Source organism: Cygnus atratus, chromosome 25, assembly GCF_013377495.2.
Source record: "Cygnus atratus isolate AKBS03 ecotype Queensland, Australia chromosome 25, CAtr_DNAZoo_HiC_assembly, whole genome shotgun sequence".
Classification (NCBI taxonomy): Eukaryota; Metazoa; Chordata; class Aves; order Anseriformes; family Anatidae; genus Cygnus; species Cygnus atratus.
This window is the reverse complement of record NC_066386.1, coordinates 1358272-1416183: the sequence shown is the minus strand read 5'-3', so window position 1 is coordinate 1416183 and position 57912 is coordinate 1358272. Positions and strand designations below refer to the sequence as shown.

General features: G+C 49.9%; 5 protein-coding genes across 5 annotated transcripts in view; 3 read left to right on the top strand and 2 right to left on the bottom strand.

The window, feature by feature from the left end:
- The window catches only part of LOC118261306 (retinoic acid receptor alpha), a 3478-nt gene extending 1804 nt beyond the window's left edge, over positions 1–1674 (bottom strand). Inside the window, 4 exon segments of the mRNA XM_050715426.1 lie at positions 565–662; positions 963–1114; positions 1116–1161; positions 1652–1674. Coding sequence (XP_050571383.1) covers positions 565–662; positions 963–1114; positions 1116–1161; positions 1652–1674 — 319 coding nt within the window.
- Positions 1675–2346: 672 nt separating this feature from the next.
- On the top strand, positions 2347–8041 carry GRB7 (growth factor receptor bound protein 7). Its single transcript, XM_035572074.1, has 15 exons — positions 2347–2392; positions 4644–4788; positions 4873–5017; positions 5113–5269; positions 5365–5486; positions 5621–5698; positions 5967–6104; positions 6181–6291; positions 6406–6504; positions 6825–6905; positions 7002–7118; positions 7205–7265; positions 7380–7467; positions 7715–7808; positions 7895–8041. Exons 1-15 carry the CDS (start codon positions 2347–2349, stop codon positions 8039–8041), a joined length of 1629 nt encoding a protein of 542 aa, XP_035427967.1.
- An 836-nt stretch (positions 8042–8877) lies between these two features.
- On the top strand, positions 8878–10878 carry LOC118261303 (retinol dehydrogenase 8-like). The gene is made up of 6 exons (XM_035572127.1): positions 8878–8974; positions 9046–9207; positions 9627–9806; positions 9878–9971; positions 10048–10231; positions 10639–10878. Exons 1-6 carry the CDS (start codon positions 8878–8880, stop codon positions 10876–10878), a joined length of 957 nt encoding a protein of 318 aa, XP_035428020.1.
- A 6980-nt stretch (positions 10879–17858) lies between these two features.
- IKZF3 (IKAROS family zinc finger 3) lies at positions 17859–46218 on the bottom strand. Its single transcript, XM_035572100.2, has 7 exons — positions 46179–46218; positions 44904–45014; positions 32433–32690; positions 31581–31748; positions 29863–29979; positions 23508–23624; positions 17859–18559 (listed from the first exon to the last, which is right to left on the bottom strand). The coding sequence occupies exons 1-7, from the start codon at positions 46216–46218 to the stop codon at positions 17859–17861; spliced, it is 1512 nt and encodes a 503-aa protein (XP_035427993.1).
- A 9686-nt stretch (positions 46219–55904) lies between these two features.
- The window catches only part of ZPBP2 (zona pellucida binding protein 2), a 6014-nt gene continuing 4006 nt past the window's right edge, over positions 55905–57912 (top strand). The window contains exons 1-3 of the mRNA XM_035572130.1: positions 55905–56004; positions 56742–56822; positions 57319–57444. Coding sequence (XP_035428023.1) covers positions 55905–56004; positions 56742–56822; positions 57319–57444 — 307 coding nt within the window. The remainder of the gene's footprint in view (positions 56005–56741; positions 56823–57318; positions 57445–57912) is intronic.

The following is a 57912-nucleotide window of genomic DNA, read 5'->3' as shown; positions in this document are numbered from 1 at the left end:
GGGCAGGGGGGGTGCCGCAGCTCCCATCCCATCCCTGCCCCACCGGGCTGAACCCCCCAGAGCAGCACGGGGCTGCTGGGGGGGGGGCTCCAGGTGCACCCCCGGGGGGGGGTGGGGAGGGGGAGCTGGGGGTCTCTGCGCCCCCAGGGACCCGGTGAGGGGCCGGGGCAGCCCCTGCCACCCGCAGCGCTTGGGGGAATTCAGCACAACTCCCCCCCCCCCCCCCCCCCCCCCCCCCCCCCCCGCCCCCCCCCCCCCCACAACGTTTTTAAGTGGTTTTAAGTCGTTTTTAAACCCTGGCGCCCCCCCCCCCCACCCCACCGCAAACGGGGCTGCGAGCCACGGTGCCCCCCTCCCGCCCCCTGGGGGTCGCCCAGCCCCCACACGACCACCACCAAACCCCCAGGGACCCCCCGACCCCGTGGGATGCGCTGACACCGCTCCCCACGGGGACCCCAAGACCTGGGGGGGTGGGGGGGGGGGGGGGCAGGTGTGAGATGGCGGCCCCCCCCCGGGACCCCCCCTCCCCCCCAGCCCCCCGGGGGGGCCCCTCGCGGCACTCACCGGTGCCCCCCAGGCGGGACTCGATCTCGATGTCGGGGTACTCCTCCTTCACGGCGCTCGCCAGCTCCTGGTACGTGGGCTCGAAGCCGCAGGGCTCGCTGGGGGCGGGGGGGGCAGGCCCCGGGATGGCGGCGGCGGCGGGGGGGGGGGTCCAAACGCCTCCCTCCCCCCCCCCCCCCCCCCCAAAACCCCCCCCCCCGAACCGGCCCCGTGCCCCCCCCACCCCCCCCATTCCTCCTCCCGCCCCCTCCCCCCGCTCCTTCGCCCCCTCCCAGCCCCCTCCCGGTTCCGCCGCCCCCCCCCCCCCCGAGCCCTCCGGTAACCCCCCGGTACCCCCCCGGTGCCCCCAATCCCCCCCCCCCAGCTCCCGTTACCCCCCCCCCGGGGGCGGCGCTCACCAGTACTCCACCACGATGCGGACCCGCCGCTCGGAACCGGAACCGGAACCGGAACCGGAGCTGGCCCCGGCCCCGTCCCCGGCCGCCGCCGCCGCCCCTGCCCCGCCGCTCATCGCCGCCCGCCCGCTGCCGCTTCCGGGTGCGGCCACGTGACGCCGGCACTTCCGGCCGCTCTGCGCCGCCCTCTCGTCTGCTCCCCCTGGTGGCCGGAGGACCGCGGGTGCCGCCACCCCCGCGGGGGCTCCGGGGGGGGTCCCCACGGGGCGTCCACGCGGGGCTCCCCCACGGTCCCCACGCCCCGTGGGAGCCCCGTGGGAGCCCCGTGGGAGCCCTGCGGTCCCACGGCGGTCCGCACGGACCCTCAGAGCCCCCGCTGTCCCCCGTGGGACCCCCACGGACCCCTCCACGCGACCCCCCACGCAGCCCACGGGACCCCCCCCGGAGCCACGGCAGCCCCACGGAGCCCAAGCAGCTCGCGGAACCCCCCCCCGAGAACCCCCCGCATCCCCCTCTGGGGACCCCTATGGAGCCTCCGTGACCTCAGGGGACCCCGAGCACCCCACGGGGACCCCCGAGCCCCCTGTGGGGACAGAGCCACGGACCCCACGGGGACCCCACGGGGACACGCACAGACCCCACGGGGACACCTCCACCCCACAGGGACTCCCACAGGATGTGGGGGGACCCACCTTTCCCCATGGGGACCCCCCATATGGGGACCCCCGCAGCCCTATGGGGGCCCACAGACCCCACACGACACGCACAGACCCCACGGGGGGGGCACACGAACCCCACAGGGACACAGCCACCCCACAGGGCCTCCCACAGCACGTGGGGCGACCCCCCCTTTCCCCATGGGGACCCCCCCTTTCCCCATGGGGGCCACCTTTCCCCACGGAGACCCCCCACACGAGGACCCCCACAGCTCCACGGGTGCCCACGGAACCCCCGGGGACACCCACCGCCCCCCCCCCTCCGAGACCCCACCGGCACCCACGGGGATGCTCAGCACCCCTCTCCCCCCGAATCCCCCAGGAGACCCCCAGGCATCTCACTGGGGACCCCCTACCCACGCTCCAGCCCCGCAGATGGGGGTCCCACGGGGGTTGGGGACCCCCCACCCACCCACCCACAGGCCGGTGCCCACCCCAGTGCCGTGGGGCAGAGCCAGCACCCTGCGGGACGTGGAACACCCGGACCCCACGGCGACACCGGTATTGGGGTCGCCCCGGTGCATTGTAGGAAACTCCCCATCCCCGGTGGGACCGAGGGGTGCCCCCCGAGCCGGGTGGGGGCCGTGGGGCCGCGGCCGCCCCGGTGCCGTGATGTCAGGCGGGGGCGGGCGCTGGCGCAGGTAGATAAAGCCGGGGGAAAAAAAACAGGAATGCCCGGTCCGGCGGGAGGGTGGCGGGACGCGGCGGGCGCTGCAGGTAGGAGCGGGCTGAGGGTGGGGGTCCCTGTGCCCTGGGACCACCGGTTACCGGTCGTGGTCCCCCCCGGTTTCTCCGTCCCTTCCTTCCTGTCTTCCTCCCAGCTCCTCTTCTTCCTCCTCTGCCGCCGACGCCTCGTAGCCCCGGGGATCCCGGTTCCACGGCACCGGCAGCTGCCGGGGCCTCCACCCGCATCTCGGGGGCTCCGGGACCCCGTCCCTATAGCCTTGGTGGTCCTCAGACCCCGTCCCCTATCCCTGGTGGCTCTAGGATCCCGTCCCTTAAACCTGGCGGCCCTGGGACCCCCATCCCCTAACCCTGGTGGCCCTCAGACCCCGTCCCCAAACCCTGGTGGCCCCGGAAATCCTGTCCTATGGTGCCGGTGGCCCCAGGACCCAGTCCTATAACCCTGATGGTCCCAGTCCCACCTACCCACAGCCCTGGTGGCTCTGGGACCCCCTCCCTTCCATCCTGGTGGCCCTGGGATCCCATCCCTTTAAGCCTGGTGGCCCTGGCAACCTGTCCCTTAACGGTGGTGACGTTGGGAACATTTCCCTATAGCCTTGGTGGCCCTCAGACCCTGTCCCTTAGCCCTGGTGGCCCTGGGAACCCTGCCCCATAGCCCCAAGGCCTTGGTCCCCCCGTTTGTCCCAGACCCCCGGGGACACCTCGCATCCCCCCACTGCTGTCACCGCACCGTCGTGGCCGCGGGGGCCAGGCCACCGGGCAGGGCTGGCATCGAGGTGACCCGAGGCCACGGTGAGGGGCCGGTGGCAGCGTGGTGCTGCAGGGCCCTGTGGGGTCCCCAGCCATCCCATTATCCCCCAGCCCGGCCCTCACACCTGGTGCATGGCCTGGGGTGGCCGGGACCCCCTCGAGCGCCCTCGCTGTGTCCCCACGTCCCCACCACGGGGAGCAGGCAGGGGCCTGGCCTGGCTGCGTTTTGGGGAGAGGGGACGCAGCGGAGGGTCCCCAGCCAGCGGGGTGGCGACGGCGATGGGGACAGGGATGGGGACGGGGATGGGGACGGGGATGGGGACAGCGGTGGCCCCGTACACCTCAGCACCTCGGTGCGTTGGCACCACGCGGGCAGGGGCCCGGTGCCCGCCTGGCCGTGGACTTGGACCCCGCGCCGCCGGGAGGCGTGGACGGAGCCGGGTGAATGATTAACCCGGCCCCGCGTGGCGCGGCGAGAGCATGGCCCCGGCCCCCCGGTGCCACCGGTGCGGCCGCGGGCACCGCGCGTGCGTTACGTGTGCCGCGTGCGCGTCCGGCACGGCCTGGGATGAGCTTGCCCCTGCCTGTCCCGGGCAGCGCGTGCCCGGCCGTGCCGAGCTGTGCCGGGCCATGCCAGGCCATACCAGGCCGTGCCAAGCCAAGCCATGCCAAGCCAAGCCGTGCCGTGCCGTGCCGTGCCGTGCCCGGCCCTCCGGAGCACTGGCCATGTCCCCGCGTCCCCCGAGCGGAGCACCCAGGGCGCGTGGGTGCCAGCACCGGGCACGAGGCCGGGGGCGAGGGCGGCGCAACGCGGCGGGGGGGCCGTGCGGCGGGGAGGGGGGAGCCGGGGGCCGTTCCCACGGCGGGCGCCGGCTCCTCGCCCCCGGCCCCGGCGCGGCCGCCCCGGCGCGGATGCCAGCGCGGTGAGGTGGAGCTGGGAGCGGCCGCCTGAACTGGTTTGGCCGGACCCGAGGAGGTGGCGGGGCTGGGCCGAGCTGGCGGCTCCACCGGCACGGCACGGCACCGCACGGCACGGTTCGGCACGGCGTGGCACGGCGCGGCTTGGCACCTCTCGCCGTGGCCCAGTTCAGCCCAGGCCAATTCATCCGGCTTGGCCGGTCTCGCCCAGCCCAGCCCAGTTCAGCCCAATTTAGCCCAGTTGAGCCCGGCCCAGCCCAGCTCATCCACCGCCAGGCTCCCACTGGTGACACCGGAGCGGTTCCTGCGTGGGATGAGATGCTGGGGGATTCTCGGGTGTCTCGTATGGGGCTGTGCTCCCCACAGGGCTGCGTCCCCTGCTTGCGGTGCCAACGCCATCAGGATGCGGACGGAGGCACCGGGGACTCACAGACCCCCTGGGGCGGGCAGGGGCTAGGGGTGCCGGGGGTGGGGGGGGGCAGGCGGGGCAGCGCCACGTCACCCCCACGCTGACTCACGCCGCTCATCTGGGCGCTGGCGAAACCCAGCGGGGGCAGGTGCCAGGGTGGGCAGCCCCCGGCGGCACCGGCTGCAGGCCCCGCTCTCTGCTCCCCAGATGATGCCATGGACGGGGGGGCCCAGCAGAGCGGCCTCCGGGAGCCCCCCGGGGCGGGCGGCACGGAGCAGGAGGGGGACGCGGGCGAGGGGCCGCCCGCCGCCGACCTCAGGCGCTCGCAGCCCCTCTTCATCCACGGCAGCAGGTGGGTGCGGGGGGGCTCAGCCCCCCCATGGTGTGGGGTGGGCAGAGGCGTGGGCGAGGGGCTCAGCCCGTCTCTGCCCCACAGCCGGCCACCGGCGGAGGAGGAGCCGCGCGCCTCGTCGCTGCCCTGCATCCCCAACCCCTTCCCCGAGCTCTGCAGCCCCTCCAACTCGCCCATCCTCAGCAGCCTCCCCGGCGGGCAGGGGCCCCCCCGCGAAGGCACCTGCCACGTGAGTGCCGGGGCAGTGGGGTGGGGGGCTCGGCCGTGGGGTGGGGGGGTTCCCGGCGGGGTAACGGGGCCCTGACGGCCGCCGTGCCCCCGCAGCTGGTGAAGGTGTTCAGCGAGGACGGATCCTGCCGCTCGCTGGAGGTGTCGGCGGGCACCACGGCGCGGCAGCTCTGCGAGATGCTGGTGCAGAGGACGCACGCGCTGCACGACCACAGCTGGGCCCTGGTGGAGCTGCACCAGCACCTGGCCCTGGGTGAGTCCGTGGCACGGCTCGGCACGGCACGGCACGGTGCTGGCCCCCGCCGCCCGCTGAGCCCCCCCCCCCCCCCCCCCGCCCCGTCCCCCCAGAGCGCTGCCTGGAGGACCACGAGTCGGTGGTGGAGGTGCAGAGCGCGTGGCCCCTCGGCGCCGACAGCCGCTTCGTCTTCCGCAAGAACTTCGCCAAGTACGAGCTCTTCAAGAGCAACGCGGTACGTGGTGGGCGGGGGGGGGGGCCGGGCGTCCCACGGGGACCTGGATGCCCTGTGTGGGGCCCCCCCCCACACCCCGTGGGGAGCCGCAGTGCCCCGTGCCTGTCCCCTGACCCCCCGCCCGTCCTCCCCAGCAGTCGCTCTTCCCCGAGGTGATGGTGTCCAGCTGCCTGGAGGCGAACAAGAGCATGGCGCACTCGGAGCTCATCCAGGTATGGGGACACCGTGCCCGGATGCGTTGTGGGGACCCAGCCGTGCTGTGGGGACCCAACCGTGCCATGGGGACACGACCGTGCCATGGGGACACGACCGTGCCATGGGGACCCAACTGTGCCGTGGGGATGCAAGCATGCCATGGGGACACAACCGTGTCGTGGGGACCCGACCGTGCCATGCGGAACCAACCATGCTGTGGGGACCCAACCGTGCCACGGGTCCCCCACCGTGCCCGGCCACCCCTCAGCCCTGGCCTCCCCCCAGAACTTCCTGAACTCCGGGAGCTGCCCCGAGGTCCAGGGCTTCCTGCAGCTGCGTGAGGCCGGCCGCAAGGTCTGGAAGCGGTTCTACTTCTCCCTGCGCCGCTCGGGGCTCTACTACTCCACCAAGGGCACGTCCAAGGTGAGGGGTGGGTCAGGGTGCCCCGACCCTGGTGGCAGCGGGGGGCCGGCTTCTGACGCCCCCTCCCTGGCCCCAGGACCCCCGGCACCTGCAGTACTTCGCCGACCTCACCGAGTCCAACATCTACTACGTGACGCAGGGCAAGAAGCACTACGGGACGCCCACCGAGTTCGGCTTCTGCATCAAGGTGCGGCCCTTCTGGGCATCCCAGACAGCTCTGACAAAGGGTCTCTGGCCCCCAAGGGGTAACAGGAACACGGGGGGGGGGCTGCCCTGTGATGGCTCCATCCCCTCCCCGCAGCCCTACAAGGTGCGCAGCGGCACGAAGGGCCTGAAGCTGCTCTGCAGCGAGGACGAGCAGAGCCGGACCTGCTGGATGGCGGCTTTCCGCCTCTTCAAGGTGAGCCATGGCCCCCATGGGAGGGTGCGTGGGGTCCTTGTAGTGGGGGGGGGGTGGAGTGTAATGGGGTGCTGGGGGTGTTGGGGGGTGCTGGGGGGTGCTGGGGGATGCAGTGGGGTGCTGAGGGATGCTGGAGAGTACTGGAGAGTACTGGGGGATGCTGGAGGATGCTCATACCCCCATGATGAGGGGCTGCCAGTGGGATGCCCCCACTCTGAGCCAGCACAGACACAGGGTGGGTGCCCCCATTCCTAACTTTGGGGGGGGGGTCGCTCTCCCCTCGTCCCACGGGACACCCCACTCACGGCGCCGCCCCCCAGTACGGCATGCAGCTCTACCGTAACTACCAGCAAGCGCAGGCCCGGCTGAGCCAGCCCCCCTGGATTGGCCCCACGGCCCTGGTGAGTGCCCCCCCGGCCCCCAGCACAGCCCCTGTGCCATGGGGGGCTGCCCCCGGCCCCCCCGCTGCCACCAGCCCGCTCTCGCCGTCCCCGCAGCGGAGCGTGTCGGACAACGCGCTGGTGGCCATGGACTTCTCGGGGTGCACGGGGCGGGTGATCGAGAACCCCAGCGAGGTGCTGACGGCGGCGCTGGAGGAGGCACAGGCCTGGAGGGTGAGTGGGGGTGCGGGGGGAGCGGGGACCCCCCCCCCCCCCGCCTCACCGTGTGCTCATACCCACTCTTTGCTTTGCACGGCCAGAAGAAGACGACGCACCGGTACAGCCTGCCGGCTGCCTGCCAGACCTCCCCGCTCAGTGCTGGTGAGCAGCTCCCGCCACGGGCCTCAGAATGGGTGGGGGCACGGAGCCCCCCCCCGCCGGGGGTCCCTGCCTTACAGGGGGGTTCCTCCTGACACCCCTCTCCCGTCCCCGCAGCCATCCACCGCACCCAGCCCTGGTTCCACGGGCGCATCTCGCGGGAGGACACCCAGCAGCTCATCGGCCGCCAGGGGCTGGTGGACGGGTACGGACTGGGGGGGCCCTGGGGGGGTCGCAGTGGGGTACGGGACCCCTGGGGCACACGCAGCCCCCGAGGGTTATAGGGTCCCACAGCTCATATAGGGCTTGTGAGGGACTTAGGGGGGGTCAGGCAGCCTGGGGGTTTTGGGTGGGGGGACAGAACCCCAGAGGGCATCTGGGGGGAATGGGGACCCTGGGGGTGTCACAGGGAGCCCCAGGGCCGTGGGGTGACACCGCTCCGGGGCTCGCAGCGTGTTCCTGGTGCGGGAGAGCCAGCGCAACCCCAAGGGCTTCGTCCTGTCCCTGTGCCACCTGCAGAAAGTCAAGCACTATCTCATCCTGCCGGTGAGTGCCACGGCTGGGGGTGGGGGGGAAGTTTGGGAGGGTTTGTGGGGGGGACCGACCAGGCCTGAGCTGCGCCTGCCCGGCAGAGCGAGGAGGAGGGACGGCTCTACTTCACCATGGACGACGGGCAGACCCGCTTCGCCGACCTCATCCAGCTCGTGGAGTTTCACCAGATCAACCGCGGCATCCTGCCCTGCAAGCTGCGGCACTACTGCACCTGCGTGGCGCTCTGAGCCCGGCACCGCCGGCACGCCTCGGCTCGGCTCGGCACGGCACGGCACGGCTCAGCACGGTGCTGCTGGCACGGCGTGGCTCAGCACCCCATGGCACTGCCGGCACGGCTCAGCACGGCTGGGCGCTGCTGGTGGTTCGGCGTAGCCGGCACGGCACGGCCGGCACACGAGGGCACAGCTCGGAGCAGTGAGCGCGGGGGTGAGGGGGCTCCTCCAGCACCCCCTGCACCCCGGTGCCCCCACACTCATGCACTTTCTCCCCCCTCCCGGTGCTGGGCCCCTCCGTCCCCACAGGACCCCTGGCTGCAGACCCCTCACCCCGAGGCTCAGTGGGCTCAGGGGTCTGCAGCCCCCCCCCCCCCAACTCAGGAGCAGGGTTTGGGGGTGGAAGGGGGGGTCCCCGCCATGTCCCCCACATCCCCACAAGGCCAGTTGAACTGTGATGTGTTTTATACAAGTGAGAATAAAGGTTATTTTTTCAGAGCTCCCGCTTCTCCCTCTCCAAAGTCAAAAAAAATCGGAAGCCGTGCACATCCGGCGGGTGTTTTTTTGGGGGGGGGTCTGTCCCTGCCACCCCCTCCGTGGCCAGGCGCGTGGCTGGCAGCGTCCCCGCACCCGCTGTGCCCCCGCAGTGCCCCACGTCCCCGCACAAAGACCCCTCTGTGCGCCCCGGGCACCACGTGCGGCTCAGCCACGCGGCCCCAGCAAATCCCCGGGCTGGGGGGGGGGATTAATAGCGGACAGTGGGGGATTAAAGGCCAGGATTTGGGGAGGGCTGGGGCCAGGCCAGCTGCTATTAAAGCCCCGGGGCTGGGGAGTGAGGCCAGGGCCCCGCCATGGCTCCCAGGACGGTGCTGATCACCGGCTGCTCCTCCGGCATCGGGCTGGCGCTGGCCGTGCGGCTGGCGCGGGACAAGCAGCGCCGCTTCCGAGGTGAGCAGGGGGGGCGTCCCTGCACCGGGGTAGGGGGTCCCGTGCTGGGGCTGAGCCCCCTGTGCCCCCAGTCATCGCCACGGTGAGAAACGTGTCTCGGAGCGGGGCTCTGGTGGCGGCGGCGGGGCCGGCGCTGGGCCGGACGCTGGAGATCAAGCAGCTGGACGTGTGCGACGAGGGCTCCATCCGTGCCTGCCTCGACAGCATCCCCGGGCGCCACGTCGATGTCCTGGGTGAGCCCCGGGCTCCTGGCCCTGCGTGTCCCACCGGCACCCTGCGGCAGGGACCCTGGTCCTGGGGACGTGCCATGCACCAGGGACCCTCGGTGCTCGGGCCACCCCATGCACCAGGAGCACCCCACGTGGTGGTTACCCTATGCGTTGGGGACCCTCCATGCTCCAGGGACCTTCCATGCTCCTGGTGCTGGGGACCCTCTGTGCCAGGGACACAGCACACAGCAGGGACCTCTGGGCCAGGGGTACCCCATGCGCTGGGGACCCTCCACGCTAGGGACACCCCGCACCAGGGTCCCTTTGTGCCAAGGGGACACCCTGTGCCATGGGGACACCCTGTGCCATGGGGACACCATGCTGGACACCCCCCCCGGGCACTGGGGACCCCTGCCCGGTCCTGATGCCCCTGCTGCCCGCAGTCAGCAACGCCGGCGTGGGGATGATCGGGCCCCTGGAGTGCCAGAGCCTGGCCGCCATGCAGGGCCTCATGGACACCAACTTCTTCGGCCTCGTCCGCCTGGTGAAGGAGGTGCTGCCCGACATGAAGCGGCGCCGCAGCGGCCACATCGTGGTCATCAGCAGCATCATGGGCCTGCAGGGTACGGGGGGACGGGGCGCCCGGTGGGTCCTGCCCCCCCAGCACAGCCCCACCGGCCCCCTCCTCACCCAGGCATCGTCTTCAATGACGTCTACGCAGCCTCCAAGTTCGCCGTGGAGGGCTTCTGCGAGAGCCTGGTGGTGCAGGCGCTGCGCTTCAATGTGGCGTGAGTGCCTGGGGTGGGTGGTGGGGCCAGGGGGGGGCTCAGCCACCAGCGTCCCCAGCACCCCCTCCCCTGGCAGCATCAGCCTGGTGGAGCCGGGGCCGGTGACGACGGAGTTCGAGGCCAAGGTGTACGAGGAGGCCGAGCGCGCAGACTACTCGCAGACTGACCCCGAGACCGCCGAGATCTTCACCAACCTCTACCTGAGGAACTCCAAGGATGTCTTCGCCAGCCTGGGGCAGAGCCCCGAGGACATTGCGGAGGTGATGGGTGCACCTGCCTGGGTGGGCTGGGCTGGCCATGAGAGCTCAATTAGTGCTAACGAGGAGCAGCGATCACAGCTGGACCGCCCGGGCTGGCTCCTTCCTGACCCTGAGGTCCCCAAGCTCTGACCTGCTGGGGCTGAGCCCTGCTGGGGATGGAGATGGGGACGGGATGGGGATGGGGATAGGATGGGGATGGAGATGGTGGGGATGGGGATGGAGATGGGGATGGGGATGAGGGTGGGGATGGGGATGGAGATGATGGGGATGGGAATGGGATGGGAGTGGGGATGAGGATGGAGATGATGGCCTGGGGCTGAGGAGGGGCTGGGACTGGGGACGGAAACAAGCATGGGGACAAGGAGGTGACGGGGTCAGGCAGGGGACAGTAACGTCCCCGTGTGCAGCACACGCTGCGGGTGATCAAGGCGGCCTGGCCGCCCTTCCGGCACCAGACCAACGCGGCGTACACGCCAATGGCTGCGCTGAAGCACGCCGACCCCAGCGGTGCCCTGATGACCGACGCCTTCTACAAGCTGGTCTTCAAGTACGACGCGATGCTGCGGCTCGGCCTCCGCGCCATCCGCCTGCTGCGCTGGAAGGCCCAGAAGGTGCAGGCGGGCGCCCGGCTGCTGGGCTTCAAGTAGCGCCCGCGGCCCCCGAAGGGTGGTCCGGGAGGTGTGTGTGTGGGGGCTGCTCGGTGGCGAGGGGCAAGCGGGGCCAGGACCTGCACGGTTTCACTTCCTGCTCCCGGCCCGAAATAGCACCCACGGCGGCCGTATTAAAATCGGGAGTGGTATTTTTAACCAGCGCCGGGTGAAAAAGCGCAGCGGCTTCCTCCGAGAGTGCAGCGGCCGTGACGGGGCTGGGAAGGGCTGGCAGCTGGCCCCCCCGCTCCTCACCTCGCCACCCCCCTCCCCGGGGGCACCTGCCCCCCCCCCCCCCCCCCCCAGCCCCTACACCCCTGGGCACGCAATGCCACGACCCCCCCACTCCCACCAGCCTCCTTCAGCCATCAGTGAAGGCTGTGGCTTCCCCCCCCCCAGCCTCTGTTGCAGGGTTGGCATTGCACCACGGTGGGGTGGGGGGGTCCCACACGATGGGGGAGCTTCCCCCTCCCCTCCCCCAGGTGCCATCCTGTGCCAAGCCCCACAGCACTGGGATATGGGGGGGGGGGTTGCAGGGCACCTCGCTGCTGGGTCGGCTGCTGGGTGCAGAGGGTGCAGGAGCTGCTGCAGGGACGGGAGCTGGGTGCACGGGGTGCACGGGGTGCACGGTGCGTCCGCAGGGTGCAGGGTGGGTGCACGGCGCAGGGGCTGGTGCAGAGCTGCTGCGGGTGCAGGGTGGGTGCAGCGTGCACGGCGGGGTGGGTGCTGGGACAGTGGGGAAGCGGGGGGGGGGATGTAGCCGGGGGGGGGGGGGGGGGAGAAGCAACCGGTGCCGCCCCCCCCCCCCGGCTGGGCGCGGGGCGCTGGCGTGTGGGCGCCTGGCGTGACTGCGCCCGGGAGGTGAGCGCAGGGGGAAACCGCAGGGAGGCCCCGGCATGGTTCAGCGCCGCGCGCTTCTCAGAAGCCTTCCTGGCTCCCGCCGCGCTTCCCGGCGGGTGCAGGATGGTGCAGGGATGCACGCGGGGTGCAGGCGGGGGGGGCACGCGGGGCAGCCCCCTCCCCAAAGCCCCCAACCACCACCAGCCCCGTGGGGCCAGCGGCAGCCTCAGCACCAGGCACCGGGCACCGGGCACCGGGTCCTGGCCCGTGCCGTGCACGTGGCCCCCCCCCCGAGTCCAGATGGTTCCGGGCATTCTGGGGACAGGATGGAGGGGAAAATGTGTGTTTTTTTTTTCATGATTACCCCCCCCCCCCCCATCTTGCACAAGTTAATGACAAAGCGGCCGTGGGGACAACGGCCCCCCCGTGGTTATGGCAACGGCGCAGCACCTGCGGGACGTGCAGGGGTGACATCAAAGCCGGCGACGGAGACGCAGCCTCCCCCTGCTGCGGTTTCTGCAGATTTGACTAACTTTCTCCGCTCCGGGGGGCAGGGACGGGGGGGGCTGCACTTGGCCCCAGGGAGCAGCGAGGGGGGGGGCCCCCAGCTGCAGCTCAGCAGCACAGAGCCACGGGGAATGGGGCAGAGGGAGGCCAGGCCCCATGGGATGCCCCGAGCCCCAAGGAAGCAGCAATGGGGCAGCTCCCAAGGATGGGGGTGCAGGATCAGCCCCAACGCTCCTCGCAGCAGAGCCAGGGGGTGTCCACAGGCCTTGCCCCCCTTCCCCCCAGTTCATACCCAGTCTCATTTCCAGCTGCTGTGGGAAGGGGCAGCAGAGCAGCAGGAGGCCAAATCTGGAGCTGGTGTTGGCTGGCTGGGGGCACCAACAGTGGCCAAGGAGCCATGGCCCGGCCGTGGAGCACCGTCCCCATCCCACCCCAGCCACCACAGGCGCAGGGTGGGGGCTCTGCCCCGGAGAGGGAAGCAGGCTCTGCTATAAACAATCGTCTGCCGGGACTTTCCTTTCCCCGCGTGTGACGACTGCCAGCTGCCCCCCGCACTCTCGCTCCCCCGAGGATTTCGCTGGCCGCCCAGGTGCGCCGGCTTGCTGCGATGCAAATGCAGCGCCAGATATAACCCCGCCGAGGGGACGGCGCGGCGGCGCGGCACGCGGCTCCCGGGGGGCACCGCTTCCCTCCCAGGGTGGCGAGGGGGGGGGCATCAGGCGTGACGTGAACCCGCTGCCCCCGCCGCACTGGTTGCAGCCACTGCCCCAGGCCCCTCGGTGGTGCCGGTGCCGGGCACGTGGCTGGGTGCAGGGAGCACCCAGAGGTGCCCCCTCCCCGTCCGCCCCAGGGGGAGGCGGAGAGGTGGCCCCCCTCTGCACCCCGCAGCTTTTGGGGGACACCTCGAACCCTGAGGAGGTGCCGGACGGGACTGTGTGGAGCAGCTTGACCCAGAATTGGGACAAAAAGGAGGTGGTGGTGGCTGTGGCGCCACTCTCCTTTGCCTCCTGGAGTCCCCCCGGGGGAGCCGGAGCGCGGCCGGGATGCTCGGGATGCAGCTCAGCGCCGGGCAGGGTTTGACGGGATTTTTCATGGGTTATGCAGCGTGTTTCGACACGATGGGGCAAACAAGTTCCTCTCTGCCCTATCATAATTACAGCGTATCAGACGATAAGGATCTCTCTGTCATAACACCAACTGAACTCTTGTATAAGACTGGTGCTTTAGAGGGGGGTTTGGGTCTGGGCACTGAGTTTTTTTTAGTGTCAAAACAGCCCGTATTCAGGGAGAAGCCAGGCCAGGGATGCACCAGGCTGTGGGATTCAAGGCCACAGGTCCCTGCTTCTGAGCCCCTTGGCTGGCACGGGGCTGTCGGTGCTGGAAAGGTTTCACCCCATCCTTCAGCGAGCAGCCTGCCTGCGCAACAGCGAGGGGCAAACACCTCCAGCTGCTTGCGTCTCACGGAGGCTAGGGAGGAAGTGAAGGTTGAAGAAAGGCAGGATGGATACTCCGACTGCCTTTTTTTCCTTTCCCTTTGTTGCAAGTGTGCCCAGCTTGTGGTAGGTGTCAGGAGAGCACAAGTTAAGTGCGAACACCAGGGCAGGGGCTAAGGAAGGGCTGCAGGAGGCTGGCGGGAGCCCCCGGTGTGTTTCTGTCTGTCTGGTGCCCCCCAGAAAGCCCGAGCCCACCGGCAGCTGGAGCAGCCGCACGTCCCAGGGCAGGTCCAGCCGCCCCGGGCCTGAGCACTGCCTTCCCTCCATGCTTTGTGGGGGCATCCCCCTGCGTTTTACAGGGTAAATCAATTTCCAGAGGAAGCAGCCAGGCAGGATGGACCCGAGGGGCACGTGCCCCTTCCCCACGCCACCGGGAGGAGACCTGTGTGCCTGCAGCACCCTTGGGCACGCCGGGCATCACCTGCAGAGTCTCGGGATCCCAGGCACAAACCCAGCCCCGAGTATTTTCCACGGCTGCAGCTCAGCCCCCAGCCCTGATGCGAGCTGCAGTGCTCCTTGCACTGCTGCCGAAGCCCAGTTTCGCTATTGCTGTGCTCAGCAGCGGCAGGGCGAGGAGGGCGCAGTTTCCTCCACGCGGCGAGGAGTGAGTCCCGAGGTCTGATCCTGCTGCCCACAGGCACACTCACGCAGCTCCTGGGGAATCCTGCGGGAAGGGACCCCCCCCCCCCTCTACCTGGGCAAACTTGAATTGTCCCCCCCCCACTCCCCGGATACTTGTCCTGCGCTGGCTTGGGGACACGAGGAGTGCACGCCCTGTGTCGGGGAAGGGCAGCTTTCCTCAGCCCGCATCTGTCCCCACTAACCAGCAGAGCGATGATGCCCCTTCTCAGCAGCTGGCGGAGCAGACCGCGTTCTCTCTGCACCTCGGAGCGTTTCGGCACTCCGCTGCAAAGCCAGCTGGCGCTGTGCTAACCACAGCCACCACGGTCAGCCTGGCAGCTCCACGCAGAGGCACCACAGCTATGCGCTGGGTGCAGGTTTCGTACAGCTCTTTGATTCGCAGATCCACAGGGCGACAGACTCCCCCTGGCACCCAGGAACTGCTCCTCTGGACCACCCCTGTTAATTTAACAAAATTCGGCATTTATGTTCTAGATCTGAGCACTGTTATTACCTCTGCTTTCACGGCTGTAAGGAATGAGCTTTGGCCAGCGGAGAGCACTGAAGCACAGGGCAGCAGCTCAGGTCCCTGTAACTATTGGGTACACGAGAGAATTTATCAAAGTTCAAAACATTTCCCTAAGGTTTTAAGCACCAAAGACTCAGTTCTTACTGCTAAAATCCAGTTTCCTGAGCCTCCTCCCTGCTGCCTGGTGGTTAGGAATAAGCTGTCAGCAAATTAAGAAACTAAGTGAGGCAGAAGAAACAGCTGCTGGAGCACGCTGCGAGAGACTGGTCCAAACAGAACTTGGTTTCACACCGAAATAACCAAACGAGGAGGGGAATTAATCAAGCTCACAACACAACAAAGTGTTTTTTTTTCCTGTTCTCGCGTGTCAGGTGATTTGCAAAGCCCTTCCTCTGCGCTCAGAGACTGAGCGGTGCTGGGCCGTGGAAGGGGGCTCCCTGCTGCTGGTGCCTGGCCCCGCTGCCCAGGCACAGGCTGGGCTTTGGCCCCGCTGCGGGGAGCCGCAGGGACACGCCTGGGAAGCGCTTAGCGAGCAACACACAGCAGATAAATGCATACAAATACTTATTTTTTAATAGATGACTGGGTTGAAATTCCACAATGTGCCATTGTTCAACAGCAAAGCTGTAACGAGGTTACCGCTCGTTAACTCCAGAGAGCCCAGGCTGAACCCAAACAAGTTCCCTCTCTTTAACACACCACGCTGCCCGAGTAGTGGTGGGAAAGCGGCGCCTGCTGGGCCTGCTGCTGCCACAAGCTCCGTCCTTCCCTTCAAACAACCTGGCAGCATCGCTCATGCCGAGCTTCTCGGAGGCTCCGTGGTCGATTGCTCACCTTGTCGGGGAAGCAGGGGGAGGTGGCAGAAGCTCTGCCTAGCGGTAAGTGAAGAGCAGGAGTAATCTGAAGAGTGTTTTCAAGGATTTGGTAGCGACGTGAGACAGAAACCGGTGGTGCTGCATGACATACATTCAGCAATCTGGGGAGCTTCCTGTGCAAACGACGAATTACGTTTTGCTATGTGTGACATTATTCATTTCTGCTGAACCGTGAGGAGCGTTTTCACCAGCCGCGGCGTACGTGCAGCAGTCGCCTCCCCCATGAAATGGCAGCACGAGGGATGGAGTTACGGAACAATTCACGCTGAAGTTGGACATTGGCCTAAGCCTTCCTAAGCCCCGGCCGCTGCCCAAACACCGTCCTCGGGTAATCGGGATAAGCTCTTTGTGAAACTGCAGCCTCGCTTGGTCTCCAGGATTGTCGTGCCATGACAAGGGGTGTTCACTGGGGGAAGAACCAATGTCCAGCGCTCACTGGTCCGTGCCTTCTGATGGGAATCTGGTTATTGGAAATGATCCTAAACCTATTTTATAGCCACGCACATAGCATCAAACAGGGTAGCAAAATCACTCTCCTTCCTTACCCCCAAAGATGAGCAGGGTCTAGCACTCCTACAGTAATTTAGATACCCACACACTCCGCAAGCAAACTAGTTTATCCTTCTTCAGACATAGCCTTACTGGGAAAAATGAACGTAATTTCCATTTTTGTACCTTAAAAATTAGGGAATGTCCTTGAGCTAATGTAAATGAGCGAGCCTAGGTCAAAGGCAGGAAGGAAATTCAGCATTTCTTGACCCTTCGCACCCACCCAGGTCTCTGTGCCCCAGCCTTCCCACGTGGAAAGGGATGGATCGCCATGGATACTGGCTGGCACAGCAACATCAGAAAAAGTACAAAAGCAACGTTGGTATCAAAACATATAATGGCTGCAAAGAGTCCATCAGAACACACCTAACCCTACATTATACAAAAATACTTTGTAAGGAATAAACATGCACTCAGCAAAACTGTTATCAAACTCATATCTCCAGCACAGTGACTAATAATACAGCTGCAGAGCAATGATTAGATTAAAAGAACTATTTTAAAAACCAGCTTCAAAGTAATTGTAAATATTCATTTTGCAAAACAGCACATTTCGCGCCGAGGGATATCCCCACGTAAAACCAGACAATGCGATTGAGCTGTCAGCTCCCACACGTTCGTGTATGCAGATTCTCACGGTAGCTGCTGCCGGGGCCGGGTGACTCCGGCCCCGAGCCCGGTGCCTTCCAGCAGCCAGGGCTGGCCAGGGCCGGCAGCACGGCCACAACTTTGGCCACCAGGGCCAGACAGGAACAAGGCGGGGGCAGAAGCCACAGCAGGGTTTCATCCTGGTTCTTGGCACCCATCAGACGGGAGGACTTTCCATCAGTGAAAATCAGGATTTCCCCCAGACCGTGCGGAGGAGCCAGCCGATGATCTCACTGGGTATCCCAAAAAGCACATATTGTTAAAAAAAACCCAGCCCCAAATAGGTCTTGTTTCTTATTTTGCTATCAGTGAGTAAGATGCATGTGGGGAGTGACTTCAAAGAAAGCGAACAGAAAAATGCAAGCGTGATGGGACCGTGTGCTCTTAAGATTTTGGGGGAAAAACCTTCAAAAATGAATTAACAACCCCTCCCAGATGCATGTTTTCCAGGTTACAGGGATTAGTTATTTGAAGACCATTGGGATTGCAAGAAAAAGCTGCTCCTATATGCTTCTACCTATACATCTGAACAAGCAGAGAAACTGGCAGTAGGGAATAAAAACTTTTCGCACTGTTAAAAGCATACAATATAAAAACAAATGCACATTACAAAATAAAAACACCTTAAACTGCTCTTAATTTTCACAAAAATAAAGTTCATATAAAAATTGGTCTCTGCTCCTGGTATTTATACAGTACCACTCACCACAGCAGCTAGACACAGATGCTACAGAACACTGAGTAATTTGTAAAAAATAAAAAAATAAGAAAAATAAAGGTGTCACCTCGCTCTGACACTCACTTAAAAACTGGCATAGAAAAATATTCAAGATGCTTCTTTATACTAATTAAAAACCAACCAAATGAGCCTCCCCTGAGATCTAGAAGAAAACCTTTGACCCTGGAAAATCAGTCCTTTTATTTGAGTACTACCCTGTGCTCTCCTCGTGCTATATGCGAGGAAAATTCATAACGGTCGTGGCTCCTGTACCCGCAGACGTTGCACTCGAAGGGGTCGCGGAATCCGTGGCAGCCCATGTGGATGGTGAACATCACATAGTCCAGAAAGAGGACGCGGCAGTGGTCACACCGGTAGACCCCAATGGCTTCCCCTTCCTTGTTGATGACCTTAAAGACATCACGCGGGCATATGGCAGGGGGCTTGATTATGTCGTAGGGCCTGGGGAAATCCTTCAGGGACTGGAGGCCGTTGCGGGCCTGGGCAGGGAGCTGGCTTTGATGGAAGGTGGGGTTCTGCCGCTCCTCGTGGTTGCTGTCAGTGTCTGTGGAGTCTTGGCCGCTGTTGTTTGGGGAAAGGCCTCGGTCGGAAGACAGGCTTTTGTCCCTGAGGTGGGCATGGCTCTTCTCGGCGTCCTGCGGGGTGCCGTTGGGCACGTCGGCGCGGGTCAGCGGTATGGGATACAGGCTGCTTATGACAGGGACCATCTCAGAAGTGGGGGCCGGCGGCGTCTGCACGAGAGGGCGCAGGGCTTCGGCCCCGAGGTAGGTGATGGCGTTGTTTATAGCCTGGTCCATCATGCGTCCCTGCATTATGTCGCTTTCCTTGTCATACATGAAACTTGAATTGTAATTGACATCAAAACTATGTCGCTTCTCACCTGCAAGAGAGGAGATGCGGTAAGTTACCAGGGAGGTTAGAGAAGCACTTAAGCTCTGTGATGCTCTTCCAAATGGCAGGAGTCTCTGGACAGCAAAGAGGAATGAAATATTGTCTGTGGAAAAGAGGCATTCATATACAAAAGCAGGTTTTTGTTTTTCTTTTTTTTTTTTTTTTTAAAAGACCAGGGTTGGAAGCACAAATCTAATAGAGGAGGTGGTGTAGATGGTTACTGAACAAATCATCAACAAATTTTTAAAATTATTCTGGGATTTAAGGGAAAGAATAGCAACAAGAAAAGTTTCCAGAGGTTAACTACTCTCATCTTTTTCTAGAAGAAAGGTAAGTAATCATTAATGAAAATACTCGCAAAAGAGCTAATTGATAATGCACCAAAATACTCCATTTTTGGTACCAAGACTGCAACCTCTCGTTCCTGGCTTGTCCCCTGAGAAGCACACTCCTCTCCGATAAAAACGGTGAAGACAAATGCCAGCTGAGATTTGATACAGTTTTCATTACTTTATCCCCACCTGATACAGTCTTTTACGTGTCCTTGTACCCTGCAATCAATTCCCCCCACTATCTCACGACAATTACAGCTTCCTCTGCGCCAGTTTTCTTTGAACTCTGTACAGGTCTTCAGACAGTCTAACAAGGGCAGCTCTGCGTGTGTGTACAGAACTGCACATTTAGGGTCACTTATATGGGGCTAGCAAAGGAGGAGCAAAACAAAATCCTCTCTGGGTGTGCTGGGCTTTGCAAGCTCTCGATTAGACAGAGTGGGAGGAGAGCTAAGAGCATGTCTGAATTTCTGCCCATGTCTTCCCAAAAAAGGGGTGAGGCATGGGAGGGTGGTGTGGGCAGCACACTGGCACTAGTTTTCTCTGTGCCAGGTGCAAGGAGGAAATAAAACTGCACCCCAAAAGAGCTAAAGTCACTTTTTCATGAATAGCTAGAAATAAGTAACTGAATTCTGTGGTTACATAAAACAAAATCGTTCATAGCTTTTAAGAAAAAGGACCAGACCAAATGTTTCACGTGTAAGTGACTTGCAACCATCAGATCCACTAAATCTTTTAGTTACGGTAACTGGAGTACTGCAGATGTTTATCAGTCACCTGTCAACACCATGACTCAATGTATATGAAACTCTTCAGGTTTCACTGCAGAGGCAGAAAACCAGGAGCTCACGTTTCTCGTATAAAACACTCAAAAAGGTTAGTGAACCACAAGAGTGTAACTGCTTCCAACCCTCAACAAAACTTGTGATCCATCTTTACACAGAAGGAAACAAAATGATATAGCACATCAGTGTGACTCATACAACCAGCTCCAAGCAAGTGAGAACTGTGAACAAATTTGAAATTAAAAAAAAAAAAAACGTAACAAAAGCAAAAATATACAGGACTCCCTATAAATCTGGGGCTAGGAGTCACTGACTTAAGATAGAAAAAACACAAGGTTTGATCCCTGAGGCTCTTACACTCTTGTTATTCCACTATCCTGGTAGCGTTTTAAAATCCCCCCCATAGCCTATTCGGGCTATATAAATTCCCAGTTATATCAAATGGAGCACAAATACTCAAATGCTCTTTTGGCAGACGGTAACGTCACGTTGCTGTGCACTTTCTGAAGGCCTCTACATGGCACGTGAGAAGGGGGCTCCCTGTCTCGGCAGGCACCCCACAGCAAACACACTTCGGTGCCTCAATAAGACGCCAACACTTAGAATGGATCTGCATGAAAGTGCCACAGAAAGCGCCAAGCATTTATCCAGAATAATCCGAAGTACAACAGGAACTTGCAAGCCTGAAGATGGGGGGACCCCTCTTGATTCACCACCTCCCCTCCGTTAAATAGAGCAAACCTGCCAGGGAACAGGACAAAAAGCAGGATCAGTGCTGTGGTCAGAAACAACAGCATTCAGGCCGGAGAAAGTTGGGATCAAAGATTCAGAAAAAGGGAAAGGAGCATGTGGTGACTGGGGGATGAGCAAGACAGACTCTGCCTACAGCTGTTGATGTTTTATTCTTGTAGCTGGCAGGACAATTTAATAATTATTCTGAGTTAAGTTGCTACCTGTACCACAGGAAGTGCCACAAAATTACTGCAAAATACTAAATTAAAAATTAAATGTACAGGGTTCTCTATTATTCACTTAGAAACCAGCCACCAGTTAGCTGAACATCTTTCCTCTTTTTTTTTCTTGTCTCAGTGCAATGCAAAAGCTTTCCCCTTCAAAATTCACACATGAGCCATAGCGTATGACACGTTCTCATGTGCTGCTCAGTGATGCTTCACTTGCTCTAAAATGTACATCAATTTTTATTTTTGCAGTCTGATGAGGTGTGGACACTGGAAACAGGGAGTGAACCTGTTTCCTGTCGCTGTGCTAACCAAAGCAGAAAATTTCTCATTAGACTTTGCACACTGGGGGATACTGGTGTTTGCTAACGTGTCAGAACAGCACTTTTAGCACTATGAGAAATTTATTTTTACTACTGGTCTCAGGGAAAACTTGTTTCTAAAAAGGGCAAAATAGAAGTCCACAGGCCAGATGCTCAGCTGGTGAAAACCAGCAGAAATGCACTGACTGCACCAGTTACTTTGACTTGGATCAACTTCAGATACAGCCCCATAAGTGTTTGATACAGCATAGATATCTATTCTGCTGGACTTTTCTTTCTTTTTTTTTCTATTTTTTTTTTTTAGTATCTGTTCATTAATCAAACCAGGAAGTGCAAAAAGCCAGGCTTTGTACATTTGGTCCACATACATGCAAAACAGAAAACCACAGCAAAATAAGAAATGTAAAATGAAAAACTTCCGTTCGAATCCTTGCTCCCTAATAACTCATGGAAAGGCTGAGGACAAAATCTTTGCAGAAGCCTTTGAAGAAGGGCCTGGCGCAGGGGTTAAGAATCAAGTGCATGGTCTGTTGATCTGTGTCCTTATTTGAGACTTATACTTGTGCACAAGGTAGCTACCAGAGATGAAAAAAATAAAAATAAATGAATAAACAGAGTGGACAGGACTCCTCCTGCTTGTATGAATCTCTGCAGAGACCTCAAATAATAATAAAGTTGGTTTTTTACCCACTCAATAGCCTTCATTCACAGAAATGAGCCAAACAAAGATGCCTTGTTAGTATACATCTCTATCCCTTCTTCCTGACAAAATGAAAAATCAGCACCCGTTCCGAGAACGCCATTTCCCAAGAAATCACAAAGCTGTCCTGGCAGATTCGCACTCCTACACACGCAGTTCAGAAAGTCACAGAAGTCAAACCAAGGTCGGACAGGCTGCTCTTGCAAACACCCTTCCCAGGGATAAAAGGGACCGGGTGAGTCATTTTTTCACACATTACCTAACAAGAACATGCCAATCATAGGGGTTGTAGAAAAACAGTGAGTTCCCGAAATCTGTTATCTGCAGACTGCATTGCTGAGGACAATCCCAAATCAAAAAAGGATCTGTTCCATACGAGTATGGTAAAACAAATCAGACACCGTACTTATGCTCAACTCTGAGCACAGGCTGAGTGGTTGCGTCCTGCAGCAGAGGTGTTCAATAAAACACGCAAAGATCAAACTGATAGCCATTGTAAAACATGACAGCGTGAAGCTGAACTCGGTACCAAAAAAAAGGAAGCTGAAGATTTTCAAAAACACTTGCATTAGTATTACTTTTTGAATCACAACATACATGCAAGGTCCAAGTTACACAGTCGACAGTTTCAGTATTAGGTACCCGAAGGTACTCAGCCAGAGTAGCTGTGTTGCTTACTCCTCTATTAAAAGGTGACCTTTTAATTTAAAACCTTTCAAAAAAAAAGATGTCTAAATAAACGTTACCAGTTTTAGCAGATGGAGAAAGCCCAGCCAAATCTAAAAAATTTAGCCCACCAAATCTAGCAAGGATTACCACCAAAGTTACCTGCAGGAATTGCTTGCACGTACACACGGGTTTAGCAGCACACCTTTCCCTAGGCTGGGACCTCAGCCCCGGACACCCGAGACATCCTCACACCCTCTGACCGTGGGTCCCCCGGGCAGGGACTGATCCCTGCCCGCACTGCCCCATGCCCCCCCTCCCCGCTCACGTGCGCCAGCATCAGCCACAGGGCCCTGCTCACAGGGGGAATTTTAGGGTGCAAGAAGAACACCCAGCACGGTGTGCACCCGTACGGGGTGCTACAAACCAGACGTTATTAGCAGCTGTATAAGCATGAGCACTAAGTCAGGTCTCCACTCAGGGACACGAGAATTGCATTTTACTTTGTTAAAAGGCGAGTTGATGGAATGAGACCAGCCAAGAGGATCAGGCGCTCACTGAGACACAGAACCTGCCAAACTCGTACTCTAGATCCCCAGTATGCAAAATTCTGATCATATACAATTGAATGCAAAGAAAATGCTATGGAAACATCTTGCAGCTTAAGTTACCACAAGAAAGGATCTGATATTTTTTTAAAATCATATTCAAATTCAGCAGATGACTAACAGCAATCCAATACTTTTCTGTCTTTAGGCCTTATTCCACACACGCATCCTGCAAGTAGCTTCAGCTCCTGCTTACTAGAACAGGCATTCAGCTCTCAACAGCATTACACGCTCCTGTTCTCCTGTAAAGAACCCAGCAAATGCATAGGTACAGAAAACAACACACAGAAGCTCATAAGAAATATTTCTAAATTGGCTACAAAAGAGATACAAAGCACAGTAGCAGATTAAAACCCATTCTCAAGCATCTAACAGAACACATTCCTTTAATCAAAAATCTACAAGTAACTAAAACATCAGAAAATCAAAGTTACTTTATTCATATTCTCTTGAATTAGATTGCAAGCTTAAAAAGGACTTTTAAAATAAGCAGAGGCATTGTAATATAAGCTACCAACTTTTGCAGATTTAACTGTTGCACATGAAAAGGTTTTTTGTTCTTACCAATAAATTTCTGAGGCATTGAGCTTTTTCGCTTTGCCACGTTGCTTGCTAGCCTGTCCAGCACAAGGGCTCTTTCACTCCCCATCTCTGCCTTGATGTGCCTTGCCTCCACGTTTGCTAGTTTGGAAATGTGAAAAGAACAAAAAAAAAAAAGTAGGTGAAAATGAAAAAAAAATCAGAAAAAAAAAAAAGGAAGAAATGAATGGTCTAATCTCCGGAGTTTGCCACACTAACTGGAAGGAAACAGTTTGGAGATCTGATGTAAACTTGTTTTGTTGCTTTTTCTGTCGTTCTTGCTCTCTGCGTCTTGGGCATCAGCTGCGGTCAGTGGAAGCAAGCACAGAAACAGACACCGATCTTGCAGTCCTGAGCTCATGCAGGGAGATCACAAACCATACAAAACCAATACCTTCATTAGCAAAAGGAAGTGCAAAACAAACAGGCTGGACGGGTTGGTTACAAAATGTAGATGGAGACAGAACCTCTGTTAGCCTTTCTTTTTGATTCTGAGTAAGAACCGTGACACCTGCAGAGCGTCCTGTCCTAGTGCTCCAAAACGTCAGTACAGGACCTCCAGTCCCCTGGCTGCACTGCTTTAGGTATCAGTCATACAGAGATGTCTTCTCAACTAATCACTAAAAACTTGTATAAAATACTTCAGTGTTCCAATAAAATAATATAACCTTTCAATATTCACTTATAACTTTTTTTTTTTCCCCCCCCCCCCAAATGTCAGCATCACTTGATCTTTTTTCTAGCAGCTAAAGCTAATTGAGAACCTTTGCTCTTTGGCACCCTTACAAGCATTAGGTATTTTAAAGCCCATTCAAACCTTCACAATTTCTAATTTTAGGAAAAGTGCACGTGCCCTAGGAGCGCTCCCTTGAGACTGGGCCACTGTTTTAAGGATCCTACTGTTTTCCAGAGCTCTCCTCCTAGCTGTGTTTGCCAGTGCCCATCAGTTTCACGGAAATAGCTGCTTGCTCTCGACCTGATGGAGGCTGCACGGGTTTTGAGCTGGATCAGCCACGCCGAGGAGGACTGCCACCTCATATCGCTACTGCCAGACTAATAATGAATATAGCTGCCGTGGCTTCCCCCCACAAGCCCTGCAGCTCGCCTCAAGAACAAGTATCAGTAGTGGTACTTCATATTAAAGCTGCACTAAGAGGTGCAGCAATGGGGACCGCTGGGGTGACAACCAGACACGTTTTAAGAGACTGCCCATGCCTTTGAGAGTTTGATATCTAAATAGAGGCAAACGAGGATGAGGAAGGGTCATCGATTTTCCCAAGGTAGTATGAAAGGTCGGGTCTCATGGTGGTAGAATCCTGGTTGTTTTTATGGTACTGGTGCACCCAGATACCTTAAATATATATATATATATATATATGCATATATATATATATATATATGTATGCATATATATATACACGTAATATAATCTACATAAGAGACAAATAATGCCAGAGGAAAATAATGTAAACGTTTTGGTGTCACTTCAGTCCTGCTAAGTGCAGTCATATTAAGTATTGGACTTAAAATACAGTTTTCTAAGTACAAGTGATAAAACTGCAATATCATCCTTCCATAGCTTAGTGTGCAGCGTTTCCCTATAAATTTTAAAGTCACTCCTTACTTGTTTATTGTGACTGTTACTGATATCAGATGAGTTTCAGTCAGCACAAACCATGACTCACCAAACCTCAGCAGAACTATTTGTTAATGTTTGTACAGCACTTTGCAAATGTAAAGTGCTTCATAAATACTCCATGCCACATGAACTAACTACAAATATGACTCAGGATGGTTGGGATAATAGGGCTCAACGCAGCACTACGTTAAGCCTGTTTCACCAGGCTGTAACCCTATTATATACATGATGGCCAGACTCACAGACAGCATGCATACAAAATGCGTTAATGATAGTAACATGTTGCTTTTCTCGTCTGATTTTTATTCCAAATTACTCTAATGTGTTTAGTAACTCACATAAATACATAAAGAAGGCAATCTCAAAGTTCATTTTAGGCTAAAATGCAACTGCTCCCAGCCTGAAACACCAAGCCACTACCTACCCATGTACACGGAACTAGACAAAACATCAAATTAAGCTGAAACTGTAAGGGAAAGTTAGGTAGGCAGACCATAGTCATCCGCTTTGGATTTTGGCCAGAAACCCAAGTAAACTTTTAAGAATAATGTCACAGTATTTTTAATTTCAGGACTCATGTTCCAAAAACTGGAATATCCCTTCTGAACACTTCAGATTATCTTTAGATAACTGCACTTCAAGGGTTGAACTATCCTCAACCCAGTAAGATTGTAAGTAGTTAATAGGTTGTGTTTTTTTTAAAGAAATTCCACAACTACCCTGAGCAAGATAATGATAACATCATGTATTCAAAACCTTATATTGTAAACAAAAAAGAAAAATACAAAAAGAGCACCATTCATCATGCCATAACAGCAGCTTCCTAGTCCTTGCCAAGTCTTCATTTGTTTTTCTTGTTTTCTTCTAGTTCCTCTTTTTCCTCAATCTTTAACTTTATGAGTTGTTGCACTATCAAAGCTTAAATTTCACATTTTCAGAATCTTTTTCTGTCTCTTCTGACAGAACTCAAAGAGCAAAGTTTCTGGGAGCCCCCTCAGCCAGGGAACACACTGGAAGCTACATGTAGCGTATCAGTGCCTGCTTGTCTTTTCAATGTTATTTATGCGCCATCAAGGGAACTTCATTAAATTAGTGTCAAAAGGGCAGACAAGCAGCTTCCTGCAGAGGTAACAATAGTCTTTACTCAGACGAGATTGCTGAAGAGACAGTAACTACTGACCTACATAATATGTTCTGGGACATCTGTAAGCATCAATTTTCCAGCCTGACGCCTGTCTGCCATTTTATTTTAAAGCTGAGGGTTTTTCTTTCACCGTTAAGATTTTCTACTCCTCGCCAATGGCCATTTTTTTCTTAAAGAAATAAATAACCTCTTTTTATGGGCCATAAAAGGCCTTGACAATGCGTCCATAATACAGCCCTGGGGGAAACAGACTCTGCTCCCATTGAGGCATAGGTAGCTCCACAGGTTCTCTCCCTTCTCAAAGGCTGACTTAATAATCTCACCCCTCTCTTTCTCCTGGGTCACTTACTAAACAATCCAAGAATAATATTTAGCATTTAGGAAACATTTTCTCTCTCTCAAAATTCTCCAAAGTCTTCTCAAACAAAGAGAGAAATAATCACACCCTGGTTCCCTCCTCAATTACCTTACCCACTGATGATTCCACTGTGCATTGTGACATTAATTTGAAGAACTAATTATCCAACTATAACATGTATCTAAAAATAAATTTCAGGCTGGACTGACAGAAACGATCGAGCACTTTGCTCAAAGTTAGACTAAGAACTGGATAGTCATAAAGCAAATCCACACTTCCAAAGCACTTGGCCCATTGTGATCCTGACATGCCCTGCGAGCTAAATACTTCTGATGGTTCAACAGAACAGCCAGAAAACAACAAAAAGGCTAAGGGTGCTGAAAGAAATCCTGCAGACCGATTAAATCCCCACTCCAGATGCAGGGCAGCATCTCCTGCTTCCCAACAGCTGCAGCGGCTGCAGGTGCCCTCCGCTCACCCCCTGAGCTCTCGGCACTGCTCGAGAGCTGCTGCCCGCCTTGGGAGCCTGCACGTTTATAAAAACACTTTCATAAGAATTTTCTGGGGTGTAAATGTAACTTATCCATTACAGAGGAGTGCTTGTGTTTTGTTGTAATCCCCAGCCAGCAGTGCTGCTTGCCCTAACGCCCCGCTGTGTATGTGCAGGGTGCAGGCACTTCTCTTCCAGCCCAGAACACGAATGCGCCATCACTCAGCCTGAGCTGAACTGTTTCCATAGTGTGGTTTCTCTCACACCGTAAATGTGAGCATAATTTTTAGAACATGCGGGCATTGTTAACAAAACCCTAAAGTACAAAGCGGAGCTCAAATTAGAGGCATTGCTTCCTGTAGCATCTCTATGTGGTCACTAAATAATGGAGAGTGGAACAGAGGTGGGTTATTGTGCAATGAGAACAACGCGACCAGAGATCGCTATCAGGGACTGAGCAACACTCTAACAATATTGTTACATAAAACTTTTCTTTCTCAAATATTTCCACACTGCTAGGTTTGGAACTTGCAAACCTCAATTTAAAAAGCAACTAGAAGGGTAACTACAGTCCTGATGCTGTTTAATGCTTTAAATAAGGGTATGGATGATGGCACACTGAGCACACTTGCACCTAACGATGGCTCCATGCGAGAAGGTTGCAAGGACTTCAGAAAAGAGGGCCAAAATGCAAAATGATGCAGGGAAGTAGGAAAATAGTCAGAAATCCTAAAACAATGTTCACTAAAAACAAGAGCAAAGTACTACACTTCAGGGGAAAAAAAAAAAAAGCAACAAATTAAATGCACTAAATGACCTCCCGAGGTCCTTTCCAGCCTTCCCTCCCCCTGATTCTGTGATCTAATATATTGCTGATACCAGAAAATTGAATGGAAATACCTCAGCAAGATTGGAGTTCCTGTTTTTCATAAAACTTACTACACTACTAAAAACACCGCAATATTTTTTTAAAGAGTGAAGGTCTTAAAGGCATCGAGTACAGCCATATCATGTCATACTGGAAATTTACATTTCCTCTGTGGCCAATTTAAAGCGCACCGTACTGCTTTAGTAAGTACTATATTGCAGATTCTGGATAACTGAAATGTTGCTATTCTGAAACAAATATAAACGATGAGAATTATTTAAAAGCAGAAATCTATAGTAGGTATCATGTTTTCCATTTTCACATGGTGGACATCTCAAAGTGATTGCCATCATGAGAGCACGTACTGTAACATAAAACCACAGTTACAATATGTATGGGTTCTCATGAAAATCAAAACTTGCTGACACTCACACAACCATTTACTTTTACTAATTCTCTAAAAAAACATGTCACTTGCTGAAAAGAAGGTACTCCATGAAACGCTACTAAATCATTGTTTCTTTTTGGCGGTTTTTGGGGGGGGGCATGTGTCACAGCCTGACCGCCAGCCTACTCTGTCCCGGATGAAGATTCTTGTGCACACAAAGTTATCATCACATATCAATGGGTACTCACACTGGGTTTGGGGCCTGGCTTGTGATGATGGCAACATAATTTTTGCTTGATAATCGCATCACCAAACACAATTTTTTTTAATCTTATTAAATGGTCTTTGTTAACATTGTCATCTCTCTAAATGCAATTTTACACTTTATTTTTCTTCTCTGAAAACTCAGCTTAATGTTTTCCCTGAAAAGAAAATTCTGTTTGAAAGTCACAACCCAAACTAGGAATCTTGATGCTTTAAAGGTTGGTTGTTTTTTTGGGGGGTGGTTGGTTTGGGTGGGTTTTTTTGTTTGTTTGTTTTGTTTTGTTTTAAGGCTGGATAGTAAAAAAATGGGAACCTAAATTCCGAAACCATAGCCTTAACTCTGCTGTGAATCAGCTGTACAATCTTTTGGGAACTCAAAACCATTCCTTGCCTCTGTGACTGCGGAAAGTAATTCTTTCCTGACATACTGGTATATTGTGAAACTTAAAATCGCACAAGTTCATTTTCAGATTGGAAATATTCAGGTGAATAAGGCTCAAAGATTACGGCAGTTATTTTTCATCAAAATATTTTCAGAACTGTAGCACTGAAACTGTGAAAAGGGAAATTTAAAAAAAAAAAAAAAGCGTTTGATACATTTCACCTTCATCCTTTTTCAAAGACAGCCCTATAGTTAAGGAAGTCCTTTACCCCTCCCTACTTTGCAGGCTGATCTGTCAGCGACCTGCAGGACGTCACCCCATTTCCATGCCCTGGGATCACGCCACTAACGCTTCTGCAAATTCTAACTAATTCTGACCAACAGCCCTTCCTTTTCTTTAGAATAAGGATCAAACAGAGCCACGTGAACAACTGCTGTCAACAACTACAAGTGTCAACTCATCCAGTACAATAAGCAACATAATGGCATTAATGTAGGAATAATTTAACATACTGTGAGTGTCACCTACAGAAATGCTGCGTAGAAGGTACTTCAGATGTTTTATTCAAAGTAACTGTGAAATAAAAAAGTGATTAAAATAAAAGCATTCTTTAACTAGATGCCTGAGGGATGCATTAAACCAGACCCTTTTATAAGATGTTACAGCCCCTCAGGTTACTGAAAATGATTGTAGTAAAAACTATTCTCAGGCTGTGAATTAACAGCTTACCAGATGCCCTTTTTAAGCACTGTAATGTACAAAAAAAAAAAAAAGGGGGGGGGGGCACTGTAACGTTATAAACTCACCAGCTTCACACATGCCAGCGTTCTGCAGGTAGGTACGGCACCGCTCCTTGTGCTCCTCCAGTGAGCTCCTCTGCTTGTAGCTCCTGCCGCAGAACTCACACTTGTACGGCTTCTCCACTAGAAAAATCAGAGAGCACTATGAAATAACCACAGGGGACCACTAAAACACACTCCCCCTGACATTCCAGTGTACGGTTACTGATAACGCAATACTCAGCTCATGGAGAATGCTTTAAATTGCTGTTAAGCTGATGGGCGATGTCATTATGACAAAATCAGGGTTATATGAGGGTGAAGCCCACCAGACACCCAGAGGACTTGCACAGCCCTCCTTGCCCCCCCCAGCTCAGTGCCAGAAAAGAGACCTCACAGTCAGACACGGCCCTCGGGGGCCCAGAGCCCTGTGCTCTTGGCACAGCTTCCCTTGGGAAGCCCAGAAGTGCCATGACTGGGACCACAACTGTCCTAACTGTCCGATTTCGGTCCCGGCTGCACAGACATTTTTAAGGATTTCATGAATTTCAAGTTAAGCCAAACACATTTGTGAGGTTTACTTCATTTCCAAAGGCATTTATCGTACAGCAAATTATGCTCCTAATTCATTTAAGCAGAAACAAGCCTGTTTGAAACTCAAGATAACCATGCAGCCTTTCCCAGTGCGTCATACAAGACTGGAGGCACTCCCTGAATTATTTCATTCCTGCTTCACCAACAGACATTCCCTAACACACTTGGGCACAACGTCATCGCGAATGCAAGTAGCCTTGCATCATGTACTGTGCAAAAAGGCCATACTCCCTAATGGTAATGCAACTGTTCGCTCGTTCGTATGATTCACTTAAGGAGATTTTCCTTATGCTGCTTAATAAGCCAGCTCTTAAAAAATTCAGTCACAATAACCCCCCCATGTGTCTGAAGCATGATGTGTTGGGGGGGACAGTCATGATCAAATCAGAATCTCATTTCCTCATGTCAGGTAATCCCATTTTTAACTTTGATTCTTTGTGAGGTTTATTTTATTCCTGTAAAGTGCAGTGCAGAAATAATATTTATAATTTAGAATACCCCGATATGACACAGGATATACACAAATCAAAGAGCAACCACGACCTGGCTCCTAAAGAACTGGAGGAATTAAGGTTAATCAGTTTATACCTGGCTTGTTATTCAAGTCACCTCAGCCCTGTGCCTCCATTTCTCCCATCTGTAAAATGGATGCAATACCCTACCGGTCTTGAGAAATACCGCTGGCATTTGTTCAGCACGTTAAGACATTCAGATGAAAGGCACTACACAACAGCGAGGTGTTAACTGGCAGTAACCTTCTCTTTGATTATGCTCCAAATTATTTGAACGGCTCGGGATGGGAATGGAAGAAAACCCCAGCAAAACATTTTCTCACTGCTCCTCAGGTTCTGAGCTTGCCGGATTAGCTAGCTTCGCTCATTTGAAAACAGCAGGGAGTCATTTTGCTCAGAGGCTGCTCACTCCTCACCGCACACAGCTGTGACGGAGGGATTCCCCTGCCCTGTCCCCACCTGATGATGCTGAGCCCATTCCCCAGACGGCTCCACCAGCACAGCCAAGGGGTCTCTGCCCTTCGGCGATGCTTCAGAGCTAAGCGGGCTGAGCAGACCTCGCTGCCTGCTCTGCTTTCCACGCCTTGTGTCCCAGTGACACACATCTGAAACACGTGAAGTGCCTTTGAAGCCACTTACCAGAATGTGTCCTTAAGTGACCTGTTAGCGCATCCCTCCTTTGGCAGGCATAACTGCAAAGATGACATTTAAAAGGTTTTTCCCCTGTATGTAGTTTAATGTGGCGGAGGAGGTTTCCCTTCTGAGTAAAGGAAGCTCCGCACTGATTACACTGGAATGGCCGTTCACCTTAAAATGACATACAAAAAAGGACATTTAATGGTTATGTGGGTATCACGCTATCCTCATACCCTTTCCTTTTTGGAAGAGGAAAGAATGAGATACTTGATCACTTTTTGTCTACAGAAACACACACAGCCCTTCCATTGACTTCAGTGGGAGTTACGTGCAGCTCTGGTGTCAGAGCTTCTTGCAATATATGTATGACTATGGAAAACAACGTACAGACTTTCCCATGGAAATAAGTGTTCTGGAGGAGGCTGATTCCAACAAGCTAGCAGTTTTTAGAAAAAGAAGTCTTATCTTACTGCAGGTCAAAACCTAAGACGCTCGTTGGTTTGTTGCCAAAGTAAAGCACAAAGAGAAATACAGCACACAGACTGGAAATGGCAGCACAAAACCAATCTAACTTGTGTTTTGTGGCTGACATGATTAAACAACATAGTGCCTTTCATCCAAAATTCTTAAAATGCTTCACAAATATGCTTTTATTAATACCGAATCCCGATAGGAAGAAAGGTGGGTGAAGTGAGGCACAGAAAAGTGAGTAACTTGCCAGAGATCACATGCGGAGTCAGGGACAGAACAAGGAAATCCCAATTTTGGTAACCTTTTTTAAAAATAGTAGCCTACATTAGAAATTGCTTTCCTGTCAGTATTTAGCTCTTGCAAGAATAATATAGGGATATTTACCAGTGTGGCTACGCTTATGAACCATCAAGACATTGAGGCTAATGCAGGCTAATCCACAGATATCACAATTCATTTTTCCACTAGCTGGCCTGATGTTGTCATATGAACCAGAATGTCTTTCCAGTTTAATGCTTTCATATTCGTTATATTCTCTGGGATAGGTGTAAGGTATTTCAGATTCTTCTGGGTTTTCCATAGGCTCTGAATTTAAAGCACTCTCCTCTCTGTCACTGTATTCACCTTTCACTTTAACATCATCTGCAGGTAAAACAAAGCACAAAAGTGAAGAAAATGATCATTTCAGATACCATGAAGTATCTTAAAAAAATCACCAAAAATTACATAAAATTACATCAATAATTTCCTTACAGTTTTACGGAAACTCACAAAGATAAAGAAATGCAGTTAAGACGTGAATCTTCATAGGTCATGTACGCTTAGTGATGCTCACAATGAGATAACCTTTAAAAATATTGACCTATTTGTTATTACCTTTGACGGATAATTTCCTTCTGCAGATTACAAAAATATAATACAGGACAAACTTCTGTTCTTGCGATTACAGGGTACTATTCAGAATACCAAATAAAGTACTTATTTCTACAACTGACAATTAGCCTATAGAAATGAGGGCCACAGGATGTTCCTGTGAATTGGAAATACAGAAAGACATGTTAAAAGGGATACTTGTATCTTCCTGTGCAACTTTCAAGCATGCCTAAAAAAAGTCTGATCCAGTTAAGACCTCCAGTGTTCCCATGGTAAAGATTCTCATCAATTAATCCTAATCAATAATCCTAATCTTCACTTGCAATTGCAATTTTTATCAAAAGATCTCAAATGTTTCGAGAAGCATTCGATAATCTTGATACCTGTATTGAAGACTGCTGTATGAGTAAAACCAGTAAAGGTAGTAAAGATCGACTGATAAATAAATATATCACAGGAATGTTACAAGATTTGTCCAAAGTCACATTGCAAGCACATAGCAAAGACCACAAAGACTCTTGAAGACCGACATCCACAGCCTTGAGTAGGTTCCTTAACCTGCTGCTGTGTCCAGAGAAAACTCTCAAAGGCATCACCTCACATTAATGCAACTTTACGACAAGAGAAGAATGGAACTAGTAGCTAATAATTTACTAACAATAACGTTCCCATGAAAAAATATCAGCAAATGGCTCGCACTACATAAACTGCTAATGATTCCTAACTGTTGCTGAATTTCTTTTCTGCTATTAACTCCAGCATTACCAGCACACCCATTAAAATCCACACTAATTGATGGGGCAGCCCTTTTTTCTGCTTGAAGTGGACTTTTCTATCTAGATAGGAGCTGGGTTATGGCTGAAACTTGAGTTATGCCTCAAGCTACTAAGTGAAGAAAAGCATTAAGAGATAAAATATATTGTTTCCTGTTTGAAAGTATTGTTCTCATGGGCACCTGCTCCTCTCTCAGACTGAGGGTTAGACAGTTAAATATGGCATTTAATCACTTGTCCTTTCTCCAAAGTACAGAACATGGACTGCTGAATATGTATTAGCTCCGGTTCTGAGTAATAAACCACATCAAATGCCGAGAACAAACAATGGGTGACAGCGAAAATGAGGTGGCAACATAAAAGCAAGCACTGAAAAATAAAAATCTGGCAGCCAATACTTTCACGAAATCAAAATTTTCAACTATATTTTGGTGATAACATCGCTCCTCCAGCCTTGATGCTTGCACTAAGCTCAGCCAATATATCTTACTTTGGGCTAAGTGGATGGAGGTGGGAGAAACAGGTGGGTGATCATTGCTTCATCCCATGCAAGATTCCACAGAAGGGTGGAAAACTCCGGGAGATTCCTTTTAGCGCCCTCCCCAGACGGTGACAACCACAGGAGGAATTTTTTCCCCATATCGTGTGTTTTCATCCCCTTGTCCTAGACGTTTTTTGAAGTTCTGCGTTGGGACTGACTGCCCCAGCCCCTGGAGGGCTCACACAGGTTTGGGCGTTTGTTCCGAGGCTCCCATGGAGGCTTCACCTCCCAGTATGCCACGTCCCGCTGCACCTGCTGCCCTGTTTCATGTCCTGAGTCCCCCTTTCCAGTCAAATGGGGCTTCCTCTGCTGTCAAATTCATGCCTCAGGTGGGAGGGTCCCACTGTCTCAGAATTAGTTTAAGCATCCACTTCCATCACTCCAAGGAAAATCTATTGCTGGTTGCTGAAAGCAGCTTTCAACAGAATCGCTTTTCCAAAGAAATGAGTTGTTCACCCCCATCTCCGCCCCCCAGAAGGAGACAGCTCCAAAATAATTTGCTACATCCTGCGCAGAATGGTAAAAGGAAGCGCACGCTGCAGCTGCACCTTGGTGGTGCTTTCAGACACAATTTCAATTCCCACTTTCTATTTAACGTCTCACCTTTCGTCTGCATTAAATGCGATGGCTTAGCAGTGGAGGACTAGCTGTAACCTCCTATTAAGCAGACTTCTCTACCGTTTTCTACCGTTTCTCACCACAAGTTCACAGCTCACAACTTTTCACTCTTGTACCGAGTTACATCCCTGCTCACGACGCATGAGCGCTACGATCCCCATGGCAAGCACTTGCTGACTGCCACACACTGGGCATCCTATGGTTCCGCTGCGGAAAATAATTGCCTCTGCATTTTCCATACTGCATGTTGGCTGCTTGCAACGCATTTGTTGTCTTACAGTAACAGGGAAGGATGCACCTGAGCCCTTACCAAGGCTTTTCCACCGCTGCCTCCCCCAGCGAGCAGTGCTGCCGCTCCAGCTGTCAGCGATATCCCACCAAAGCTCGGGCGCGTTTCAGTTTGCATGTAGGCGTTTAAAGAACCTCAACGGAAAAATTCACCTTCTGGTGACTGAGAGCAGACAGCAGAAGCCACTAAGGAAGATGGTTTTTTAAAAAATCAAGCAAGTGTTAGAAGTGTTGGAATTTTTCTATCCTAAGAGCACCTAGCCATGCAGAAGAAAACCGGTGCAAAGCAGCCCAAGGAAAAGATGGGTGAGTTCGGGTCAGCCTAAAATTAGCCAAGTGGTTGCAGAGGTCTGAAGCAAGCAAATTCCTTTTCCAGCCCTGACTGTTGCTCTGCATGCTGGCAGGCAGAGGCAATTGTGTGAGATAGGAGACTGGCAGGGTTGTGAAAAGGTTTGGGTCTGTCACTTAAAGATCGTATCAACATATTTGAATGAAATGAGGGAGTTTCCAGGTTGGTCCTCCTTAAGCAAGAGGAAGGCAGCTGTAACATCAAGCAGAAAAGGGATAATAAGTGAAGAAAAACACAAGTACCCTTAACAATCCTAACAAACTTCCCCAGGTTGAAAAAAGCAGTGATATTATCTCTTCTATGCTTGGGAAAGTAAAGAAGTTGTAAGAGGAAAAATCATTTGTGGTGTCCAACACAGGTAACTATTTTTCTTGAGGCAGTTCATGAAGGTAATACATACTGCAGAAAAAAAAAAAAGAAAAAAAAAAAGAAGTTGTAGATTTTACACAACAAAGTACCAGGGTGATGCGTTAAGGCTGATGCACATGGTTTCATTTCCTGGGGAGATGATTACAAGATGAAAGACATACTCCAGAGTAATATTTTTGTTTCACCTGAAACACTGTAAAAACAATGGGTTCTGGAAAAAATCCAAAATAAAGCTGTGGTGGCAACTTCAGACTGAGTCACCACATGAGCAGTGCTTGTATACTTTCTATAAAACGCAAGAATAAAAAAGTCAGTAACTGCAAACAATTAAGACAAGCTAGAGTGTTATCTTAGCTGTTCTAAGAGGGAGTCTCTGAAGGACATCCCCCCTCCTCACCAACCCCCCCCCCATATTTAATCCAAGACTTTGGCATCAAATACAAAGAAAAAAAATGTGAGTTTTGTACCGTTGTTAAGCAAAGTTTGCCAGAAGTGTTATGAAAAACACAAAGAATAAAAACCAGAAGCTATTAAAGACAACAGCACAAAAGGGTGATGTTGCTCAAGTGTTTTACAAGGAGTGGGGTCATAATCATGAAATCCTCAGCACATGCAAAAAGTCAACTGGATAACAAAGAAACTTAATCATCTTAATGTGGCATTTTAATGATGCTGCTGATTTGCTATGCCAATTCAGAGATAATGAGCCCCTAATGCTACAGATGTTCAGCCAGACTAAAGGAAAAAAATGAAAAAAAGAAAAGCTTTTCTTGTATGCCATTTCCTAACTATCCAATTAAACAAATTGTGAAAGCATATAAATAGTTTACCAGGTTTTGACAGCTGTTAATAGGATTCAGATGCTGAAGAACAAGAAGGGTGTCTATATGCACATGTACTGAAGGATTCTTGTGACTACCTGGATTTGACAGGTATTAACCAATGATTCATCACTGTTATCTCCACAAATCGTCCCCAGAAATAGCAGTACAAAACCCAAATGTACACATACTAGAGTCTGTCCCCTCCCAGAACGTGAGATTCCTTTACCTAAAGCAGCTTGAAGCACAACAGCCATACACTGTGAAACTGAAAAGGTCAGTGGAGTTTCCAAAGTAAAGTCAGAATCCTGCAAATTTACGAAAAACACCTCTACAATGGAATTAACACAACGTGGGGGAAGATATGTTATCAAGAAATCGAAAAAAACATATTCCTTAATGACTATAAAGAGAGGTTTGCAGTACATCCAATCAAAATTATAAGCTGAACATCAATGCTATACCTAAGTATTTTTTCGTCCTTAAATTATACATTACATACACACTGAAAATGTGGGGACTGTGAGCAATGGGGAGTTATAAAACTTAATAGGAACATCAGACCATTACTTTTTTTAATAGAAGCAACACAGTCAGAGGCAAAGCATCTTTCCTCCATGCTTTTCTGATACCATTGCAGACATCAGCTCTAGGGACCAGAAAGGAGCTCAAGGCTTTGGGGCCCAACCTGGCTCTGCTGCCAGGGCACCCTCCTCCTGCCACTACCGGCCAAGGCTCCAAAATCCCAGGTACTGCACCCACTACTTCTACAGCACACTGGAAATCCATAGGTTTCACTTCCTTGACTTACCAAAAATTATTCCTCAGACACAGCAGCTTTGATTTGATCTTTGTCTCCTCCAGGATTTTCTTGGTGCTGCTGTTCAGCACTCATTTTGAATAAAAAGCAAGCATCTATTTTGTTGAGATATACAGCATACTTGAGGGGGTAATTCCTAAATGAACCAGTGCAGAATGCACCTGGTGGAAATCTCACTTCTAAAAATAGGAGAGAAACTTTCATAATTCCCCTTTGTGGAGAGCACGCGCTATGGTAATGAGTTTCCTTGTTTTTATTGTGACTTGCACAAAAATAGAAACAAATCAAATTGAAATGCAGCACTGAGAATTGGGAAAAAAAAATAAATCAGGCATCATTTCCCAAGCATTTGGATGTGTATTTTCTACTTCATTAATACCAATGTCTTTCCATTGTCAAGACACAATAGAATTTATGTAGTTCTATAATTAATTACAAAACTAAAAAAAAAAAAAAGAAAAAAAAAACAATGCACATCATCTCCAAACTCATGTGAGCCAGGACACTTGAATTAAATAATTGCTTCTTCAAGCATCTTATTCAAACATATACTAGTATTTTTTCTAAGAATCTACCTTCCTATACAAATCTATAATATCTATAATTTCATAAGCGGTATTTCCCATCTATTACCAACTTTTTGCCCAATAATAATCTAGCTTTTCTTTAGGACTTTTGTTCAAAAGATTCCTGAAGTATGTTAAAATTAGACTAACAGAAATAGCAATAAAGGAAAAATCCCAAACTGAGTACTACCAAAGCTGGAGATAAACAGGACAACAGCACAGCAGCACCACACAGCACTAGGCCAAGGTTTAAGGAAGGAAATGAAAAATAATGCATTTAACTGACACTACAAAGAGAATTTGGGGAAGTAGAATGTTATTACCTGAGGAAACATGGCTGGGGGATAGAAAACTATGCTAAAACTATCATGGGATTTAATTTCCTTTTTTTTTTTTTTTTTAACGTAAGTGTCAGTAGCTTGCTGTTTTTCCTCACTTGCCTGTACCCACAGTGCTGCCCAGGAGCACAGAGCACTGAATCAGAGGGAACAGCATCCCATGTTCCAGGGTCTACAAGTGCCCAGGTTTTCCATAGTCTCTCTCAGATGAATTTTGTCTCACTTATGACACCTGTTAACATTATCCTTCCAAACCTTAGAGTATTTAAAGCCTCTCTCTGAAAAAGAAAAAAAAACCCACAGAACATGAAACTGAGTTCTTCTCTTACAGTTAGGTAAGATCACTCATAGAAAACATTTCTAAAATTACAATTCCTAAAGTCCAGAAACCCAGATACAATCACAACCGTTAAATCAGACTTCAATTAGACAGTTAATCAGAGAACATCTGGACCTAACAGTCAGACTGAAAAAGGCCACATGTTAAATTCAGATAATTGCCTTCATTAGTTATATCAAGGGACCTATTACTAATATGACCACTCAGGCATGATCACCTCTGGTCAACTGCTTTTTCAAATGAACTTCAAATCTGAACTTCAAATCTTTAAACCATATTTTTGTTTAGCTTTTCGAATTCATCTCCCAGAAGTCTTCATTACAATGTGGTACATTCTTATGTTTGATACTAGAAAAAAATAAATATGAAGAGAAAATATCATATAATAATTCAAAAAACAGGGAAATCTGTGATAAATATCAACAGAACTTTTACACCTATAAACTGAAGACAGGAGCTTGTTTCAGATGTTGCTCAAAAACCTCAAACAACATAATTGTCACAAAACCAACTGTAATGGTTTGATTCAACTACAAAAAAAAAATCTAGCAGTAAATAGCCTGGATTCTAAGACTTGAGCTTTAGACCATAAATATTCTCTCTCCAAAATCAGTATTTCTATAGGTAAATGCTAAGATTTTACTTCTAGCCTCATCTTCTCTAGAACCTTGTGCATCCCTGTGTTCCCTCAGGAAGATTCAAAATCAATCCTGTTTGGCAGAGGGGAAAGTTTCGCAGAATTACGGAGTTTTGGCAATTGGCCCTGTTGGTCGCAGGCGCAGCTCAGAGCCCTGCGGAAGCGGGCAGTGCGGACACGCTCGGCAGGAACGCCTGGAACCAAGCTTGGAATGAAAAAAAGTTCGTAACAGCTCCTGCAGGTCAGCAGCAGAAATCCAAACAGGAACAAGAGCTGAAGTCCATAAACACGGTGTGATGGGAGATGGTGTTGACAACATGGAAAAGCTAGCTTGAGGTACCAGAAGTAAAATATGGTGTTGAGCACATGGTGCAAACTCTGCAAAATTTGGCTAAAAGTCAGCCAGCAGCAAGACAGAAATCCACTGGAAAGAGAGCTTCATCAATTCCGATTCTCATGGAACTACTCGCTGCATTTTAGCCAAGTTTTGACTCTTGTGGATTTATTTTTGCTTTCCAATACTTTTCCAGCAGCACAAATACTAGTAAACCCATTAAACTCCCACTTTTTGTGCCAAATGAACAGCCTAGTCTGGGGGCAAAACATGAGTCATCTTAATTAATTAATTTCCTTTCCACCAGACCATATGTCTAAAAATAGATTATTTTCTACAACGACATTTGAGTTCCTAGGGCCATTTGCCTTGCCCTCGCTTATTTACTGACACACATGGAGGCGGCGGGGGGGAGCCACAACTCACCTACCCTGGACTAGATTTTGGTTTAATGCCCAAAGAGTTAAGTATTTCTCTCTCCTTTAATTTCAAGGAATTATTTGGTGTGAAATGGAGATGCACATTGTAGAAGAAATGAAGAAAGATGCACTTTAAAGAGCTAGGAAAAGGAGTCCATAAGCTACTGAGTAACGCCGTGCGTCCATTCTTCTTCTGGACAGTCTCATCTGAGAGCTTAAAGGCTAGCCAAGATATCTCAAAATCAAATTCTGTTTTCTGCTAACTCTAACGGGTTAATAACAAGAAGAAATAGCTGAACTTTTCCGACGACTTGGCAGCCATCGGAATATCCGAGTTCGCCTCCCTCCGCCCCGGCTCTCCGGGTACAGGGCAGCGCGAGCCGACGTCAGTCACCTGCAGGCTGCGGTGACACCGAGCTGATGTCACCGAACGTGCCCGGCAGCATCCCCGCTGCTGCTCGTACAGTACCGCGGGGCTGCGACAAAAGTCGAGAGGATCTTTTGTCGATAACGCTGAGCCGCGGCTTTCAGTTCAGGCAGAGCCACAGCGGCAGAGCCCTGACACAGTTAAGCGGCACAGCCTCCTTGCCGGGTTTTAACACTTACAGAAATCCCCTGTTAAGTGAACTTCTGCAGCAGAGCACCGCTGATGTTGTGAGATAACCCTTGAGTCCCATGAGCGGCAGGGCTCGATCTGGGCTTGGGAGATGTAATATTCTGATAAAAAACGGCACTTCCTTTTCAGGCAGATAAGTGCGTGTGCTCGCAGCACCGCTGGAACCTCAGTGCACGCCGAGGCGAGGGTTTGTCATCCTCTCCTGTCTCACTCCAGCCTTTTAACCGCCCCCCCTTCGCACACCTAAATGCAGCAGCAATTAGCATCCATAAACCACAAGTGTGGCTTCTATTTCTTTTTATTTCACGACCATGAAAGCTAGCTAACATTTGTAACGCCGAAAAGTTGTCTGCCTCAGAGGAGGGAATCAAGACATAATTAAACACTTGTGCCTGACTGTGCCTCCCAGAGGAAGGAATGTACCTTTTAAAGTGAATTTTTCAATTGAGGACTCTTCAACTTTGACCACCGAAGGCAGCGGTGACGGGGTGCATAAAGGAACAAGGGAAATTAATGCTTCCCCCATGTATCTGCCTCGCCGCTTGTCTCTTTTCTGACTAGATACAGGAAGCACCATGGGAACGGGGTATTTTTATGGTTGCGGGCAAGCATGCACCATGTGCACCACAGCATGCAGCTTCAATTCCCTTGAGGCAAAAAAAAAAAAAAAAAGGTTTCTTCTTTCCTTTTTTTTTTTTTCTTTTTGTTCTCCATCAAGCTTTTAATTAACATATTACTGCAGCCTTCTGCCTGCTTGCCCTGTATTTAGCAGGCGTGGCAGCTGAAGGCCATTTAGAAGGGGCGTATCGCAGGACAAGTTGCGTTGTGTTCAGTGAATGGCCCTCGCTTTGGCAGCTCTGACACATGAACATGTCAGCCAGCCTGTTTGCATGTGCTCAGAGAAGTACAAACATGGAACTACTTGCTGCAAAAGCGGATTTTCTTATACCGAAAAGAGCGCCGATCGTGCTGACATTTCAGCCTAGTTTGACTACTGCATTCAGGAAATTTCTGTAGCCTTTTTAAAGGATCACAGTATCACTTTCTGCAGACCTAACGTAAAAGGCACCACCAAATTAGAGACAGACAACATCTAGATTTGACCAGTCTCCCGTCTCCTGTTCAAAGTCTCAGAATAAGTCCCCACAATGTATTTAAAGACTGTCATCCATTAATAACACAGACTTCACAAAAAAACTGTGCAGTCTAAGAAACTGGATGATTACCACTTACTATGAATGCTTAATAAAAGAAAAAAATGCTTACTGAAGAAAAAAAACATGATAGCCAAATATTAAGGTGGTGGAAAGCAGAATTCTGAATGCTTGATCTCTTGAAAAAAAGAGTTTTCTGTGTTGTGGGCCATCATCAATGGTGAATTGTGAAAGTAAAGACTGAAGTGGAACTGCTCACTCACAAAAGGAAGGGATCATGGACACCGTGATTAACATTTATGAGAACCACACATTGTGTGTTATTTCTCTTCAAATCTGATACGTAATGAGAGCGTTAGTGTTCGCACCAGGCAATGTGCCAAATGTCAGAGGTGTTTTTTAGGCAGGGCATAATCTGTTTCCCAAAAGCCACCACGGATACTGACAATATTTCTATTCTGTGATTCTGGAGAATACTATATATTCACTTTTACTAGGGTTAGTGATCCCCGAAAGATAATACTCCCACCAGGGCAGTACTGTCAGAGTGCGGTTTCACTTATCTGGAACTCAGACAGATACTTACTGACCCACAAGGACTGCTCAGTGACTAACATAGCTGTTACTGTCAAACTGCAACAGCAAGACACGGAAGCCAAGATTATTCGTGAATTTTAGTATCCAGCAGCAACTGGATTGGCACTGGGCTTTAGGAGAAATTTAAATGCACCTACTGATATTTGCACTGCCCGCAGCACTAGTGCAGCACGCTTAAATATTTAAGATTTATTATGCTTTCAGTATCAGAATGATTGTAGAAAAGTGTATGTGAATCAATGAAGTAAACATAAGAAGTATTTAGTTTTGTGCCATTTTACACTGATATACTGTAGCTATCTTTTTTTTTTTTGACATTTAAAGGAGTTTTCTCCCAGCAATTATCTCCTCATTCCTGTACTAAGAATTGCAGAATAGAGCATAGTGGTACCAAGTAGATTCATACTTACTGTATAATGTGAATAAACACTAAATGTAAAGGAGTATCAAAGAATGAACTGATGTTCTATTGACATTTATAACCTTATCTTTGAGAGGATGGTCAGACGCTGGAACAGGCTCCCCAGGGCAGTGGCCATGGCACCGAGCTGCTGGATTTCAAAGAACATTTGGACAATACTCTTGGACATAGGGTCTGGGTTTTGGGTGGTCCTGTGCAGAGCCAGGAGCTGGACCCAATGTTCCTTGTGGGCCCTCTCCCACTCGGGATAATCTGTGATCTATGAAATCACGTATGGGATTGACAAATAGCTGGACCATGGCTGTGATTATTTCATCAGCTAGGGACTCTGAAAAAGATGACAGATGCCCTGGATGTAGAAAAGGCTCAAGCCTTCCACGTTCTGTGGATAAAAACATTACACTTCTCTTTTTAGGGTAAGCAGAGCAGAACTCACCTGCCCAAGCTAGATTCTACAATGCAGACATCTATACTAAGCTTTTTGCTGACTCTACGTGGAGTCCTGACAAGCAGCAGCTGCTCTGGGGACACCAGGCACTTCATCCTAAGCCAGGCGGACAGATTTGATCAGCAACCTGCATGCTCCTTCCATCAACTGTTAAGAAAAGCCAGATACTGGTCCACTTCAACACCAGTGCTGTCCAGACATACTTAAGTGAGACTAATTTCACCCTCTGCACAGCCACTTCTGCCAGTGCAATACTCCCTTGAGTGCTTTATGTTGTTTGGTACTTGTTATTTTGTAAATAAATGTTTAATCTTTAATAATTTGGAAGCTTGAAACCTGAACATTTCACTGCAGTCCAAAATAAAGTCATCACATTTACGTTACAGGGAACAACCGGGCTACTTGGGCAACCAAAACAGAGACAACCCTTTAGTGATTTACTTGATTTATGTGATACATGAACCCTACCTCAAAACTACTAACCAAAGCCACAGACATAATTTGTCTTGACACTGCTGTGGTGCCATGGACATGCTGTACTTGAAAGGCAGCATGAAACTGGTAAAACAATGCATGTCTTTTCCTCAGTGTATGTATACCACATCCTCTACCAGGCAGCATTTTTCACTGTTTGTGGTTGAGAACTGGCATAAATGAACATGCTCAGCTCACTGGCAGGAATGTTTATTAATGCTGTGATTTTATGAGCTGCTTGATCGAGGAGGAAATTCAAGGTCTCTTGCTCTATCTATATGTAATATACAAAGACACACAGACAATTTCTAAATTCCAAGAGCCTGTAAGATAGCCCCCCTAAGTCCAGGAGCTGTTTATCTTATATCTAATAAGTGAAGAGGCCCTACTAGTTTTTAAAGATACACAGAAGTATGCTTTTATGTAGGACCTTTCAGATTAGAAATAGCACATATTGTTTTAGTATTTTACTCATACCTGTGTCTTCGTTCCGAGTTGCATGGGAAGTATTTACTGCTTGAGCTAAATGATTAACTTGGTAAACTGACCAACCTTCTCTTCACCCCTGGTTTAAAGCAGGACATTACTGCTAGTTTTAAATTCTACAGGGCTGAGTTGTCCTACGAACTTGAGATAACCTGTCCTTTTTTTTAAAAAAAACAAAAAGCTGTCATGTAGCTTAACAATATTTATTAAAAGCACTAGCCTAATGCACGCATTTGTCATATGCAAACTACTTTTAAGAGTTCACGTGCTAAAACACACACCAAACGAGGTCACCATATGCACAAGCTATTTTTTTTTTAATCTTGCTATCCATATTTCATAGATGCTGTGTAAGTGGCCTTTCTAAAATGCACAGTAGGTTCCCTGATGGTTGTTCCTCCTTTAGAGCATGTTAAAATGCTCTGAACTAATTGTACCATTATTTCATTTACAGACATGTAGGCAAAACAGAGCTATCATCCAGAATAAACTTTGTAATTACTCTCACAGCATAATCAGATGAATAAAAAGAAACCATAACTATTATTATTCATAATTCAGTCCCCACTTTACCTCCTGCTTCTTCATTAGACTGATTGAGTTCCTTCATATCTTCTACGTTTTCCATACTTTCCATTTCCTGGGATTTGTTCAGATTACAGTCTGTCAAAACTTCCTGTCCTTCTGAAACAAGCAAATTGTTAAAAACAGTAACTATCAATGCTCCATTATTTCCAAGTTATTGCCTCACTGTATCTGCAAACTCCCAATATTGTTTCCAGTACTCACAATGCTCTTCTTACAGATGCGCTTGCTGCAATTTCACTGAGTGGATTTGTTGCTGGAAATCATACACAAACTCTCACACAGAGTACGCACCTTTAAGTCCTGAGCTTTTTCTCAAATTTAACTATTCTGGATATTGTCCCAAATAAGAACAAAATAGCAATGACTTCGCAGATAACTCAACATATTCTACCTATTCTACTTAATGCTGCTAGCAGGTAAGCAAACAAGCTCTTCAGAGCACGCAAGAGGAATTACAGCTCTACTTTGTTCATCAGGGGCAAAATATTATTCACTCTGGCCCCAGTTCAGGAAACTGCGACTTCAAATCCAACTGCACTTCTCTGCTTATTGCACGTATCTTTTGAATTATCAACATTATCAGAAAGTTTTCTGATGATCACTGTGGCAGCAGTATGTGCCAGTACTCCAAGCCTCTCTTCTCTGGAAGAAAGTCAGATTTTTAACTGCAGCAAAATTTATTTGGGTGATTTTTTTCAAATAAAGCCTCTTTCATAAAATACGTGATACAGACTAGTTCAATGGTTCATATTTATTTAAATTTCAGATATATAACTTAAAAAAATCCTGACATTTTCTGTGAATAATCCTGTGAATTTTTAATAAATCAAGCAATTTAAACAGTTGCTGTGAACTTGAACAGTTGGATAGTAAAATAAACAATGCTTCTCAAGCTAAGTATTACATTGGATCTGAAAGAGTTTTATTTTTTGATTAGCAAGAAAGTAAAACACTTGTCTAACTCACACAAAAGGTTTGTTTTCATATTTTCAGAAATGCAGTCAACCAAAAGAATCAAATTATTCTTGCTTCCCTAATCAAAACTTACAACTATACAGTGTTTTTTTTTCTTTAGTATCATTTTCCAATATTATACTGAACTTGAAGTTTTATTTCAATGCTAGAATTTACTTTTTGCCTTTAATACCTGTTATTCAGTGTCCTGGGAATCTAAACAAGCTGCAAATCTTATATTTTTTTCCATTTAAAATGAAAGTTTTCAAGAGAGAGTAAAAGAATGGAACTTGAACAGTGTAGTACCTGCAGCCATGGGCTGTTCCTGAGCATTACTTAGGTCCATACCAGCCTGTGAATCTGCAAGACACAGAAAAGCAATCTGAGTTGCTTAATATTTGTAGAGCCATTCATGACATAGCTAGTAATCTTACAAATTCCTGGTTTCTTGACTAGAAGCAAAATTGAAAAAGCAAAATTCTCAAAGAAATGACTACCAAATGATTATGTTCCATCGTACAACTTCCTTATATCTTGAGCACTGACTGTCATGTGTCCAAAAGATGGGTTAAGTATTATCTTCTAACTTCAAATATACATATATATAATGAAAATTATTACATGTTCAGTTTAACTTCTCATTTTGCACCCTGTGAGCACAGCATAGTGGTAGTAACTACACAAAGTAAAGTTATATAAAGCATGAAGTACCAGCTATTGATAAATTCCTTTTTAAATAAAAAAGGAAAGACCCTATAATCTTTACAAAATCTAGTTGGTCTAATTCCCACTTGGAAATTCTGGTAGGAATCATGCGACAGGAATTTAAAGAACTTTAAGAGGACTGCAGATGTGGCCTGGTTTCCAGAAGTGCTGAGCACTCAGCAGACCTCTCAGAAGACAACGTAAGCTGCAGATCCCCCCCCTCCAGTGCCCACCTCCAGGGTGGCGACTCCAGCTGGGGGCACAGCTCTGACCTGCCCGGATAAGGTTTTACTCAATGCCTTGCTGCCTAGAGATTTCACTGATACCAGAGCTCATTTTCTTAACAGTGTCACAGCTACCTGCTTCCTTCCCCCTTTCTTTCCTCTCTCTCTTTTTCCTCTTTTTTGCAGATCTGAAAATCTTTTACCATCTTTGTGCGTAAAAAAAGTAATAGCTGCAGGACTCGTAAAATTCATTCCTGACAGTTACATAAGAGAAATGCATATACAGTGGCCGTGAGGTGTTAACCACTAGTGACATTTACCCCATAATTATCTATCTTTACCACCACTACATATGGAACATTTTTGTGGTCTCCACAACGTCAAAGTATAAAGCTCTGTTACCTCTGCAGGAAAGAAATCTAGCATCCAATGGGGCTATCCAAAACCTGCATGAACAGAGCCTGGACTGAATTGTCCAACAAAATAAAGGCAAACTCAGAGAAAAAAAAAATAGATCTATCCAACAAAGTTTTTGTTTTGTTTTTAACGTTTGGTTTTGTCATCTCCTAAACACAAGCATTCAGCTCCCGTTTCTCAAGAATGAGTCTAAGAGTTATTGTTCTTACCAAAGAACGGAAACAAAAGAAAAAAAAGGAAAAAAAAAGCCTGTAAGGATGGACCTAGCAATGATTCAAACCATCCAGCAGTAGCCTGAGCTCTTCAGGGCACAACTTCTGCCTGAAAACAAGCTGTTAAGCTATTAGCACTTAGGAAATGTGTCCTAAAATTAAATCGGGGCTCCTGTCCTTTCATGCAAATGTAGCATGAATGGAAGCTTTTCATTAAATTTCTTTTATTAGTGAGAACGTTGTCTTAACTTGTGTCATAAGCAAGGTCATGGAATTAAATAACAAGATGTTCAAATATTTACTAAGTCTGAATTTAAAAGCTGTAACTATGGGGTTATTAGGTATTTTTATTTGTCTTTGTTTCATTTTATCATACCAGGAAGAGTGAAGTACAAAGAAGCAAATGGACCGATTTATATTGTGAATGCTGACGGGGAAACATCAGTAAATACATGGTACACAAACAAAATTCTCCCTGAATTGGTTTTAACCTTACATCAAAATAATAGATACTTTAATTAAACAAATCCTCACAACTGTGCAAATAATAAATCTTTAGGCAAGACAATCAAATCCCCAATACTCTGTAATACTTGAACTTGATTTTAATTTCATTCAGAAATCATCTGCAGGAGTCCCGTTGGCTGGTAAAGCCCCGAACTGGCCAAAGCCCTGGGATTTAGCAGGAGTGCACCCCGCACGGGTGGGGTGGGGGCGTGCTTCAAGACTCGGCAGCAATTCTGCCTTCCAGGGGCTGGCAGAGGGTCTTGAAACCAAAACTTAGAGCCCCACTGAGGCTGTTTCACTTAAGAGAAATCCGCATCTGTTCCTGTATCAACAGATTGTTTTAAAAACCACCGCATTCACCGGGACACCTCCCTACCACACAGCCACTCCACTAGGGATGCATCCATGTCTGCAGCCTGCCGGGTGAGTTGCACCAGCAGAAGCCTCGGCACGTGGGGCTCGGTGCTACACCCCTAGCAGCCAGCCCCCAGCTGCCCCCAGAGGATAACGGGCCAGCAAATGGCACTGCCTGAGCCCCGCAAGGAGCCCCTGGCAGGGCTCAATGCAGCCAGGACTCAGACACCCATCTGCTTCATGCAGGCATTGCCTCTGCGTATTTATTTACATTTTAAACAGTACAAATTCCTGCCTGTGATGGGCTGCTGGGCAGTACGATCCTTCCAAAGGGAACAGCGACATACCTTACAACATTTCTTTTCCACAGAAAAACATCCCAGTCTTTGTATCACTTTTAAGCCTCAACAGCCACTCATCTGACCCTGGCTGCTTTATGACACCAGTCCTAAGAAGCTTCTCACAGTCTTAGTGGTCTCTCAATGGTTAACCTCAGGTCTCTTTCCTGAGTAAGACATTTTCAGCCAGATCCTTCACTGTGTCCCGTAAGTGTGCTAGAAGGAAAAGGTCTAGGTCGCTTCCATCCCTGGTTCTGTACAAAGACCACATTTCTACCGAATGCTCAGAAAAGCACAACATGGGAAATCACTTACGCAACACGTTAGTCTTCGCAAGCTTCAATGAGATCCACAGACTAGGGTGCATGGAAAGGAGATGCTTGTCCTGTGTGTGTTGCAGCTGACGCACAATGTTCATGTACAAAGCAGAAGTAAAATTCATGTGCTTTTGAAACCAATCCTTAGTCATCCTGCGTTCTGCGCCAATAGCCAGAGTGAGCACAAATATTCAAATAGCTTGGTAAAGAAGCATTATGGCATTTCAATGTATAACTGTATTAATGTTTTATCCTGGTACTTGACCAGTTTATAGAAGTAACAAAATGATCTACCTGTATTTTAACCAAACAAAAAGAACTGTAGGCAGCAGAACTGGAGGCATGTCTTGAATTGTTATAGTCTTACCTGTGTGCCTGCAAAGTGAAAACCAGGCCATTGCCTTTTTACTGCCAACTGCATTTTTCAACCCAACAGCAGTGCAAAGGGGATATCTTTTTAAATCCCGTATGCTATTAGCCCTTCTATCACAGCATATGGAGCAAACATGGCTAGTTTCCTCACCTTTGCACAGTCTTAAGAGGCAGAAGCAAGCCAAAATAAAACCGCACCGGTCTTGGCCGCTGCCCCAAGACCCTCCCAACCTGATCCCCCACTGCTGGCAGCAGAGCCAGTGCCTTTGCTGGGGACAGCAGCAAGCCTCTGCCACCCCAGTGCGTTCTTCACCTTCAGCCTATATTATATTGCTAAAGAGAGGAAACCCATCTACGTCTGCCACTGAATGGCCTTCTTCAGCATTTACAGTCTCAACAGCTTTCTGAAGAAAAAAAGTATCTGAGCCAAATAAACACTTTGCACCTTCAATACTATAGGGCCTCTAATACTTTGCTGCACTTAAGCACCATGCACTTTATGAAATGACAGAGACAGGTTACATGCACGTGTTACTTTGGGAAGAAAACATGATCAGCAGCGTGCAAGTAAGGGTAACATTTTGCTTGTACTGTAGCACTAACCTTCTGAAAACAGCACAGCATCTTCTAGTAATTCAACGCACTCATCCCAGCACAACAAATGGAAACGACAGCAAAGGGTCAGTTCTTGTTATCTTTGAGAAGATGAACCAGTCATGAAGAGATGTACCCAAGGAAAGAGAGCAGATCTTGGCTTATGCGACCCAGGTCTCAAACACCAACTCTTGCGAGCGCCTGTTAGCTAGTCAGCAACCCTACTGAGCATCCTCACACTGAGCACAGACAGCCAAGAAAAGAAACGTTGCCCCTTTTTCTCAGCGACAAATTTCCCACTGACTTCAGTGCAACTAAGATTTTACCCAAGACCCATAAAAACGGGGATACGTAGCAGTTACTGCGTCCAGAGGTAGTACAGTATAACGCCATCTTTTACATTAACTAAGTCCCTGAACATAACGACCTTAGACATTAACTGCTCCTCAGTTCCCACATGCAGCACTAAAACCTGAAGGATTACTTACACATTCACTTGTAAGCGTACCAAAACCAAGGAGACGGAAAGTGACTTCTTAAATTATTGCAGTTGCAGTGGCAGAAACAAGCCCCTTTTCTAATTGGACTAAATTTACCGATGCACCTGAAGAGCTTTCCTCTCCCACAGCCATACACAGAGGTCCCGACTTGACCAAGCAAGGCAGCAAAGCTTCATTGAGAAGTGCCAAACAGCCAGCAGCCCCTTTCTTTCAGAGTGTTACAGCTCTCCAGCAGCGTTAGCCTCAATTAAGTCAGATTCTAACAGAAGTTACTTAAACGCAGACAAGCGTTTTAAAATCCTCCAGCAAAGGAGAAGATGTTTGTAAATAGGCAACTGCAATTAATTTCAAACAATCCCAAACCTTAAGTTTTTGAGAGCCAGCGGACTCTAAACTCAAGCCTTTAAAACGAGGAGTTGGATTAGCACAGTAAGAACATCCACCTGTGGGGTAGGAAATCGAGTGATACTTTGCAAAGCCTTTTTTCCCGTTAAAAAATAAATAAATAAATACATGATAATATGTTGCTTCTCTTCAAAAGCAAGTCATGCTGTATAGCCCAAGATTAACTTGGAACTTGCTTTTTGCCGCTCCTGAAAGTTACACGCACGCTTTACGAGCAAAAAGAAACCAACGCGCCGTTTGAGTCGTTAGAACCTCCAACACCAAGAGCCGATAAAGCCCTAAAAGCCAGCTTTACCGTCATACTCGCTGCTGAAATTTGCTGAAATTAAGGGGGGGGGGGGGGGGGGATGAAGCTAAAATAAAATAAAATAAAATGCCTCGTTCGCTTCCTGTGCAATCGCACGGCGCGGGGAGACCTCACCCCCGGAGGCTGCAGCCCTGGAGGGAGGCACCGCGGGGCCGCTCCTCACCTTCCATGCTCCGGCCGCCGCCGCTCCCGGCTCCCGGTGTGACGGGGCGGGGGGAGGCAGCCCCGGCGGCCTCGCCCCCTGCCGCCGCCCGCGGGCACCGCCACATCCGCCCCGGGGCTCGGCGGGCCGAGAGCGGCGCCGGGCGGCGGGGAGCGGAGCCGCCGCGCATCCCCCCCCCCCCCCGCCCCGGTCCCCCGGGGTTGGGTCCTCGGGTGGCTCCGTGCGCGGGGATCCCCCTGGTTTGGAAGGGGGGGGGGGGGCTGGGGGCGGTTGGGGGTACCGCGGTGCTCTGCTGTGCGGGGATCCGTCCCTCCGCCCTTCGGGAAGGGATGTGCTTTTCCCCACCGTTGGAGATGGCTCCATTGGTGATGGAGCCGTGGCAGGAGCACGCTGCCAGGATTGGGGCCAAGGAGAAAGATGCCAGCCTAACAAGGGTGACACTTCTCAGGCGCGTGCCTGTGTTCGCAGCCAAGGCAGCTGGAGGCTCCCACAGCTCCCCAGCCACCCATCCCATCTCAAGCTACCCAACATCTGCCTCCAACTCGCATCCGCATCCCCACCCGCAAATCAATCAAGCAAGGCCATGCTGCTTCCTCCTGCCTCAGGGGAAGCCATTTGACATCCCCTCCTGCTGAAGGGCCACCAGCGAAATCAGAGGAGCTGTCACCCGCTGTGGAAAACCTTCAAAAGCACTGCCTAGGAGCTTAGCATTCTAGGGAGCTTTGTCTTCACGGTCTGCAGCAAGCACCAACACCCAAAACACTGCAGGAAAGCTGCTTGTGATGACTTGGTTTAGGTCATTCAAAGGACAATAGTTATTCATACGTAGAGTTTGATAGGGTGACATGGAGCTACTTCACATTGGCAGACTTCTGACTCATTTCACAGAGCAGGGCAAAGCAGTCTGAGACTTTATTAGAACTGGTGTGGCAACTGCATACCATGTGGTACCCACACACATGAAAGAATAACTTCTTTTCCATGTAGTTTCCTTTGTGTGTAATTTGGCCTGTTTCTGTTTACACACTGTGTAAGCATGGTAATGAGCTCTCAAAATTGTTAAACAAGCACTGCTTTCTTTACATTACTTGTTAATGGATTGCACTCTTTGGACTATATATTAAAGCTAGCTCACAAGAAAAGATTAATGATTTTGCAACTTGATTGGCTTTTAAACAGCAGTGCTATTGCATTAAGAAAAAAAGCTAACAAAAGTTTTGTTTTAATAAACTAAAGCAAAGATGGATTCCCCTCAAAGTATCCAGGGGATTGTTAAGTTATCATTCTTGCACACCTAATACCGAAGTCTGAAAGGACGCTCACTCCGCACAAGGAAGTTTGAGGTGTGCCAGGCCAATGTAGCATTCACTTCATGTGCAAGCTAAGCAATAGTCATGGCATTTTGATTTAGCAAAAGCCCAGAGTTATTACCAAGAAAAGGCCTCGAGATAATAGCTGGCCTAGATAGCAAATCAGAACAGAACATCAGTGCAAGGTAGTCAGTACCTGGCATGCTTTGACATCAACACAGTTTGTTTGCAGCTTCGAACTCTGAGCCAAAGAGACAGCAGAGAGTGAAAAATAAAAATAAAAAACTCAAAATACTGCAGATAGCAGGCTCACTGATGGCTTTCAGTATGACTAAGGCAGGTGTACTTCTGGACCCTTGGAGTTATTGCTGCATCTATTTACTACAGTTTTCTACTTACTTTGTCACCATTGTGCTTTTTGTAAAAAGAAAAAAACACCAGCTCAGCTGTATTTTAAAACTGAGAAATGAGTGTTTGGGGGTAAGAAAACTGATGAAGGCTTAATGCAATTTATTCCTTTACTACATATGTTTTCCAAAAAGGGGTCCAGAAAGCAGAAATAATACTAATGCAACTGGAGGATTTAGATGTTAATGAAGTGGCAAGTGAGATGGTGAACCAGCCTGATTGCTTGGAATATACAGAAACCGAGTGTGAATGCAAATTACCATAGCTCTGGTGTGTGATAATTAGGCAGAGACAAGATTCTCTTACTTTGCGTTGCATCAAGGACTGCTTCTTAAATTGGTGCTCTTCCACCACTTCTAAAAAAAGTTCTAAAAAAAGTCTGGAAAAACAATGATAAAAAAGATATCTGGAATAACCAAGCCCTGTTCTCTACTATTGCAGACAACCCTGTATTCCCCTTCCAGAAGTAGCCATGCCTGTTTAAGGTTTCTTGCTCCCTTAAGTTGTATGCAGGCCCTGGAATCTACTGCTTTGATGATCAGGAACCTTTTCATTTTCCAGCCCAGAATTATTCATGGATATTTTCTCCTATTGCCAGGTTTGTCCTCTAATTTAAATTATTTTCCCTCAGCTACACTTATCTGATAATCACAGAATCAGTTATACCTCTTCCCTCTGCTTTTGTTTCAAGGGCAGAAATCAAAATAGCCTAGGCTTGTCAGCCTATCAAAAGTGTCACCGTGTTCATCATGGCCCTCCTTTGCATTATCCCCCCTTTAGATCTTCCACCTTAAAGATTAGAGACAAAATTTGTGATCTGCATCTCAGAAAAATCTCTCTCCAGAACTCCACACAGGTCTTCCAGATGACCCTGTACTCCTAGAAATTTCTCTACATGCTTCCTAGGATAATGTATTTGCCTTTTTAATGATCAAATACCTATCCACACCATGAATAAGTTTACAATAAATATTTTCCCCCTTTTCTATCATCATCTCCCCCCTAGGCAGGGGGAAGCAACTGTTAGCACAAATACCAGGTAACAAATACATGACTTCACATTCTGTCCTATCGAATCTGTCCCTACCATTACCATGTCCTTCAAGCTAACTTTGTTTTGTTTTTCCTGAGGTTTAGAAACCTGTAATGACAATTTATCAGTCTAACTTCAAAATACCAGACTCTGAAAGGAATGACTCTTTTGACTAAAGACTCAGACCAGGAGCCTAAGTTTATAAAGACTGACAAATGCAGAAAATGCTTCATAGTAAAGATACTCTTTTATAATAGTTAAAAAGCCAGGTGTTGAAGGGCTGTGTAGGACAGTTACATGACAGGACAGTAGGGTAAAAACATCCTTAGGAAGAGAGGATGTTCAGACAAAAATAGGACTAACTCATAGCAGACACGTTAAAAACTGAATCATTGTGCTTATACAGCACAAGCGTGAAATGTTAACTTTGAGTAAAACTGAAAACATTCAACACACGGGAACGTTGGATCTTTTGAGGTGGTCCGAGCTATAAACTATTCAGCAGCTCAAGGAAATTAAGAATGAAAACCCTGACATAGTTATTATACCTTAAAGAACCAGCTGAGCGTTCATATGTCAGTCTAATAAAGAACAAAGCATAGTCACTCCCCTGCAAAGAGAGAAGTGAGATGGTGAAGCAGTGCATGCATTTAGTAGGGCAAGGAGCCTTGCAAGACACAAAGCGAAGGGGACACTCTTTTCAAGTAACGCCAGACTTGAGTAAAAGTATTTTCCATTAATAATTTGAGATCTTTTTTCACATTGTCATGTTTTAATAAATAACATTTGTAACTTAAATGCTTTTCTACACAAAAGCATTGAATTAAACTTTTACAGCTATCTATAAAAATAGCTATTATTCCTGTGTTGGCTGGTTCCTTATTTGTTAGGCAAATACTGTTACATCATTTTCAGACACTGGCATGATCAGGGGCTGCACCACAAGTGTAATTTAGCTAATTACCAAAGGCTTGGCTACAGTTCCTCATCTTGAGCATCTCATGCTGTGCAGTATGGTCTAATGCAGGTACCCTCCTCCCCCTAGCAGGGCTGTTTCCCAAATATTTTTACATGCACTCAAGAAACTCATTATTTCTACTTCTAGTTAAGAAGTCATAAGCAAGTCTTACAAAACATGTAACTGACTGAAAACCACCACGTACTTCAATAATATGCCATCCGGCTGTTTTCGAGCCAACAGGATATGCCCAGCTCTTATTTTCAGTCTTTCTCACAGCGACTGGCAGGAATATTTTTTGCTTTTAAGCTGAAAGCAGACATCCCACAATGACTCGCTCCAGAAACCAGCAGGTGAAGGCGGCCCCGGCGTGCAAGCCATGCCGTTAGCTCCTCAGAGCTGGCAGTGCTGGAACCGTGTGTGGAGCAGGAGATGGCAGCCTGGGTGCCCTTGCGGTTACAGGGCCGACCACAGCCAGGCCTGAACCTGTTCCCCACCCCCCCCCATAGTTTCCTATCGTAGCCCACACAGCTGGAAACACCACCTTGAGTCAAAAATAAATTTTGCTGCGTGCAGTGGAAGGGCGACGCGGTGGCCTCTCCCAGGAGGGGGGCGGCTGACACCCAGGGAGCAGCGCTGTCCTTTGCCTCCAAGCACCCCAGAGGCTTTAGGGGCGCCTGTGAAACAAACAGAAAAAAAAAAAAAAAACAACCTAAAAAGCACAGGGTGTGGGTGGGGAAGGAAAGAGTCAGCTGCATGTGGGGCTGGGGACCCCACCTTCCTGTCAGGAGGCTCCGCAGAAGCGAGCGGTGGCCCCAAGGAGAGGAAAGGGCGGGGGGCAGGCGGGAAGGGCCGTTGGCACCCCCCAGCCGTTGGCCTCACAGGACAGCCGTTGGTGTGGGGGCGGCATGGCAGGGGGCGGCAAGAGGCCATGCTCCCCCCCACGAGTCCTCCTGGGGATGGTGGCAGTGGTGGTGGCAGCGGCAGGCTGGGGTGCCCTAGCTAGAGGTACCAAAAGGCCCGCAGGGGTGGGCCCACCCCAGGCATGGTTCTCCTTAGGGAGCTGCTGTGGGGTCCGGTGGTACCGAGGGATGGGGGCAGTGCTGCCGGGTGAGCAGGCTGTGGTGGCCTGCAGGACTGACCTTCAGCACTTAATAAAGGCCATGAGGTGGGGGGGGGGGAGGGCTGGCAGTGCTGTTTCATCCCCTCAGCCTGACTCCAGGCAGGCAGCGGTCAAGCAAGGCTGTCCTGATCTGCCACCAAGGCCCGAGAGCGCCCCAGCAGTCAGGACGAATGCTGGGAATACTGCCATAGCTGTTTGTGGGGTTCTTGCACACAACCCCTCATGCTCAGGCATCTGCCCGCTGTTTCCCAAAAGGCAGAGGCTCACAGGTGCTTGAAAACCCAACACCCACCCACAGTCACCATGTTGCACCCCTCCTGCTTCCCAAGGCTCTCACATGGCCATTGCAAAGAGCCTTAGCTTTCTGGTTGGATTTTTATAGCTTTTTTTTTTTTTTTTTGGTAAAGTGAAAGGCTCAGCTAGCCTGGAACCTGCTGTATTAAAAAAGATTCACAGGCTGGGCACTAAAGCAACAAAAAGTGGCAAGCCAGCAACAAGCGGGAGCCCTCGTTTTGGAAGGGGGAAGAAGGGAAGCAGCAGAAACTTGCTAGGACAAAATAAATGGCTAAGAATCATGCATTTAGATTTCTCCGTATAATATTCTAAGTCCTTTTCCCTACAGCAAGTGCTGTACCTGAAGAAGAGCTACGTTCTGTTGGCTTAATTCAAAATAATTATATTTATGCTGACATCAAACGTGAAGGTAAATTTGTTGGATTATAAATATATTTAAGTCTTACTAGACTTTTGAAATGCCATTTAAGTACAGTGATCATTATGTAAACAATGCTATGCATGGAAGTGATGCAACCAGGTTTAGCTAAGCATACTGCTGGAGGCTCCGGAATATGGTTGACAGCATACATTAGCGAGATGGTGCAGGCTGAGAAATACACTTGTCCTGTGGTGCACTCGTGGAAGATGTTGTGTCTAAACAAGAGTTACCTGCTCAGCTACACAAACCCAAGCTCAAAACCTGGTGCTGGGACCCTGCAGCTCGGTCTGGTGGTTTCTGCTACCCACAGTCAGCACCCACCGCCCCGTGGACAGTTCCAGCTGTTAACAGCAGCAAGCAGACACACGACCAGCCTTCTCATTAGTCCCAACAGGAAAAATTAGCTTAACATCACATTAAATATAGCTTTGAAGTACTTTGTCATTTCATTCCATGTCATTTACCTTATTCTCTTGTGTTGCAGTTAACGTGTATGTTAAAGTATTTACAAATAGCCCATTTCTGGTATGCATGGATTTGTCTCTTTCTCAAGAAGAAATAATAGATCCCAAGTATTTGTGGATTGGTCCAGATGGAAAAAATTTAGAAGGTTAGTTACCTTTTTTTTTTCTGACTACAAAGAATTTCCACTCTTCCTGCCTTCGCCATTTTTTCCAAGTCACTGATAGAATAGGCTTTTTACAGTACTTCTGCTCAAACTTACAAACAGCCCCTGCCTCTTGGGGGTGGGGTCAGAAATCAGGAAAATATGCTGAGATAGAAAACTAATTTCTCTGTTTACAAGGGGAAAAGTTGACCTCAAATGGTTAAATAAGTTACCATGCATGAAATCACGTATTTTCCTTGTTTCTGTTGATGCTACCCTGCAATAGTGTGGTGGGTCTAAACAGTCGCATGGCCCTTTATCAGAGTTTTCCACAAACTCCGACAGACTACACTTCCTTTCTCCCTCTAAAACTACAAAATGCTTGAGATAAAAGCAAACTTGCAGCAAGTCTAAGAGGTCAAATTTTAGACTGTTTCAGACTAACACAAATCAGTGTGTCATTATGTACTA

Coding starts and splice junctions, on each gene's coding strand:
- GRB7 (XM_035572074.1), top strand. CDS start 2,347: ATGCCCGGTCCGGCGGGAGGGTGGCGGGACGCGGCGGGCGCTGCAG. Junction 5,018..5,112: donor CCCGCGAAGGCACCTGCCAC/GTGAGTGCCGGG, acceptor GTGCCCCCGCAG/CTGGTGAAGGTGTTCAGCGA. Junction 6,505..6,824: donor CGGCTTTCCGCCTCTTCAAG/GTGAGCCATGGC, acceptor GCCGCCCCCCAG/TACGGCATGCAGCTCTACCG.
- LOC118261303 (XM_035572127.1), top strand. CDS start 8,878: ATGGCTCCCAGGACGGTGCTGATCACCGGCTGCTCCTCCGGCATCGGG. Junction 8,975..9,045: donor CAAGCAGCGCCGCTTCCGAG/GTGAGCAGGGGG, acceptor CTGTGCCCCCAG/TCATCGCCACGGTGAGAAAC. Junction 9,807..9,877: donor CAGCATCATGGGCCTGCAGG/GTACGGGGGGAC, acceptor CTCCTCACCCAG/GCATCGTCTTCAATGACGTC.
- IKZF3 (XM_035572100.2), bottom strand. CDS start 46,218: ATGGACCTAAGTAATGCTCAGGAACAGCCCATGGCTGCAG. Junction 31,749..32,432: donor TCATAAGCGTAGCCACACTG/GTAAATATCCCT, acceptor TGTCATTTTAAG/GTGAACGGCCATTCCAGTGT. Junction 29,980..31,580: donor TCACTTAAGGACACATTCTG/GTAAGTGGCTTC, acceptor TGATTTTTCTAG/TGGAGAAGCCGTACAAGTGT.